General features: G+C 39.3%; 2 protein-coding genes across 3 annotated transcripts; both read right to left on the minus strand.

The window, feature by feature from the left end:
• Positions 1-19,591: 19,591 nt before the first annotated feature.
• On the minus strand, positions 19,592-20,572 carry tas2r202 (taste receptor, type 2, member 202). The gene has a single exon (XM_088335017.1). It carries the CDS (start codon positions 20,570-20,572, stop codon positions 19,592-19,594), a length of 981 nt encoding a protein of 326 aa, XP_088191143.1.
• An 11,681-nt stretch (positions 20,573-32,253) lies between these two features.
• vsig8b (V-set and immunoglobulin domain containing 8b) lies at positions 32,254-51,195 on the minus strand. 2 transcript variants are annotated; one of them, XM_088335505.1, is made up of 8 exons: positions 51,108-51,195; positions 50,726-50,789; positions 37,692-37,861; positions 37,372-37,570; positions 37,092-37,247; positions 36,892-37,014; positions 35,860-35,998; positions 32,254-34,355 (listed from the first exon to the last, which is right to left on the minus strand). In XM_088335505.1, exons 2-8 carry the CDS (start codon positions 50,787-50,789, stop codon positions 34,136-34,138), a joined length of 1,071 nt encoding a protein of 356 aa, XP_088191631.1. In that variant the 5' UTR covers positions 51,108-51,195; the 3' UTR covers positions 32,254-34,135. The 2 variants fall into 2 exon arrangements, with proteins under 2 accessions (XP_088191631.1, XP_088191630.1); XM_088335504.1 differs by having other exon boundaries at positions 51,036-51,188.
• Positions 51,196-72,089: the final 20,894 nt, after the last annotated feature.

Below are 72,089 nucleotides of genomic sequence, written 5' to 3' on the forward strand. Positions count from 1 at the left end.
ACAGCTGAACCATCAGTGTAGATGATTAAGTCTGATGTAGGTAAGTCTTTAAAGGCTTGGTTGGCTTTCGTAAGTTGCTGTTCCAGTGGATCCGATTTCTGGGTGTTGGTGAAACGGACCTCTAGTGGTTGGAACTGTAGCCAAGGCGGGGCTCGTCTAGTGGTGTTAAACATCGGTGAGATTTGTAGGCGTTGCAGTTCGGGGATGACTTTTGATCGCCAATCTCCACGTTGTAGTCTCTGGTGTACTTTAGTTTCCAGTAGTTGTCGTCTGGCGTCTGAGTCAGGCAGGGCTTGCCATTTCTCTGCCATGAGCGTGCTAAGTTGGTCGAAACGGTATTTTATTGGGGGTACTTTGGCTTCATATCGGACGATGTCTGCAGGGGTCGAGTATACTGGACTGTCTCAGAAAATTAGAATATTGTGATAAAGTTCTTTATTTTCTGTAATGCAATTAAAAAAACAAAAATGTCATACATTCTGGATTCATTACACATCAACTGAACTATTTCAAGCCTTTTATTATTTGAATATTGCTGATTTTGGCTTACAGCTGAAAAAAACTCAAAAATCCTATCTCAAAATATTAGAATACTTCCTCAGACCAAGTAGAAAAATAATTTTATAACAGCAAAACTAAATCAAACATTTGAAAATGTCCATTGATGCACTCAGTACTTGGTTGGGAATCCTTTTGCACGGATTACTGCATCAATCCGGCGTGGCATGGAGGCAATCAGCCTGTGGCATTGCTGAGGTGTTATTGATGCCCAGGATGCTTCGATAGAGGCCTTCAGCTCATTTGCATTTGTAGGTCTGGTGTCTTTCATCTTCTTCGTAACTATACCCCACAAATTCTCAATGGGGTTCAGGTCAGGGGAATTAGCAGGCCAATCAAGGACAGTGATGCCATGGTCAGTGCACCAGTTACTGGTGGTTTTGGCACTGTGGGCAGGTGCCAGATCATGCTGGAAAATGAAATACTCATCTCCATAGGGCTTTTCAGCAGATGGAAGCATGTAGTGCTCTAAAATCTCTTGGTACACAGTTGCATTTACTCTGGACTTGATGAAACACAGTGGACCAACACCAGCAGCTGACATGGCTCCCCAAACCATTGCTGACTGTGGGAACTTCACACTGGATTTCAAGCAACTTGGATTTTGCTCCTCTCCAGCCTTTCTCCAGACTTTGGCGCCTTGACTTCCAAATGAAATGCAAAACTTGCTTTCGTCTGAAAAGAGGACTTTGGACACCTATGCAACTGTCCAGTGCTTCTTCTCCATAGCCCAAGTCAGACGCTTCTTCCGTTGTCTTGAGTTCAGAAGTGGCTTGACCATGGGAATACGGCTATTGTAGCCCATTTCCCGGACACGTCTGTGAACTGTGGCTTTTGATACCTGGACTCCAGCTTCAGCCCACTGTCTTTGAAGCTCCCTCAAATTCTGGAAGCGGCTCTTCTTCACAATTTTGTTAAGGCTGCGGTCATCTCTCTTGGTTGTGCAGCGTTTCCGGCCACATTTTTCCCTTCCAACAGACTTTTTGTGGATATGCTTTGAAACTGCACTCTGTGAACAGCCTGCTCTTTGAGAAATTTCTTTTTGTGTCTTACCCTCCTGATGGAGGGTATCAATGATGGTCCTCTGGACAGCAGTCAGATCAGCAGTGATTTAGTTTACTGAACCAAGCTGAGTGTTTTTAAGGCTCAGGAAACCCTCGCAAGGTGTTTTGAGTTAATTAGATGATTCAGGTGATTAGTTGAATAGCCTACTTGTATACTTTTTCATGATATTCTAATATTTTGAGATAGGATTTTTGAGTTTTCTTAAGCTGTAAGCCAAATTCAGCAATATTAAAATAATAAAAGGCTTGAAATAGTTCAGTTGATGTGTAATGAATCCAGAATGTATGACATTTTTGTTTTTTTAATTGCATTACAGAAAATAAAGAACTTTATCACAATATTCTAATTTTCTGAGACAGTCCAGTAGTTGTCTTGTGATTGCCCTGACGGCATGTAATTGGGCAGCTTCCAGTTTATCTAAGCCTGACTGTGCCAACCATGGTGTCCAGGCTGGGGCGGCATATTCTGCTATGCTACGGACTAGCGCGAGGTATAGTGTGCGTAGGTCTTCGGGATACCAGCCCCAGGAGCTTCCACCTACCATTCGGAGGAGGTTTGATTTTCGTCTCATATTAAGTGTGACTTTTTGGGCGTGTGCTCCGAATGTGAGGCGTTGATCATACTGAACTCCCAGGAAAACTGCTTCCTTTGATGTCGGGATAGGAAGGCCATCGATGCGAATGTCAGGCTGCCAGTTTGTTTCGGCTGAGTCCAGAGTGAACAGTACCGATTGGCATTTGGCTGCTACTGGACCTCAGTGCTGCCTTTGAAAATGTGGACCATTACATCTTACTATATCGTCCACAAAAATGGATTGGTCTCTCAGGAACCATCCTCTCATGGGCTCAGATAGTGTTAAATTTGGTGAAATGACATCTGAGCCCTTTACTGTTACCTGTGGCGTTCCACATGGTTCAGTTATTATTCACAAGTATAATATCAGTTTAAATGGCGACACAGATGACACTCAACTGTATGTTTTCGATGGAGGAATCTGCCCCACTAAACTGTAGCTATTTGGAGGCCTTCCTCACTTAGATAAAAAGATGGATGTCACTTAACTTCTTGCGCCTTAACCCTGAAAAGACCAAAATGCTCCTAAAGTTTTTGAAGAATATGGACAGTTTTGGTCTCTCTTGAAAAGTAAAACTAAAGTTTTGTCTTAAACTGGAATAATCACTGCTTGTACAACTAACATTGAGTAATGCCATGCCATGAGGCTCTTTAACTCCACCGGCGGAGTAAAGGCCCACATTAAACCACACCTCCTACATTGCATATTACCGTATTTTATTGCAATGTGTATTCTGTGTAGCACTATGTAGATACTCTATACAACACGCTACAGTGGGTATTGGCATGTCACATTGGGTATTTGTATATTGTATTCTTTTTGCGTTATTATTGTATTGTTCTCAGCGCAGGGATGCTGCTGGAAATGTGAATTTCCCTGCGGGGATGAATAAAGTATCCATCTACCTCTATCTATCTATCTAATCTAACTTAGAACACACAGAAAAAAAGTGTTTTTATTCTCGCCTGATTCTTTTTTTGCAATCAAAAGAGTGTAGCATGGGCATCACAGCTGGAAAACATGTGAGACAATAGCTTCAAGCCTTACCTAGTACCTTATTAAATCTGATCACTATCTGAAAAACTAAACATTTCACAGCCCTTAAAACATAGTGTTCTTTACTTTGGCCAATTTTTAGACATTGTGAAAGAATTGTTAATATTTGACTTCTCTTTCTGGAAGTGAATCTATGATTGTGCACACTTGCAATGAATCATAATTGGCTTTGTGCACGTTTCCCTTCGGCTCTGATTTAAATACACAGTGTAAATGTGTACATATTTAAATTGAGAATTGTATTCACTATTGGTTAAAGATCTTTTAGGCCGAATTGTTCATAATGTTTTCTTTTTCTAAAGTATGTCCTCTTCGGTTGTCACAGGCTAATGACCGTAGAAAAATGCTTTCAATTGGCCAAAAGTTGTGTCAATCAAAAGGTCAGAAGCTAACGGAAGTATTACAAATAACCTGACTTGTCGGTTTATTCTTAAAGGGGAGATTCCAATGAAGATCGTCAAACATTGCTGAAATGTTTAAGGTGAATTCCTATTTTTCTGTCGACAATATCTTGTCTTTTGGAGTAAAGATTTTACACGGTTGGATTCACTGGACTCTCAGGAATGTGACCACACTATATTTGTGGGGAATCATACAATCAGCTGACAATGAGAGCACGTTATTGGTGAGATAAGCCAGCTTTGTAGTTTTCGGGTATCTTGTCTCAGACTGATAGTAATGCTTCTGTGAGTGTATTATTAAATGGTCATTGTATCTTGAATCCCAAGAGTTTAAGCTTTCCATTGATCTGTGACACAGTGAAGCTACAACTTCGTTTATCAATGTTAAGGGGTTATTTGTCGGACTCGGGCTGGTTAGTTCTTCAATGCCCGCAGGCTGGCTTGGGGTTGGGCTGGTTTTATTAAGCCCGATGTTACATCTACTCTACAGTCATTTCTGCATTATAGATAGATAGATAGATAAAGGGCGGCACGGCAGATGAGTGGTTAGCGTTTCCACGGCACAGTACTGAGGTCATAGGTTCAAATCTAGCTACCAGCCTTCCTGTGCAGAGTTTGCATGTTCTCCCCGTGCTTGTGTGGGTTTCGTCTTTACAGTCTGGGTTCCTTTCACATTCCCAAAACATGCATGTCAGATTACTTAGCCGTTCCAAGTTGTCCCTAGGTGTGAATGAGTGACCGAGTTGTATGTCTCTGTGTGCCCTGTGATTGGCTGGCAACCAGTTCAGGGTGTCCCTTGCCCTCTGCCCAAAGATAGCTGGGATGGGCTCCAGTTCTCTGCGACCCTACTGAGGATAAGCAGTGCAGATGATGGATGGACAGATGATGGATGGAATATATATATATATATATATATACAGTATATACAGACTTACAAAAAATGGATACGAACATTTTTTTGGGGATGGCGAAAAATATCCGGACATCGCAGTAAGTTAGATTTTGTAATGTGTGCACCTTTTTCCGAGTACAGGACATTACTGTAGTGCTTCTATCTGCCGCTACCGGTGTGTGGCGACGCTGTAAGAGGTCACCCAGCATCCACCCTGAAGAAGAAATACGCTTCCTCTTCCCAGTTTGTGTGTAAGCATTCTATCTATATTGTAAGAACTTTGACATTTTTATTGTTTGATATCTTGTGCATCCATTCAATACGGTTGGTGTAAAACTTGAAGAAGAGGCGAGCCGTTTCATTTGAAATGATAGTGGAATATGGAAGCTTGATGCTGTTCAGAATATGGTTGGATCGTTTTTATTCAGCCACCTCCTTGAAGCTCATCTTCGAAAAGTAAGTTAAACCGAACTTTATTTATTTTTATAGAGCATATTATTTCATGATATGTTTATTTTTTAGTACAAAACAATACAAGTTACATATACAAGCCTTAAAGATACATTCCATACAAAATATAGCACTGAAGCAACTTACGAACAAATTCACCTTACAAACGATTGTCGGTTAGTACTGGAACATCGCAGTCCGTTAGTACTGGAACATTGCAGTATATACATATATATATATATATGTATATATATATATGTATATATATATATATATATATATATATATATACAAGAGGCATTTTTTCAGTTGTTCAAATGTCCAAATCATGACCCCTTAAGGCAAACAAATTCATGGCTTTATTTTAATGGAGATTGTGTATTATTTTTGTGCCACCTAATGGTAAAATAACTGCAGTCATAAAACAAAAACAATATTCATTTATAATAAGCAAAAATATATGAGCTATAAACACAGTCCATTTAATCCCTCAATGTTTCGGCAGCCTGGCGGCGGGCCGTAAGATTGTTGAGAAGCAAAGATGTTTCTGTAAAATGTCTGTAGTCAATGATCCTTTTGGAGTTTACAAATGGCCAATTTTGGAAAGAAAAATATGTGAAATACTAATATTTGGTGATTCAGATTGTGCTTAACTTTGACCTGGGACCAGGTTTGGCTTCATGCTATTGCCCCAGCGGTTTTCTCGCTAAGATGCTCATGCTACACTTATCTGCAGGCATGTGATTGCAAAAAACAATTCAGGCGAGAATAAAAATCTTCTATTTCTGTGTGTTCCTACCTAGATTACTCAATGTTAGGGCTCGGTCACACAGCCATTTGCGTCTGTATCGAGGCTGAATCACGGCCAGAAATTTCTGCCTGTGAAGCAGACGCTGTTGGAAGCTTTGAGATCGCGATACAGACGAGATACAGCAGTGCTTTACACGCGGTCGGAAATTCACACGCGGTTGGCCGCATGAAAAAGTTTTGCGCTGCTCAAAACTTTAGACCACGTGTTAACCGCGGGCGGCACACGTGGTACACACAAGGCAATGACGCAGAAATGACGCGGAACGACGTGGTATGGCCGCGGCTAGGGCGTGATTACACGTGGGTAGGACGCGAAATTTCAGTGGGTAATCGTGGGTGGAGCACGGTCATAGCATGTTCTGCGCCTGTATCGCAGTGTTATTACGTGAAATTAGAGTGTTACCCGTGTGACAGTCAAACGCCTTTCTCCGCGTATATACAGGGCGATTTGCCGAGCACACGTCAGTTGTGCTCGAGACGTCAAAGGGTGAACATGGATCCCCGTCACCGTAGTGACCTCGTCTTAATCCATTTTTATTTCTTTTCATTTCATAACAAGATAATAAAATAAAAATGAAAAACTATTACAATAATAACATATTGGCTTCTTCAGTTCCATAGCTTGAAATCTTGATCTTCACGGGACTGTGCCTTGAGCGGTTATGATTTCTACAGCCCAGTGTTATGCCGAGAAATGCATTCCTGCCGAGATTTGCATCCCCTCGCTACTACAACCACTTTTACCTCGTTTTATCTCACTTTTAGATCACTTTTAGGGAATGTAATGGCGAACATATAACCAAATCCACTTCGTCTTGCATTTGTTGGGAATGTAATACAACATAAACCATTCCGTCTTTGTTTTTGTTGTGAACGTAATCGAACGGTAATGCACACCGTATATAAATCACTTTTGAGAACTGTTATGCACTCTACCGTAAAGCTTATTATGCAGAAATAAGCTTTATGGTAGAGTGCATAACAGTTTCAATACGAGCGATTTGAATAGAAAAAGGCAAAATAAACATGTTACCTGCTCAAAAGTGATTTGTATATGGCGTGCATTACCGTTCGATTACATTCACAACAAATACAACGACGGAATGGTTTAAGTTGTATTACATTCCCAATAAATGCAAGACCAAGTGGTTTTGGTTATATGTTTGCCATTAAATTCCCTAAAAGTGAGATAAAACGAGGTAAAAGTGGTTGTAGTAGCGAGGGGATGCAAATCTCGGCATAACACCAGCTCGGCAGCTTTTATACCCGTGGTCCACACGCGGAAATGACGCGATGAGGGAGCGGAACAGTCGCCGGCGTCTGTTTTGCGGGCATACCACCGATGAACAGCGGATTGGCCAATTTTGCGCATTTTCCATCGCGGGCAACCACGGGCAAAAAAAAAATCGCAAAATTTTACCCGCAATACAGACGGAGACGGCTGTGTGACCGGGCCCTTAGTAGCGCTTGCAGGGATTCTCCAAACAGTTCAACAACAGCATTCAATTCATATCGGGTTCATCTTGGTTTAGGATTTTAAGTGAATTTTACCGTATTGTTAAGGGTTTAAATGTCTATGCATCCCAATGTTTCACTCTTTGATGAGCCATAACATACAAATGCTTTCACAGGACAATGTTTGTCCTTGTGTGTTGTATAAATTGTGACATTTTGATTATTACTGTTTGGTCATTCCTTGTAACAAAATTGTTAGTAATTTACAGTGTTAGGAGTAACCGCCTTATGAATAACACTGTTACGTTTTCATTACCAGTGTGATTTAACTATTTTTCTTATTTTTTTCCGCCGTTACAACACTTACCGTCACTGACGGTCAAAAACGTTGACTTACTTAGGCTGCCGAACGCCAAAAGCGGCGTGACCTCAGAAACCTGATGTCGTTACCCACGCGGCATGGTTTTCCTCTCTCCTCTGAGTTGTTGACGTCATGTCTTTTCGGATCATGGCACTATTAAGAATTGCGACTACCGTGTAGTTAGTGATTACGAATATGGTATTTACTAGTGCGCCGAAAGAAAAGGTGAATGAGGTGAAAGTTGCCAATGTGAGCCCTTTTATTTGATAGAACCAGTGCTTTGTCATTGCCGTGGCAACCGACTTGTTTACGAGACGTCTCTATGAGCCGTGACTTGGAAGTGAACATTGAAAGCCAGCTCCCCACCAATAAACAGCTGATTTTCTTTTTTTGTAGATTTATAAATATTTGATTTAATTTCCTTTGTTTTTCAGTGTAAATGTGTTTATGAAAATTTTGAGGTGATTCTTCTTTTATTCTTTTGTCTCTCTTTTTTCCTTGTATTTACTCTTGTTTCCTTTTTTTCCCATGTTTTTCATGTTATTTAACTCACTTTATATTATTCACTGTTTATATTTGTTGCACTTCAACTGTAGAATATATCTCCTGCTGGTGAGGTGCAATAATGAAATAAAATGATCTGCATTTATATAATGCTTTTCAAGTCAATGACTTCCCAAAGCGCTTTACAATGTGCTCCACATTTCCCAATAGCGGCCTTGTATTGCAGCCAAGACACTAACCTGCTTATTGGGGTATTAGGGGTTCAGTGTCTTACCCAGGGACACTTCGACATGTAACATGGACGAGCCGGGATTCGAACTGGGATCCCTTGATCCCAAGACGAGCGCTCTACCTCCTGAGCTACTGCCGACAAGGTCCTATAACACAACTACCCGCCTGCTCTTCTCTATGCAACTGACTCGAATACTGCTCAGAAAATTCCAAATTCTTTGACGTATAACAGCTTCTTTTTAACGTAACACTTTTAAAGCAAATAGTTATTTTCGTCATGATTACCGATGGGAATCACCTGTGCGCGCGCGCCAACTGCCTCGGACTCTTATTGGCTCCCGACACCGCCTTTCGCTCGCCACGGAAGAACCACTTCCGCGTTCAGAGCGACCTGCTTCCCGTGTCCAGCAATCACCGGATCGTGGGCACAACGCTTCCCCTTTCTACCAATAAAACTTGTGAGAAACGCAACGCAAGTGGGTCCTGTCTCTGTTCTGGTCCTGACAATTTTACCTGGTAACTAGTTATGTTTACTATAGAGTAATTCAGTTACTAACTGAGTTACTTTTTGGCAATAGTAGTGAGTAATTGCAATTACTTTTTTAAAGTGACATGCCCAACACTAGTTATTTTCTATCTGGGGTGTGAGCTTTGTTTTGATTCAGGCCACCAGTGCACCAAAGCCCCTTTGTAAAACATAAACCAACAAAATAAAAACAACATTCTCAGAAAGTCATCTATACTTTAGAAGTATTTATCAGTTGGGTGTTATTCTTTCGTGTCGCTTTGAGTCTCAGTTCCTCTCCAGCCGATAAAGAAAGTAAATGATGGCGGCTTCAGCCTTGGCATGATTGAACTGCTCTTATCCAAAGAAATGTACGGTCTTCCTTACTTTGTCTATTAGCTTGCTTGAGGCGTCGCGACTTGATGTCGTCCGGGATGATCTCATCTCTGAACCTCACTGGGTGCTGACACGGGGTGTAAACCATTCAAGTGTGGCAAATATGTTTTATTTCCTTGTTGCTGAGGGTAAATGTACTTGGCATGGGCGACACCTTGCAAACTTTTACACAGTGCCACTATGGATCTTTTTTTTTTTATTTATAGCCTGCATGTGTGCTTTTTACTTTTTATTTTATGTTGTTTTTTTTTTTACTGCAGGGTTTTTTGCTGAGGCTGCTGTCTGCTGACCTGAAGAAGAACCGTCTTTGATTTAAACAACTGAAATAAAAGACTATTCAGGTTCTGGGTAAGTCATGCTTTATTAATATGCTCTGTGCCCTCAATGTCACATTTATTTTTTAACATTTTTGGGTGGGGGAGAACACATTGTCCATCCCCCCTATGCTTGTGCCTCACAGTTGTATGTTCTAATGAAATATTTACATTGACAGGGTGTGTGTGATGAGCATGTGATCCGAATAGTGAGCACTTAATTTGGTGGCTGTGGTGTGGGCACAGCAGATCTACTCCCTGCAGATTGTATTTATCAAGTTTAGGGCAAAACTTGAAGTGACACATCCGCGCATGCACACGTAAATCCCAAATAACTATGCAGAGGCACATCATTTCTTAATCTTGATTACATATTCACTGTTTGCACAGTTGTAATTGAGCTCTTTTCTGTGAAATTTGAGTTTTTGCACGGACAATTTTAGACTTACTACCAATTATATCCATCTATTTTTGATCCCGCTTCTTTTGTTCAGGTACAGATACAAATGAATTTCTTTGCTGGCGGACTTTGGTCAAAATGTTTGTGTAAGTTCTAGACACTAAAGTCAAATTGTATACTTGAATACTTGTTTCTCAATGATGTGGCACATCCAGGACAAATGGTAGACCCCATCGCGTAACGTTTCTCACAAGTTTATTGATATAAAGAGGAAAGGCAGCACCCGCGATCCGGTGCTCGCTGGACGCGGAAAGGAAGCCGCTCACAGATTCGGAACATGTTCTGAATGCGGAAGTGGATCTTCCGGGGCGGGAAATTGTGGTGTCGAAGACAGAAAAAAACAGGTCGATAGCCGGGATGAGAGCAAAACGTGGTCGGGGTCAAAAAACAGGTCGTAGCCGGAGACAAACGGGGAGATCAGGAACGGACGGGTGCAAAAGCGGGACCGACAGGAGTCGAAGTCAAAGTGCTTGCCTTGTAGAAACAGAGGTTCGCAGACGGACTGACAACTGGAGAGTGACAGGACTGGGCTTAAAAAAGGACAGCGAACCATCAGGTAGCCCGCAGCGGCTGGCGCCAAATGAGCGGGCACAGGTGATCCAAATCAATAATCATGACATGACATTCCGTTTGAAATATATTAAACGGTTATATTTGTTCAGTGTTGAAGTTGTTTTTTAGGAACTTTAGGAGTTTTGGACTTTCTTTTTCAAAAACACAGAATATTTACATTATATAATGAATATCATACATATAATTACAGCAATCGCTCATTATAACGCAGCTCACCTTTAACAGTCTCGCTGCTTCATGGATTTCGATTATGAAATGTTTTGCATTGTGATTCGCTAAACCAGGAATTGACAACCCAGAATGTTGAAAGAGCCATATTGCACCATTGAACATGTTTGGAGCCGCGAAAAATTAAAAGCTTTATATAAAACCTATAAGGAAGGCAACACATACTGTTTATGCATACTGTATACATCTATATTCATTAGAAAACATAAAGAATGTTTGTGCCATGTTCATCATCCTACAGAAACCATATCATTTTCCATTTTTTTCCCATTTTTTTGAAAAAGCGCCTGGAAGCCACTCGGTAGTGCCAAAGAGCCGAATGTGGATCAAGAGCCGCTTGATACTGAACCCCTAGATTAACAGTCCCTATAAGGGTACGTTTTGGTGAAAAATAAATAAAGACATCTTTACATCACATTACATTTACATTATTGAGCACTTGTATTTGTCAGTGTACAGCACGGTGGAGCAGTGGTTAGCGCATGTGTGGCACAGTTCTGAGGTCATGAGATCGAACCTCCTGTGTGGAGTTTGCATGTTTTCCCCGTGCTTGCGTGAGTTTCCTCCCACGTTCCTCAAACATGCATGACAGGTTGATTGGCCTAACCAAATTGTCCCTAGGTGTGAATGAGCGAGCGAATTGTCTGTCCCTGTGTGCCCTGCGATTGGCGGGCAAGCAGTGTCCCCTGCCCACTGCCTGAAGCTTGCTGGGATGGGCTCCAGCACCCCTGCGACCCTACTGAGGATAAGCGGTGCAGATAATGGATGGATGGATGGATATTTGTCAGTTAAAAATGTTTGTTATTTGATTCAAAATTTAATATAGTATTTAATTGTGAAAAAATGTTTAAAAATGGTTTAAACTTTACAAATTTTGCCTATCACCGGATCGTGGGCGCAGCCCTTCCTTTCTTTTTCAATAAAACTTGTGGTAAGCGTCACACAAGTGGGTCCTGTTTTCATTGTGGTCCTGACAAAATGTGTTTGAGCAATAAATTAGGAGAGTAGAGTGTGAATTTATTTGTGTATTAAACACATTTATTTATTCATCTTTTCATTAATTTATTTTACGGTAAATACAGCAAACTAAATTCCAATTTATGTGCAAAAAATGTGCATTTTTTTTTAGATAGCTATCTTTCTACCTTTTGAGCTATTTAGCAAGCTATCTAGCTAGCTTTTTTACATTGTTTGCATGCTATCTAGCTAACATTTTGTCAGGACCAGAACTGAGACAGGACCCACTTGCGTGCGTTTCTCTTAATTTTATTGGGAAGAAGGGAAAGGATAGTACACACGATCCGTAGATCGCTGGTTGCGGGGAGCAGGTTGCTACGACGCAGAAGTGGTATTTTCATGGCGAGCGATGGCAGTGTCGAGAGCAGAAAAAAAAAACAGATCAGTAGCCGGGACAGGGGAGCAAAATCGTAGTCGGGATCAGGAAATGGGTTGGAGCTGGGAAACAGACGGGAATCAGAACAGGAGAGAGGCAGGGTCGTAAAGCTTGCCTAGCGTGAGCTGAGGTTCGCAGACGGACTGACAACCGGTGACAGGGAGACAGGGGTATAAAAAGTGACTGGTAGCCAATCAGCGTCCGAGGCAGCTGGCGCCAAAGGAGCAGGCTCAGGTGCCTCGCATCAGTAATCATGACACATTTCACCATTTGTGCCAGTTATCAAGCTATTTTTGGCCTCCTTTTTAGGTAGCTATCTATCTTTGTTTTTAGGTTTCTATCTAGTTTTTTGTATGGCTTTTTACTCTTAGCTATTTATCTGCCTCCCTTTTAGTTTTTTACTTGTTTACCTTTCAGGCTAACTATGAAGCTACATTTTTATCTATTTAGCAAGCTATCTCACCAAGTTACTATTTTATAAGTTCAAAGTTTGAGCACGTGTTAAACCGCGTGCCGCACACGTGGTCAACACGAGGTAATGACGCGGAAATGACGCGGAACGACGTGCTCTGGCCGCGGCCAGGGCGTAGTTACACATGGGTAGGACGGGAAATTTCAGCGGGTAATCGTGGGCGGAGCATGGTAATAGCATGTTCTGCGCCTGTATCGCGGTGTTATTACGTGAAATTAGCGTGTTACGCGTGTGACAGTCAAACGCCTTTCTCCGCGTATATACAGCGCGATTTGCCGAGCACACCATTGTGCTCGTGACGTCAAGGGGGTGAACATGGATCACCGTCAGCGTAGTTTCTCTTCATTTCGAATATAATATTGTGAATGTGCTTAATTGCTGTTGAGATTGTCATGATTGTTTTCTGTTTTTAGTGTCAATAAATTTGTTCAAACCACAGACCAAAAATAATCGACTTTGGCCTGGACGGATCTATTGACACTAACAAAGATGTTATTGATGAAATTGTGAATATGCTTGATTGCTATTAAGATTTTCGAGAAGGGTTGTTCAAACCTCACATTGTGACATTGTGCTTGCTGTTAAAAAAGTCATATTGAAATATAATATTGTGAATGTGCTTAATTGCTGTTGAGATTGTCATGATTGTTTTTTCTGTTATTAGTGTCAATAAATTTGTTCAAACCAAAAAAATCTTTCGGTGCATTATCAATAGTCGTAGCAAGGCTTTGATGCTAGGTCCTTAGCTTGGCCTTTTGGCCGAGAGTGAGAATCCCGGCTCCTAAGCTTTGTAACGTGTTATGAACTGATCGATAATGGATAAGTAGCAAAATAGTTTAAACAATTACCCTCAATAAACCCCTCCCCGTCGGCGTAGTGATCTCGTCTTAACCCATATTAATTTCTCGACATTTCTTTTCAAGATAATAAAATAAATATGATGCCATAGCTTGAAATCTTGATATTCACGGGACTGTGTCTAGAGCGTTTATGAATTCTACAGCCCGAGAAATACATCCCTGCCGAGTTTTGCATTTCCTCGCTTCTCCAACCATTTTTACCTCGTTTAATCTCACTTATAGGGAATGTGATGGCGAACAAATAACCAAATCCACTTCGTCTTGCATTCGTTGGGAATGTAATACAACATAATCCATTCCGTCTTTATTTTTGTTGTGAACGTAATCGAACGGTAAATCCTTCCCCCCTCGCGTGAACGCGCATTCTGCTGCGCTTTCATCAGAAGCGATCGTATTCTATATTAAACGCTTATTAAAACAATAAAGCGAGCTAATTATAATAATTGGGAGATCCTAGTCTATATAACGCGTTTATTTAAACAATAAAGTGCGATCGTATTCTACAAAATGCGTTTGTTAACGCGGATGAAAAGGTCAAAAGCGATCGCAGCAGAATGCGCGTTCACGCGAGGGTGTGGGGGGGTGGGTGTGTTGCGTAGGAGTCGGATTTGGGCACAACACCGGCTCGGGAGCTTTTATACCCGTGGTCCACACGAGAAAATGACGCAGAAATGACGCGATGAGGAAGCGGAACAGTCGCCGGCGTCTTTTTTCCGGCCATACCACAGACGAACGGCGGGTTGTCAAATTTTGCGCATTTTCCATCCCGGGCAACCACGGGCAAAAAAAAAACGCAAAATTTTAGCCGTGATTCAGCCGCAAATGTCTGTGTGACCGGCCCCTCACCAGACACAAAACTCTTTGCACGCCACTGACTCATCCTTATATACATTATCTATCGCCTTCTTTTCTTACTTGAACAAAATGCAGTCAAAATTCTAACAATGCCATAATGTCAGTACTCTTTTCAACCTTGTCTTCTTCTACCAGAATTTCAATGCAGTTACGATTCAATATCTCCAAAGAATCCTAAAACCTAAAAAATGTCCCCTGTTGCTTTAAAAAAAAAAAAAACACAACCTGAAGTAGCAATTTAACCCCGATCAGCACCTGTTTGAACTATTGCCCAGCAGGAAACGCTCAAGATCAATCAAAACGTGTCAAAAGATTCAGAGACAACCCCTCCACAAGCAACAGGATAGGAGAAAAACATCAACTCTGAAGAAAAAAAAAATCTTGAGTCACGCTTCAAATTGCCAGGCAGACGTGCTTGCCAAATTTTTCAATGCACCTACAAGTAAACAACATCAGGGGCCAACAACACTTTTCCTAAAGTGGAAAGCTGCGTCTTGGCTACTGAATAGTATGGAGGACTATTCCTAAAATAACAAATAATTTAATGCGCTATTAAAAAGTTACTGTTTTGGATAATTCATAGGTGTCATCCTGTAGCACAGGGGAGTCAAAGTCATTCAACATGGAGTGCCACATATGAGGAAAATCATTTTTACAGGGGCAAGACTAGTAAATAAATTGCATAAAAGTGTGACATAGCTGGAGGGTCCGGGTTTTTCTCGAAGGCTCACAATTAAATTACGATGTATGTAAGATTTGATTTCTACAGATATTGAGGGTTTTTTTTCTTCAGATTTTGTCTCTTTTACTAAGATTCAATCCGTTGTAGTGTTTATCAATTGTGAATTAAAAAAAAAGCAAAAACAGAAAATAAAGTATTTTCCACTACTGTTTATTTAACTCGAGGAAACTCATGCAGACGGGAATGTGACAAAAATAGCACACAAACCACAATTTAAATAATTAACTGAATGATTTAAAAGTATTTCTTTTTTTTTTTTTATGAAAATGATTGCCTACTGTATATATAGGAACTGTGCTGTTGGATTTAATATTTATAAGATAAAGGAGCTAAAGCTTCTTAACATTTCTGCAAAGACACCCATGCACTATTTTTCTATAAATTTTGTATTTTTGTATTGCTTATAACAGCGCGTCTATAACTTTTATTTTATTAAGATGACATCTGGATGGGTTTCCTGAAAGTTCTCTGGTTGAGTATTGGTGTTTGGCATATACAGTTTTGGGAGTGGCGCTTAGCTTTGGTGACATTTAGTGGACATATATAAATCTACAAGTTATTATTTGACCATCATTTTTCTATTGAGCATTTCAGCATTCTCTCACGGACCGCATAACATGATGTGGCAGGCCGCATATGGTCTGCTGGCCATTAGTTTGACACATGTGCTGTAGCACTTCCTCTTATGAAAAAACAGCTTGTGTAGCTCAACACAGTAACTTTGCTTCGTAACATTCATCCATATCCATTGGTGGCAGCACATGACTATTATTTTTTCTTTTTATATACCAATTTGGGAGGGTTGTCTCGTAAAAAGCCTGATCTCCTCAAAATAACAGGCCCCGATGACCCATCCATTCTGCCCTCATTGTCTCACTATTATGTATGTTTGTCATTCTACGTTTTTTTTCTTTTTTTCTTTAGTAATCTAAATGCATGTTGTTTCCCCCTGGTACTGTCGGTAGAAGTACATTTTCCTAAGGGGACCAAGAAATCTAATCGAAATTTAAATTATTTGCTCATGAGGTATTACAGAGGAAATATTTATAATAACAAATAACTTAATTTCTTTTATTAAACTATTTAAGATTAGACTGAAAAAAAATCAAATATTTTGCATTATTGTTACTTTATTTTACTTATTTCAATTGTTTCACTGAAAAAAAACTGAAGAGTTAAATTATAGTGAAATACAAATGTTTTTATGTATATATATATATATATATATATGTATATGTATGTATTTTTTTTGTTCCACTGATAGTTTTTGCTCATTTTAAAGGGACATTTTAAACGGACATTGTATATTGTTTAGCACTTCCTAGTGGTTAAAACAAACTCCAATACATGAAAATAACAGTATTGATTTGAATACAAATACATGAACTATCATAAAAATACTTGTAGGTCAAGAAATGTGTAATTATTTTACGTAACATGAGGCTCACCTATAGGGAGCTGTTATAATTGTCCGTCATCTTGCTGCTGCGGGTACTCCCAAAACCCATAAACCCCGTGAAAGGCTGGGCAAAAAATAAGAAATAAATAATGTGGTTTGATCACCATACATCTCTGTAGTTTGTATTCTTCCTTCTTCCTTGTGCTTTGTATCACATGTATTCTGTAGCACTACACAATACAGTGAGATTTAGTGGCCTTTATCATTTTTGTTATTATTTGATTCTAAGATGAGACTAAAAATAATAAAATAAAGCAAATTAAATAAAAAATCTTGCAAATTATTTTTTTGTTCTTATAAATTATTATTTTACAAAAACAATTTTTTTCTCATTTTGAGATTTAGATTTTTTTTTTTCAAGATACACAAATTAAAAAAAAAATTATAACCAAACTCTAAAAACAGGTAAAAATGCACTAAAATCTAAAATGACAGCCACATTGTTTACCAAAAGGACAACTTATATTACCTCCTGAGCCACAATGACCACGAACGATTAGAACAACTTTATACGGTCAATTTAGTTAACGTAACAGTTTAATCTTTCAGTAAAAAAAAAAGTTAAACTGGTGCTGGGAATACATTTTTAAACATTTTCGACGGAAGGTGTGCCTTGAGATTTCGTAATGAAAAATAGTGTGCCTCGGCTCTGAGAGAAAGTCTTTTTCAGATAACATTGAGCAGCTACATGATTTGGTATTTCTATGGAGGCCATATGGAGTTGAAGCTTTTTGCCCTCTTGGGTGGTTAAGAAGAGAGTATGTCATTAATATTTGTCAATTGTGAGCTGGGGAGGTCCCTGGAGATTCTTTTGTTATTAAGTCTTATGCGATGGAAATACATTTGACTTTGACTTTCTTGGCTACACCATATGTTTGGTGTACACACAATTGGGTTATTGTTTTGCAACTATTATTGAATGAAATGCACTTTTTTAGATTTGAAATAGTTCCTGTCACACCATCAAACATCATATCAAAATGCACATGTTTATTAAAAAATGACTCTTCTTCATGCTGAAACGTCGTTTACACAAAATGAATTGAGATCTTTGCAAGAACTTGTTAGAAATAATAATCACTGCCTCTATTAGCAAAGCATTGACAAAAACATTGTTTTGTATGATGTTTTTTGCTTACATTTTGTATCTGGATTTAATCAGTTCCAAATAACCTTAATGTCACTTTTGCTTTTTTATTTTTCGAATATGTTTTATTAATTTTCATAAATTATTTTTTTGTATTTTTCTTTTTTTTAGTTATGTTTTCAACAAAAGGAACTTCAGATGAAAATTAGCTTACAGCTAAAACTGGTTTGGGCACCACATCAAATGTTAAATAGAGAAATACAATACATCTTTGCTCTTATGTGAGAAAAGTATTTCCATTTTATTTTTTTTTTCTATAAATGAAAAAAATAGAAAAAAGTAAAAGGTCAATATACCGGTGGGTGCATCTTTTTTTCGCAACGGCGATGAGATGAGGATTTTTCAACAATTTAGTTCATTAATATCCAAACAAAGTCAATGGGGTCTTTCACAATTTCTGCTCTGTCAAGATCTAAACCAGAGGCAGTGTCTGAAATAACGTCTGCCCAGACGCCCGGGGCGTGCATCCTTTACGTCGGGCGTACAACTTACACAACGTCTCTGCCCGTGTGGCCGACAACTTTTTCAAGGAAAAAAAAACATTTTATTTTCACTTTTTAATTTATTTTTCAAATCAAACGTTTGCTTTATTCCGATTTCGAAGTCTTTTTCGGTTTGGAAATTTTGGAATTTTGGTTTGTTTGGCAATTTGAATACTTGGCAGCCAATCGGAAGCCTGCATCTTCGTTCTTCCAGACTTTACTGAGTGTTATGAGATTGTGCATTTGCATATTATTTTGCAAAGTAGACGCCCAGAGAACACAAGAAAAATGGAGAAGTGGTTAGGAATCAAGCCAAAACCCCAGCCCCAAAAGAAAGATTCAAAAGAAGCTAACAAAAATTATGACGCTACAAAACGTAAACGTACATTAAAAGCAACGTGGAAGAGGAGTTCACGTGGCTTGTAGCAGAAGATGCAACGCAAACGTTGCATGAATGAAGATGAGTAAATACAGGTACATACTGATGGCTGATGGAAAACAGTGATGTCATATACATGCAACGAATGTTATAAGTAGATTTAATATAGAATAATTTTAAAGTGTTGTTCTGTTATATATTCTGATTATCAATCCTTAATATTTTGCAACAATGTTTTTTTTTTTGCGATTAGTCGTCTTATTGTGTTTCAAGTTGGGAAAACTGGGGCAGGCAACTTTATGGCTGGGCAGGCAACTTTTCAGAGTTGTCTGCCCTGGTGTCCGGTAACTTTTTGTCATGATTTTCAGACACTGCCAGAGGTCACCAACATTTTGGAAAATAAAAGCCAAACTAGCATACACAACAAACATCTGGACAATTTCCCCAGATAATCAGTAGGATAACTGATGATTGTCAGTCCTTGTTATTATTATGAATATTTAATTTATGTAAGGTAGCATTGTCAAAGTCAAATGGATGAAGGGCCAAATAAAAAATGTGGCTACAAGCTGAGGGCCGGGCTTATCAAATGTTGAAATGTATTCAAAATGACACCTATAGTCTCATGAACCTAATAGAACCTAAGAAGTTCATTCCGATATGATCAGTGAATAAAGCAATATTTTCTTATGTCTGTGTCAGTAATCCTTAATTTCCAACAGGCACAAAAACAAATTTCTTTTGTAAAAAATCAGGTGAGAGAGGCTGGAATCATTCAGGGATTAACAGTAGCCGAACGATTCTATTTTGACAAAAGTATATTTACCAGCAATTTTTATTATTCACTCAACTGAAATATTTTTCTAAAATATAATTGGATTGAAGGCACTTGTTGTGTAAATGTTCTCTCACGACAAAACCAGAAAAACGTCAATACATAACATGTGATTCTCCAATTGAGAGGAGCCTTCAAGTCTTGATTCTTGTGGTGGTTCTCGCGGATTGGCCTCTCTGCTTGGCCAACTTCAGACAAGTCAACCCTGGATAGGCATCCAGGGAGCTATTATATTCACGGATCAGTGCTTTCCAAAGCGTTTTTTTCCCGTAGATCAGCACCATGGCCGAAACGGTGGTGTAGACAGATGTGAAAAAGAACGTCAATGAAATGGCGTTTTCTTGATGCACGGCTATCTGATAGTTGACATAAAGGTCCACTACTAAGAATATGAGGAAGACGGCGACCAGGGACAGAGACATTTGGATCACCCTCATTTGAGTCCCTAACTTAGGGACATGAGCACCGTTGGTGCTGGCCTTTATATGGCGCAGATGCATCGCCAGGTGCACAGAAATAGAGGCGCAGCATTTGATCATCAAAATTCCCGGTAGTACGTCGGAAACGATCAAATAAAGGGCCTCATAAATCTTCCCTGGCTTGTTGTTGGGCATCAACACTCCGCAGTCTCTGACATCGCTGGTGTCGTTTGCCAGGTGGAAGACCACCAGCATGGGGGTGCAGGTCCCCAAACCGCTTAGCGGGATGACGAAGACAGCGAGTGTTACGTGCTTGATGATGATTGCCTGGATTTGCGTGTAGCAGCGGTTGGGCGTGCTCACCAGCTTTGTGCTGTAGTAGAATGTGAGGAAGCTGCTGTCCCACATGATGGTGAACTTGAGGCTGAAGGTAAGGACCAGTAAGACAGAATAGGGCATCTGGCCGATTTTGCATTTGCCGTCCACCTCGTCCATGCTCATCCAGAAGTAGCAGACTAGCTGGTGAGTAATGTTGGCCATGGACAGCGCCAAGATTATGTTCTCACTTGCGCTCCACTGCTTCTTTCGCTTGCAAATGGAGACGCTGACCAGGACAATGTAGAGGTTGAAGAACACAGTGCTGACGGATAAAAAGCCCGTCAAGAGCCACAAGGCTATTTTGCTGGTCCCGAGCATGATGATAACCTCTTCAACTCCAGGTATACTTCACATCAGTTGTGAATGAGTGAAAAACAAAGTCACAAACCCACTTTAAAATTCTTAACATTTCTTCAACAACCCTTTTTACTTACATTTTGGATTTTCTTGATCAAAGCATCAACTTGCCTGAAGTCATCTGCAGGACGCTCACGGCAAGGTGAACGGATTTATTCGTCTGTGGTGCGTGTGATTTGCATCTCCCATGACCACAGGAAGTGATGAGGGCATATTTACATTCACGCAGGATATGCGCTTAGTGTGATTGATCTGGTGACTTTGCTGTACAGTGGTACCTCCTCTTACGAGCTTAATTTGTTCTAGGATCAAGTTAATAGCTCGAAATGCTCATATCATAAGTAAATTGTTCTGCTCTCATCCTCCCAAAAGCATACAAGTTAATCCTAAATAGCTATAAAACCCATCTTCTGACGGCTATAAACACATTAAAATAGTATTTTAATATCAAACTACAGTGATGGAATAAATAGGATAATATTGATTAAATAAAATACGAGTTTATTATGAGCGTTGTAACGAATGTGTGTGTTTTCTGCGGAGCAGGGGGAAGGGTTGCAAGGATTAGTCACAGAGATCGCATAGCTGTCAACTTATTTGTTTTCACTATACGCCATATTAGAAATATTATAAGGTTTTCTTTTTTTTTTTTTCAATATGACCCATATCCTCTTGCCCATTTTGGCACTATTACGGGTTGTCTCGGTCACCGGTAGCAGACGACAACGTCATCGTAGATTACCAATATTGTCCCAGGATCGTACATGGTGTTTATTGGTCTTTATACCGTTATTTAAGGTTTATTATTGCTTAATAAGGATTATTTAATTAGGATTATTTGCAATCATGGCGGTAAGCAGTCATGAGCGGTGAGCGGTCTCTAGTGGTAGCCACTGGGACTGCTCGTGAACTGGATGTTCCTTCCTATAGCGATCAAAATTGTTGTTAAAACGAAAACGCGTATACCGGAATTCTTGCGTTTAGAGGTGCTCGTATGAAGAGGTACCACTGTATTTTGATTGTCGAGCTGCTCATGCAGAGGTGGCCACATATTTGCAAACACCAGACCGCACGTGGATACTCCTATTTGCATGATAAGAAAAGCACGGAACATTTTTTTCACCTTGAAGAAAAGGTTAAGTGAATGCAGTTGGAGCTAAGTGGCAGAAAGAGTCAGACAAAGGGCTTTCTCTGTTTGTCATCTTTTAATACGCCGATAAGTCGGTCACAAGTAATTGATGTTCTCATTTCACAGAAAGCCCCTTGTCAGGAAGGTAAAGCACTGATAAGCAAAGTTACCCAGTTAAAAAAAAGTAACGGAGGACTGGATCGTTTCCCTTTTTAAGAATATATATGTATTTTTTTTGTTAGAGCACATTTTTGACTTTAAAAAAAATCAGACACCTCCTCAAAACAAAAAAATACAAATCAATTGAAAAATCTGAAAGATTTAAATCAAAATATTGAAAACAGACAGAAGACCAGTTGGAAAATCCATCTTTAAAGGAAACAAAAGCCTTTTAGGGATGGGCACCACCAGGCTGTGCTTGCCCAAGACACAACACAGGAAATGGTGCCCTTACAAGCCTCCTGGTTAGGGGAACCACTTATGAATTCCAACTTACTCTCAATAATACAACTCAGTGGTTAAGTAAAGTCAGGCATGAACATTTTTTGGAGTTTGAACATAATTAAACTTTAAAGTGACAGTTTGTATTATTTAGCACCTCCTAGAAGTAAAGAAAAACTTCATTCATTAAAAAAAAAAACAATTGCTTTTTTAAAAATAAGTGAATGAAGTTGAGCTATGATATAAACATATGTATTTTTAATACTTGTAGGTCGAGAAATTTGCATTCATTATACATAACATGACCCTCATCTAGAGAGAGCTGACATAGTAGTCCGCCATCTTGCTGCTACGGATACACATAATACATCGAACCTTGCTAAATGCTAGGAAAAAGTATAAAGAAATTTTGTATTTTATGTTAACTTCAAGTTTCCAGAGTCTGTATCCTTCCTTGTGCCTGTTAGCACTCGTCTTTGGTTGCACGACACGATACAGCAACATCAAGTGGTCAGATAATACACACGGTCACTTCGGGTAGAATGCTCTGCTGAATAGTTCTTCATCAAAAACATAAATGTGTATGCGGTATTTTTTTCAAAATTTCTGATATTGAAATAAACATGTAGCCTAATAGTAAACTCCTCTCAATACAATAAGATAGCAACCTCTTAAAGAGGACACCAATGTCTACAACAGAAAACATCAAAACACATTCAGAAAAAAATGTCAAAATCTGATAAACAGCAAAACATTTTCAGGTAAAACCCACAATACTAGTTAAATAGAAACACAACATTTAGAAATTATACATAAAACTAAATTCTCAATGCTGAGACCGCACCCAGAAAAACAGGCCTGCTTGTTTTTCAAGTGATTGCATTCGGCTTCAGTTAAAAGGGAATGCATCGAGCTTTTGCCAGATAAATGTTTTGCTACCATATTGAAGGAAATTAAAAGAAAATAAGCTTTTTGATTGAAGATCGCAGACAAATATTTGCAAGCCGACACGGTAATTTGAAAGCTTCTAACTGGGTTCATTAGGACAATCTTGTATGCGCAAATCCAAACTCTGAAAACCATTGTCTTTCCAAGATTTTACCATTTAAATTGGGCAAACATCCGGGGGACATTTAAAATGCAAAATTAATACAGAAGCTGACAACGTTGGAGTGGATTTAAAGCTGAATGGAAGTGCTTCAGGTGAAAGGTTGTACAAACTGAATCCATTGACTTGTTTGAATTTTAAACACAATTCCAAATAAATGCTTTCAGGATTGGCTTGAACCAAATTATAGTGCACGTTTTACCTTTTTCATCAAACCAGATTAAGATAAACACCACCTCATACAAGAAATACTTTTCTGACATTAAAACGTGAATTTTAAAGATTTTGTCACTGGGGACAAATTGAGCACAAAGAGCATTTATTTTTAAAGGGACAGTGTGTAATATTTAGTGCCTCCCAGTGGTAAAAAAAAACTTTCTTTCCGTAAAAGAACAAACATCAAATTGAATATTAAGTAAAAATTCAACCCAAACACCTTTATAAAATATTGGGTTTTTGAACCACTCTTTTCCTAATTAGAGGGCAGCATAGGATGGATGGATGGAAGGATGGCAAGCAACCCAGTGTCGGGAATACTCCACTGCCTTGAAATGGTTCAGTCCATTTGATTCCTTCCACCGCTCTGTCTCCTCTCCCCGCTCCTCTTTTTCTCTGCTAATGTACCTTGCGGCATAGCGGCGGAGTCTGTGAAGGCTCCTGCATATTATCTAAGTTATACTGTACCATTTCACCACCCAATGCCATGACATTGTTATCATCAAACAGATATTAAGCCTCATTTTAGCTGCATTGAATCAATGATCAGCCTGTTTGCATTTTTTTTCTGGTAAAAAAAACAAACAAAAAAACCACCATGTTTAGGTTAGAGTTTATTACCCAAAGTAACCATGAAGAAATACACAAATCGTCCTCGTAAATCTTCCGTCTATGTATATGATGTTCAGTAGAGAGAGGGATAGAAAGGGAGGGGACCACAGGTAACAGGTAACGCACTCTCGCAGAAGCAAAATATGAAAAGTGGCTAAGGTTAAAAACATCTCTTACAAAATACAATTTAAGATGTATCCCAATAATTTTTTCCCCTTAACGTGTAAACCACATTATCATCAAATTTTGATGGATTTTCTATAAACTATTTAATTGAAACAAAAAAGTTAGGAATTGGGGCAGCACGGCAGCGCAGTGGTTTGTGCGTGAGCGGCACAGTTATGAGGTCATGAGATCGAACCTCCTGTGTGGAGTTTGCATGTTCTCCCCGTGCTTGCGTGAGTTTCCTCCAGGCACTCAGGTTTTCTCCCACATTCCAAAAACATGCACGGCAGGTTCATTGGGTAGGTGTGAATAAGTGGGTGAATTGTCTGTCCCAGTGTGCCCTGCGACTGGCAGGCAACCAGTTCAGGGTGTCTTCTGCCCACTGCCCGAGGATGGCTGGGATGGGCTTCAGCACCCCTGCCACCCTACTGAGGATAAGCGGTGCAGATAATGGATGAAAGTTAGGCCTTTTACCAAACCAAATTATACCTACTTGGTAATAAAACAGTTTGTGTTTGAGAACACAGAGGTAGATGACTTTTTCAAAAATATTTTGGAAAAGTAGTAATGCTCAATCATTATCAGGCCGATATTTACCGGACAGTTAACTGTAAAATATGACGTTGGACTGATAATGGCAAAATATGAAGTCATCAGCCCGATAGAATAAAAGACCTGGTAACTCTAATTTTTAGAATTATTCAAAGCATTTTCGTCCCTGTTTATTATATATAATAGAATAATAATACATTAAAGTCCAATTTTTTTAGATGTAGTAGCAACTTGGTTTCGTCTCCTCCCTAGCTCTTCGGAACGTGCGCAAGGTACCGGAGATCAAAGTCAAAATCAATAGCAAGGCTTTGGACGTGTGCAGTGATCTTGTGATTATATTGGCCTCGAGACTTTAGTGAGTGAGTACATTGAGTTTTGTTTTATGTATAGCATACCTGTCAACCTGTACGTTTATGCCGTACAAAGTTCGTTTATTATGCATTTTAAGACGTGTACGACGCACAAGAAAATCTGTGCGGAAAAACGCAAATTACTATCACGAAACGGCAACTCAATCAAGTCAAATGGGTTTGCCTCTATCTCGGTATCGATTTTTTCGTTGCAAACGAAGCGAGCGGTTTGATGCTACTGTGCGCATGCGTCTGCCGCCTGGGGATTTCCCATCGTGCATCATTCCGTGGTAGTTGTGTAGTGAAAGGAAGTCCGTCTCTTTTTAGAGAACCGGCTTTTTCGGCTCAACTCATTAAAGAGAATCACTTGCTTTGATGCATTATGTTATGAATTATTATGTTGTATAAAGAAGTATAAAAGGAGAAAATGAAAAAAGACAGGTTTGTGGTTATCCCTTTAACCAGTGTAATACCAACAATAATTTAATGCACAAAATGAATTAATAATTTGAATAAGAAAATTCTACTAAACTATATTTGCATGTATTTTTTCTTCTACAGTGAACGTCCAAGCAACTTAATTTTTGAACTTTTCTTGTAATAAACCTCATTAATATCGAGCAACTCAGTATCTCACAACAAAATGTTAATTAACAATATATATGATATAACAAAACACATATAGAATATAACATGTTAAACTACATAAATAAACACGTTTGAAAAAAAATATGGTGTAAGATTATTTTGTATTTTGTAAGGGAAAATACGAATGTTTGTAAGGGCATGGAGCCGTGGAGGTTGACAGGTATGGTATAGAATCTTTGTTTTTTTAGTTTATATTTTTGCAAACTTCCGCTTCGCTGCATTTGTTGATTAAAACTGATAGCTGCCTGGCGAAGTCCACTAACGAGCGTCTTAAATGCGACAATGTGTTAATTTCCCTTACTAGATATCTATTTTAAATATAGTGTACATATTTAAATGTTTTGTATTACTTTGGCAAGTCATCATGTCATTAAATTTGCTTTGAGTGTGCCACTTTGAGAGACCCTAATTGGGCAACCGTTTTGTTTACTCGATGTAGTTTCTCTTCATGCAACAACATTTGTATGTATTTTAATTTACTATAGCTGAAGAGAAGAGCAAAGACAATGGTGCGTGATAAAAACAAGCGGTATATTTTTCCAAGCCAAGGCATCCGTGCCAATCAATTTTGGAGCACTTGTAAATGTTTACAATGTATATCTACACTCGAAATATGCCTGTAAATTATATACGCATGCACTTTCCTGCAATATCATATTCATTGTGTTTTAGCAGTTCTTGTCATAGTACATCATTGCAGTGTTTTTCAAACAATGTGCCCCAGCACGCTACGGTATTGTGAGACCTTGTCCACAGTGTGCCACAGGAAATTTCACTATTATCTTCGCAAAAAAAGCATTTCAGTATCTTTATTTTCTTCCAGTCATCAGTTGAGCCACTAAGATGTATCTATATTAGTAGATGTCAGGAGATCATCATTTTTTGGTATACTAATTATCTACTTGTGAGATAGTACCGGGAACTATATTTAACATACAAAGTTGTGGGGGCCGTGTTTTTTCTAAACATGCGCGTAAGAAACAATTGCATCAATCAAAGATTGGATTTGACTGCCAGGCGTGTTCGGGACGTGCAGTACCGAATTTCGCAGGCAGAGGGCATTAGAGACCCCACAAAAGCATAACCCTCGAAAGCTGACCTCACAAAAGCAAATGTTTATCAATTTTGTTGGTATTTATTGGGTGTATCTTGACACGAAACCTAGCTAAAGTCACACGCAAAGGCCTAAAGTACAACTGTGTACAACTCTGTATTGTGCAAAATGATTTAGCCGTTTTGTAGCCTGTAAGTAACATGCAAGGACCCCCGCTCCCACCACTTACACACACACACACACACACACACACACAAACACATAGCAGGATTTATTTTTTAAATGAATTTATTTTTTATCACCGGGGTTACATAGGATCATTTTAGCTTATACAATAGTAACACAGCTTCCAGGGTGAAAAGTCTCAAACAAAAAACAAACCCAATACAAGGACAGCGACAATAGCAAAACAAAACGAAAGAACAAAGAACTAAGAAAAAAAACATCACTACCTCTTCAAAACTAAAAACAGCAGATAGAGTAAATAGACCATTGTAGTGGATAGATCCCATAATTTTTTCAACATATTCAAGAAAACCTGACCATCTTATGTATAAGATATTCACATAATGCCTAAGTGAGTATCTACATTTTCCAGATGTAAACATTGTAGGGTAAATTTATTCCACATAGTGTGGGAGGGTGGTGCTGCAGATTTCCATTTTAGTAGGATCAGACAGCATACTATAAAGGAAATATGATGTCTAATATGATTTTGGGTAGATGTTCCAAACAATGCTACCATACAGTCTAGTTTGATAGGTAAGCCATATATTTGACATAGTTTGAAAGATCTTCCAGAAATGATGTAGGGATGGACATGACTAAAACATTGGTATTTGCAAAGCAGTTTAGATAACTTTTTTGTTGAATTAAGCTGTTTAAGATTGCACTGCAGTAAAAAAATCATCGACAATCGATAATAGAATAAAGTAAAAATATTGCAAATCAGTTTGCTGATTTTAGTTTTAAATTTCACAATAAAAACTACTTTTTTTGTTCCATAGTTGTTTTGCTCCTTTTAAGTATTTCTTTTTTCAAAAAGACAAGACAAAAATGATAAACCTTGAAAAACAGGTTAAAAGTATGAAAAAATCCTTAAAATGTAGTAAAATCCTAAATTACAAGAAAATAAACAATCTTAATAAATAACTAGTATTACCACAGTGACCACAAATGATTAAAAAAAAAACACTATAATGTCAAGTAGGAGAACATAATCATTTTAAGAATAAAAGTACAAACACAAGTGATCAAATGGTGGAATTTATTTTTTAAACATTTTCCATGGATGGTGTGCCTCAAGATTTGAAAAAAAATAAATAAAAATAGCGTGCCTTGTTAAAAAAGGTCGAAAAACACTATTATAGTACAGGCTTGATGTTGGTATTATCAGTCAACGTTCCTCCTCCCTTTTCACGGCTGCCTCGAAGGTGACCTAGGGCAGAATTTGTCACTGAGGGTCCTCATGTGCCCTCCATCCTGCAGCGATTATTAATTCAAGATACACATAAAAGAAATGCCAGCGGCCTAAATGAAGGCCTTTTGAAGACAGGACGGTCCATGGGCACTGCTCTGACTCGTTCTTAACTGACTGGGATTTGAGGTTTTCGCGTCCCGTCTAGCCGGTAGGCTAAAGCGTACCAGTTGCTGCTCAAAAACAAACGCACATAAGGCGATAGTGCAAGACGCCGTTGTGCAAATGACATTTTCTAAAGGCAAATAGAAGGCCCTAGGAAAGCCACGGCCTGGCCTTGTTTATGCGCATCGTCAGAATTTTAGATGGTAATTTGTTTACAGCAGAATGACATCTGCATTCTAATGCCCCGCTCAAGACGCTTATTATATATGGCTTATTTAAAATGAGTAGGTCTTACGACGTCACTTCTCATCTCCTGGAGTTCATTATACCTGATTTAGAATTCTGTGCCTAAATCAAAATCTTAGATTACAGAAGGTACACTATTCATTCTTTGGTTGGAATTTTTCTTGTCAACCTGTTGACAACAACCTTTTATTTACAAATTGCCTAAATTAAAGCTATGCTGTGTTTAATTTTGACACATTTACAACAGATTTTAATAGAACCGTGTACTGTATGCTCACAGTTCATGGATCCCTTAACAGCCAGGGTCATCGGGGCACCATTTCCTGTGTGTCTTGGGCAAGTGCAAATTCATCCTATGCTGTCTCAGTCGGATGCGGAAATTAATGATTCATGTGTTTGTTACCTCCCGTCTCGATTACTGTAATGCACTACTCTCAGGTCTCCCGAAGTCCAAAATCAAGAGCCTTCAGCTGGTATAAATGCTGCAGCGAGGCTTTTAACTAAGACAAGAAAGTTTGATCACATTACCCCGATTTTAGCTAACCTGCATTTGCTCCCTGTTTAGCTTAAGATGTGATTTTAAGGTTCTGTTGGTAGTCTACAAAATCATTCAAGGACTTGCTCCCTCATATCTTTCGGATTTAATTTCCCCTCATGTTCCGGTCCGAAACCTTCGCTCTGAAAATACTGGTCTACTAGTGATCCCAAGAGCCAAGAAGAGATCCGCAGGTTCAAGAGCGTTCTCCATTCGTGCCCCGGTGCTGTGGAATGCTCTGTCCCCTGAGATTCGATCTGCAACCTCAGTGGAAATGTTTAAATCCAAGCTTAAAACACACTTCTATTACATAGCATATGAATAACCTATAATTTATGTTGACAATATCTGTGTATTATTTGCCCTCATGTAGGATTTAGATCAGGGGATGGTGTCATAATAGTCTGTGGTTTGCAATAATCTGGTCTGTTCAGCCCTTTTAGACTCTTTGTGATTAAGGGCTATACGAATAAACATGATTTGATGGCACTTTATGAAGGTTTTTTTTCTTCATCTACTCATCACTGCAATGTTCTTTGCTAATTTTCATTGTATGGTATTCAAATGGAATCTGCTGCTAATATGATCGCTAATATTCACTCTTCTTTTAAAGGATCCCTTAACCTGCAGGGTTGTCCGGGCAACCACTTTCTATGGCGGGTCTTGGCCAAGTACAGCCTGACGGTGCCCATCCCTTTTCCATGTCAAGGTTTATTTTTATTTTTATTTTTTTGGTAGGGGTTTGCTCCCCCACATAATGGTTCCATAGTTACCAGTAGCAAGAAAAGACTCCTGATCGGACTCAGATACAGCACCTATATCATCTGGTCGCTGTTGTTTCATTGAAAAGCGTCATCCCACGCTTTAGAGTTGAGCCATATAGTCATTTATTTAAATACATACATTTGAATATAGTTACAAAAATATATGAAAGGCAAAGTGAGTCCTTTTTTACTGGACAAAGAGCCTTTGAGTGTTTAGTATGTCACAAAACCAAAGGACATAACATCAGCGCCACAAAGTGATGCAAATGCATATGTGCGATGTGACAGCCAAAATTTCGAAACAGAATACTATTTCTCCAGTGATTTAGGATACAGTATTTAGATACCATACAATCTGTGAGCGGCGGGCCTAGGACGCAACCATAAAGAAAAATCGTCTGCACCCACCCGGATTGGGGAACCGGGGCTACACTGTGGGGGTCCCGGCAGCAACGGCCTGGGTTGTGGAAAGTAGAAGTAAGAAGGGAGAGGACCCACAAAGAGGACTGGAGGATGCTGCTTGGGAGGGTGGGATGACAGAGCTATGCCCTTGCACAATAGTTCTGCCCTTTACACTTTGGTTAACTACTATTAAAAGATAATAACTCTGAAATTGTTTAATTGATGTTGAAAATGTCAGAAAAAAGTGTTAAAATGTCATATCGTCATGTCATATTGTCAGATATAACAAAATTGTGAATATGCTTGATGGCTGTTGAGATTGTCGTATTTGTTTTGCTGCTGTTGGTGTCGGTGGATTTGTTCAGAACAAAAACAATCGACTTTGGCCTGGACGAATCTATTGACACTAACAAAGATGTTATACAACGAATTTGTGAATACGCTTGATTGCTATTAAGATTTTAGAGAAGGGTTGTTCAAACCTCACATTGTGTTTGCTGTTAAACGTCATATTGAAATATAATATTGTGAATGTGCTTGATTGCTGTTGAGATTGACAAGATTGTTTTCTGTTATTAGTGTCAATGAATTTGTTCAAACCATTAATTGCTGTTAAAAATGTTGAAAAAAATTGTTAAAATGTCATATTGTCAGATATAACGAAATTGTGAATATGCTTAATTGCTGCTAAAATTATCGAGAAAAATTGTTCAAACCTCACATTGTTTATTTGCTGTTAATAGTGTCAATAAAATTGTTCAAACCAAAAAAAAAAAAAATATTGTCATAGATGCAGCCAGTCACTGTATCCGCATATATTTTAGAGCCTTCCATCTGACTTAAATGTACCCATAATCCTTATTGTCCAGCCACCATTCAGAATGGCACACACACAAACAAACACGCTCACTATTAGTAATTTCATGCTCTGTATACTTTGTGAAAAAGGTCTCAGATTAATGGGACACTGTGTAATATTTGACCACCAGATGTCAATAAATTCTTAACTTCAACAAAAACACGTACTTTAAAACACAAAGAATGCAAACTACGGAGACTCATTTACCTGCCTAGCCTTGTCAGACTTTTTCAGTATGCAAAGAGATTTTTAGGGTTTTTAGGTACCCGTAACAGCAAGATGGCTGACAATCATGCCAGCTCCCTCTAAGTGAGACTCATGTTTTGCAAAATAAATCAAATTTCTAAACTTATGACTGTTATGTATGCACAGTGATATGATACTTCATGTGTTTTCGCTTTTCAATTTAAACAATGCATTAAATTTTTTAAAAATAATTCACCACTAGGAGGCGCTGAATATCACACTGTTTTTCTTTCAGCTTTAAGTTTTTATGTGGAAAGACAAGTTGGAGGGCGTTGATGGCTGTAATACTTGATGTCTGGATCCAGGAAAACATCTTGGCAGAATTCAGAATCAGATTCACCTTTATTATTCATCAATATATTTGTCTTGAATATAAATATGAAAATATTTGTCTTGTGGTAGTAAACATGTTACATTTGATGTACATATATGCTGCTATTAAATTTTCTTTTCTTTTCGTGTTTTACAATGATGTAATACAATGATGTCAGCCAGTGTTTCTCAACCTTGAGCTGAGGCACACTTTTTTCAATGAAAGATTGAGGCACAATGTCTAAATTGTTTAAAAGATATATTTCCTATTAACGGTTATATGTATTATTTGCGTATTGTGTTACATAAATTGACAGTATACATTTCTTTTTAAATAATTGACATTGTAATAATTTTTTTGCAACAGTTTTGTATTTTTTTTGGTTAAATAAGAAAATAAAAAAATCTGAAAATGATGTGCTTGAGTTTTGACTTGATTTTTTTTTTAATCGTTTCTTGACACAAAATAAGTCATTAGAAACACAACATGAGCAGATAATTAGTATTTAAAAAAAGAAAAAAAGAGTGCATATTTTGACCCACAAGAAATTGTTTGCAGCTCAAATTTGTCAAAAATCGTGTGAAAACAGTTCCAAAAACAGTTTTGGCTATGCTAAAGTTTGCTTGCTAAATGATGCCAACTGACACGCTTGTTTGCAATTGATCAACCCCATACTTAGACATAAAGTGTTTTTATTATTCAATAATTGTGAATATTTACTTTAAAGTCACCAGAAAAAAATGTCTTACTGTCCAGTGAGGTCTTTCAAACTAGCTTTGCTTGCTAAGTGCTAACAAATGTTGGTTAATGTTACATACACCAAGTTTAACATCAAGTTATTCAATATTTTGCAGTGTTTAAAAAGTCTTTCTCATTATCATACTTCAATGTCAAGTTTTTTTAACATATGGTAATGCTTGTGTTGAAATAGTTAACAGAAATACTGTCTTGTTCTGCCTCAAAGCACCTTAGACTAGCTTAGCTTGCTAACTTGTAAGTAACAAACTGGGTTGTTTGTGGCACATCTACCTTAGCCTTGCGCATCAAATCAGTACAACATTTTATGTTTATTGTGTGAATGGAAAATAGTTAATGGAAAAAAATATTTAAAAAAAATAGCATCACACCTCAAATACTTGTTACTAAAATGTACATTATACAAAATGATCAGAGCATATGTACATATATGTTTTGATGGCGTAAAGTGGTACGCAACCTTCTCTGTACCATAAACCGGTTTAATGTCTGACAAAATTCCCGCGGTCCGGCCCAATTACATCATAAGTAATTATAACGATACCAACAATAATAAGCTTAAATCTCCTGAATAAACCACAAGGGATCTAGATAACGTAGGAAAAGGCATTCAATGTTATCTCATCACACTTTTTACTCACTATGCCACATTGTACATCGTTTTGGCTTAACTCTTACTTTTAACGCTCCATTACAGCGTTGTACATCGTGACACCGTACGTTAAAATAGTGTAAAATCGTATGCCTTTTCCAATGTTACCTACAGTCTTTATAGTCCAATTGTCAGGATTCATCGCTCTTCCCGTCTCACCCAATGCTGAGCAAATTTGGTCCGCAATAGTTGTCGACTAATCAATCATTGCTCAAATACGGTAGTACAGTATACTACCATAAAACATCATGTAAAACGTGCACCCAAACTTTGGATTTTTTTGGGGAAAAAAAAGTGAATACAGTAATCCCTTGTTTTTCGCGAGAGATGTGCTCCAAAAACGTCCCGCCATTGTCAAAAACCCTCGAAGTAGAAACCTTTATTTATCTACTTTTATTACTCAAATACAAACCCAGTTTGCAGGGTCAATTATTTAACAAATGAAAAGTACTGTACCTTATAAACCTTTTTCTTCCACAAACAACTTTTATGGTTATATAATAATAATTTTAAATATAATGTTGTTGTTATATTGCCACCATGATTTGGGAAAACTGCATTTACCTTCCGGTTATGTTGGTTTACTCTGTTTAGCCAATCTGAATGCAGAACACAATGCATGTTGAAAATTTGCAAAGTGGCAAGACCGCAATACAGCAAGGGATTACCATACACAAACAAATATGGTATAAGCAAAAAATAAGGCAACTATTTTTTTCTTTCTGTGCGGCCCCAAAATACCCTAGTAACTGTCTGCGGCCCTGTGGTTGCCGATTACATGTCGTGATGACACCCTTCGCCAGAACATTCCTACCAATATTTTTACACGATAGGCTTAACACTTGTAGTAAAAAAATGTAGCGCTTCATTTCAGAAGTCCATTTCTTATAGAAACTACACCGGATAACCGTAGCGATGGTCGTATTTAAGTGGCGGAAGGGGCTTCCTCACTGAATTGCTTTGTCTTGAGGCCTTGTCACTGTTGCTGGCGTTGCTAGGCAGACGGTTCCCCACCGAGCTGTACGAAACTCCTTGGTGGGTGCGGTAACCAAGCACCGACCGGTAGCTGGAGTTCCGACTTGGAGGCCCATTCTCGGGGGCCCGGGTGTCCTCCCTGGAAGAACAAACAGGTGTCTTCAAACAAAACGTTTTTTTTCCAATTAGGCACAGAACGTTTAGTGTTCTTCCTCACAACTATGCAAATATGGTGCAAAACATTCCATGCGCCAGGGGACTCGAGATATTTTGTCTCAAAGTTGACAAACCTAGCTTGTTTCCTGCACAGCTGTGACATAATTGTAGGAACACAATATTTTCTAAATAGCAAATCTCATTAACACAGCTTTTGGGGCAGCTCAGAAACAGACTGCAATTTTAGTGAATAGTGATTGCATACAGCTCATTTCTACTTGGAGTTTTGTTTGTGTTTTTGTACCGCATGTGTCGTTGTTGATCTATATTTTTGTACGGTCAGCCCCCTATCAGCGTAGGAGATGCCAAGGGCCTTTCCATTTTGTTTGCTCCCTGTTGGCCCACATTGGCTGCCCACCATGTGTTGTTTAGCCAACTAGCATGGCGTTAGCGCCTGTTGTGCTGTGTTCCTTGTTTATTCCAATCTGGCTTCGTGTTTATTGCTGCTGCAGCTTTTCGTTGTTGATTTTAGGTTAGCCTGGCCGCTCAACGCGTGTTTTTGGGCCGGCTAGTCTAGCATCAACGCCGCTTTTGCGGTCTTCATAGGTTTGTTTAATCCCAGTCGGCTTCGCATTTATCGGCGTAACCGTTGCCATTTTTCCCTGCCGTGTCCCTTGGTTTATTCCCTGACGGTTTACGTTTCTTGCCGTAGCTATTGCGACTATTCGCTGTTGATTCCCGTTTAACCTGACTGCTCACCGCATGTTTTTTCATCTGTTCAACAGGCATTAACGCCGGTTTTCCTGTGTTTCTTGGTCCATTTATTCCTACCTGGCTTCACGTTTATCACCATAGCCATTGCAGCTTTACATCTTTGGTTCCAGGTTAGACTGACTGATCACTGCATGTTTTGGGCCGATTAACCCGGCATTAATGTTTTATGATTATATAACATAGTGTTCTTATTTCCGTAGTCGTTACCGTTTTTCCTTGTTGGTCCCTGATCGGCCTGGCTGCTTAATGCATGTTTTTTGGTCAGTCAACTATGTGTTCTTCGGTTGAAACTGCAGCCGCCTTTGTTGATTAGCCCCGGTTAGCCCCCCAATGGCGGCTCTCCGTGTGTTATTTTTCCAGTTTCCCCTTTTTTGGGCTGCTCGCCCTTTTGTGTACCATTACTGCATCCACCTGGGACAAAACTACAAAAACTACCAAAACTTTGTTTAAAACACAAGTCACCTCACTTAAAGCATTATGGCTACTCGCTTGCTAGGTTGCAGGTGTTCTCCCGGTGACGTCCTAACTCAGGATCACAAAGACTGTACATGCTGTCTTAAAAGCTCATTATCTCAGAAAATAATTGCAATATACCGATGGAATATATATTGATTTTCTTGCAAAAAACATGTACCATTTCCTCACATTTTACATGAATTTGGGATAACCTTTACGGATTTTGCGTGTACACCTCCATAGGTTGCTCCTAATACCTGATTTCATTGGCGACTTCCTTCTCGTAGCGTAACTTCAAGCAGCAGCAGACAGCGAGCCAGATGGCGAGCAAGAGTAGGAGGAGAAGGAGTAGCGCACCGATCACAGCGCCGACTATCACGCCCACTTTATTGGTGGCTGCAAGACAGCATGTCATTTAGTTGGCGCGCTTTCTGAGGAACCCTGACTGGGCACAGCGTGATGACGAACGAGCTACAGTAAAGGAGCGGACTTTAAAAAGATCATTTTGTTTTATGCTGCTTGATGCAGTCAAGGTATTAAATTAACCATTTTTATATGACCATGGTCTTGACAGTCTTTGCTATTTATTGGTGAATTAATACTGTAGACATAAGCATTAAGGCATCACGCTGTACAAGCCTCTCACCATTTACTGCATTTGCTAAGGTTATCTGTAGCTCAGAAAGGGAAAAAAAGTGATTATAAATTAGAAATAAAATCGTCTTTCTCGTCATTGATTACAAAGATGTGATCATTGCTTACAACAAGATAAGACTTAATGAAGATTTAAAATGGGAAAAATAAGATAAAAACATGTCAGGGTAAAATAGGCTAAGTTGTTGGCGCATTTGGGCATTTAGCAGCAACAACATTCCAAATAAGCTAATAAATGAGATATGAATACAGCGTTTTTTGTATCTTGAGAGCGGTGGTGGCCGTGGAGAAGAAACTGTCTCTGAGCCTGTTAGTCCTTGTTTTAGGGGACTTGTAACACCTAAAAGAGGGCAGTAGGTAAAACAGGTCGTTGCTATTTAAAAAAAGACGTATTCTCTTTTTTGACAATTTGTTTTCTGCATTCTGTACGTTTTTCATTGCAAACATTCCATTCATGCAAAAAATGAATACATAAAAAAAAATGGAGGAGTCTATTTAGAATACCATCGACTTTGTACTTTCAAGTAGCAACACAAGTCTGCCCAAAGGCTTCATTTTGGGAACGTCTGATCTTCCTAAAAGATTCAGAAAGTCAAATTAGGACCTTGGGAGCCATGTTGATTTGTTTTACTCACGGTTGTGTGCCTTCAGTGCATATGTGCACCGAGCTTTGCCAACAGGATTTTTTGCCTCACACACATAAGTTCCAGCATAGCTGTCTGAATGGTTCTTGATCAAATACTCCCCACTTTGCGTGCCTGAAAAGGAGACATCCCAAGGGGGCATGTAATTAAGCCAGCATGATTTGGCTTTTGCGCATTTCTGTTCCCCATACTTAGTGGCACGGCGACAGGTGGCTTTGCACCGCCATTTTCTCTCGTCCACGTGTAACTAAGGGGAGAGGATCCCTGATATGAGTTGCAGCGGAGAGTGACTGGCCCGCCTATCTCCTCTTTGCCGTCCACCCAACATTTAGGCACGGAGGGGGGAACTGTCGAAAAAAGACAACACTTTTTGTCATTGGGAGCTGGAAGACAACTTAAGACAGACATTCCATTAGAGTGCGAAGCTAGTAAATGAACCGGTATAACGAGTTAAGGAGAATCCGCCCTTACCCATTACGACAACGGTTACTTTGCGCATGTCCACGCCTGGCGCCTTTTTGACTTTGCACTGGTAGGTTGCTGTGTCCGATTGCCTCAAATCAGAGAGGGAGACGGACGCGTCCCCCCGCTTGGGGTCTCCCGTGAAGCTGAGCCTGCCAGAGACACTTGGGTCGTAGTTGATTATTCGACCTTCCGTGAAGGCCAAGATCTGACAAACATTGAGCGATGATGAAAGGCAAAAACAGGTTTGACCACTAACCCAACTTAAAGTCAAAACATGAAAATGATAACACAAAGCATTCCTGATTTTTAAATTATAGTCCGCATACCAGTTTGTCTTTTTGTGTCATATCTGGGCTGAGGTTGGACCACTCAATGTCCAGTTCCCCAGCATCTTGGACTCCGGGTGTGTAGGTACACCCGAGCAGGACCGTTTCACCTCTCGCCTTCTGGATGGTCTGTGGGCCTGATGATGTCACCTGCATGGCCTCTGCCATATCTGTGTGTTGGCACAAGTTTGAAACACTCATTTTGTATTTCGGAATTCGTAGACTCCTCTTACAAATGTTGTCACTGTCCACATAATCCTATTCTCTTTGTTTAGTTAAAATAGTCTTTATTGTCACTGATCAATGTAGTTAAACATTGTATGCAATGAGGAAAAAAAGCACTTACTCCAGGCTAAACATGTAATAAAGACCTTAAAGAGAAAAATAGGATAAAATACTGTCAGAATAAATAGGCAAAAATATTTACAACATGGTACTTAGAGACTGACCCTGGTTATGTTAATAGTGTGATGAAAATAATAGTGCATCGTAACAATGACAAGTAGTGCAATAACATTAGCAACAACAAAAATTCCTAAAGAAAACGCAAGATATATATTTTACAGTTCGGCACGCTTGTTTGGGGAGCTTAATGGTCCTGGGGAAAAAACTTTTTTAAGCCTGTCCTTGTTTCAATGATCCTGTAGCACAGGGGTCAGGGACCTATGGCTCGTGATTTGATCAGACTATCTAACGTCACACAATTACATAAAATCCTCTAAAGAATGAGTTATTGTGTGGAGAGCGTGTTTGGCAGTTATTGAATTCTGACTCAAAATATAAGTTGTGGTTCTCCTCCCCTCCAAAAAAACATTTTTTTTCTTTGCTTTTATGGCTCTTTGGGTCAAAAAGGTTCATGACCCCTGCTGTAGTGCCTACCATGGGGCAACAGGTCAAAGAGGTCCTGGCCAGGGTGAGTAGAGTCTCTTATAATGTTGACAGCTCTACTGCGTGATCACAGGCCAGCAATGTCCTCCAGACTGGGCATAGAGCAGCCAACAATCTTGTGGGTGTGTTAATTTTTCCGCTTTTTAGGTGAGGCTTTTTTTTTTTTTAGACAAACATACCTGTCAACCTCCACGGCTCCATACCCACACAAAATGTCGTATTATCCCTTACAAAATACAAAATAAACTTACACCATATTTTTTTCGGAATGATGCATGATGGGAAATCCCCTGGCGGCAGACGCATGCGCACAGTAGCATCAAACCGCTGGCTTCGTTTGCAATGAAAAAAAACTATACCGAGATACCGCGGCGAACACGTTAGAGTTGATTGATTTGCCGTTTCGTGATAGTTGGTGTTTACCGGATGGTACCCATAATTGACAAATTTGCGTTTTTCTGTACAGATTTTCTTGTATGTCGTACACGTCTTAAAATGCATGATAAACGTACTTTGTACGGCAAAAACGTACAGGTTGACAGGTATGGATAAAGTCCACTTATCACAGCAAGGGAGGAGCCGTGAATGGCCACAGGTGCGCCACCAACTGTGATCATTTCAAAGAGTCACGGACAGTGTGCTAACTGGTTGGCTGTTAGAGCGTCTTCCTGTTTGGTCTTCGAATTAATTTAGCTCAGTCCAGTCCTGTCCCCATGCCCATTTTGTTTGTTTGCTTTCTGATATCTAATGCTTTATATTTACCATAAATGTGTTCCATTCCTATTTACTTGTAAGGCGGCAACCATTTATCAAGGTTGAAGAAGAAAAATTAGATGACAATGAATTTCATTGTCTACTATTGTCGCCAGACACGTTTTTCCAACAGAGTGAGACATCGCCACATGATCATGATCTCTGCTGAGAGTCAATCATGTGCAATAACATTTCTACAGAAATAATGATGTCAACATCAAGTGGGAGTACCAAGACTTCTAAAGTTTGGGAGCATTTTTTACCTGGAAACAGCAGATAAAAAGACAACCTGCAAAGTTTAAAAGGCAGACTTTACATATCATGGGATTACCTTGGTGATGCACGAAGGTTTAAAGAGAAAGCACTTTCGGATAGTTGAATAAACCAGAATCTGAATGAATTAAATAACATTCAAGCCAACACAGTTTTGATGACATGCATTGAACATTTTGTACGTGCACATTCTCCTCTAAAAGAAGAGCTTGAGTGTTATGCCAGACTGTGTCCGTCAAACGTCTTCGAAATTAAATGCATGCAGTCCGAAGAATAGACAACAGTTGTTAAAACATTCAAAATGACAAATGTCTGTTGAAATCGTTTGATTTCAAACTGCTTAGAATCCTTAAGTCCTTTTATTACAGACTTTACAGTTGACCACTGAAAATAATTTACAAAAGGCACATAATATTGGTTTTATTTACCTACTATTATACTGCGGCTAATGAGTCTTTTCTTTGTTTACGTCGATAAAAAAATGTTCACATGATTTTAATTTATCATTTATTTGCCTATCCCTAAAAAATGGACAGCGGTTCATCTTTTCATTTGTAGAACTCTACTAACTGAGCACTGTGCCCAATTGGTTATAGATTTGTATTTATTTTTGTTACAAATCTGTAGTATGTTCAATAAAGGATTATTCTTCAGTATTCTTCGATTTACAATTTTTTTCTTGTGTTTATTAGAATTTGCCATTTAATAAAATCAACGTCAAGCTAAATTCAAGAAAGGATAATAATTATCCACTTATTGTTTCAATAGTCTGACCAGTTGAGAGTGAAAGTAGTCATTAGTTGCACCCCTATTTACCAGTACTAATTAGCAGGGCCGGAGTATGCCCCTTTTTTAGCCTGAGAGTTTTCTACCCAAAGGCGGCCCACTTAGCTATGGAGGAGGATTTGGAATGAGTGGAACAGCAGCGAGCTCATATCATGCATTTTTATCGGGAAGAAATGTAGGTATATGTTGATAGGTTTACAGAAAACACTTTACAATTTTAATTCAAAGGAAATTATATAAATATTATGACATAGAAGAAAAGATATTTACCAATGCACACTATCAGTAATTTAAAATTAAAATTGAATTTGCCTTCCCAACAGGTTGTTTCCACAAAACTCTTATGAAGTAGCTTCACTATACTCATTTTAAGTAGGCTACTTAAAACATCAAAATCCTCCTAAGCAAAGCACTGGTCTCTGCAACTTTTATGATGACAATGTCATTGTCTATGGACATGATAAATTCCCTTTGTCTATATCAGCATGAAAAAAGTGAGCTTCTTAGCCTAGTTTTCACAGATTAAAACCAGAGAAGCTACACTCACATGCAACAAATTACAGGGAAGGCTGAACCGGAACTTATATGACAGCCCAATGGATATTGTAGGCATCTGTGAGGCTATATTATTAGAGGTTTGTTTGTCCCTTCTTTTTCCCCCAAGGTTTTTTTTCATAGCAATTTTCCTCTTTTTCTTATTTTTTCCTGAGCTTTCTTTAATTTTCCTCATTTTCTTTTTCCTTCTGTTATTATTCTTTATTATTTTTTTCCTCTTTTTTAGCCTTTAATTTGATTTGTTCCTTCCGTTTACTCTGTTGTCTTTTTATCCTTTGTTTTTTTTTTGCTTTATTTATCCCCCAAAATTAATTTTGTGCATAGTTTTACAAAAAATGGATAAAAGCAACAAACCAATCTGAAGAGGCTTTTGGGAGCAGACTATTTTCACTGGTTAGCTTCTCGAATAAGAGACGGAATTCCCATCACTATTCTGAGTGACAGGAGCTACTAAAAAAGGACAGTTAACTGCTTAATTCTGCAAACTTGTAGCACAACACACGACTGGGGACACACAAATAACAGGAAAGAGTGCAATATGAGTGAAATGAATGATAACATTCCCTCCTTTAACGCGTTTCTTTTCCTTCCTTTTTCGTCTCCAACTAGCATTTTTCAGTACCCAACTTATATCATTCGCACTGTTCTGTGTTATTTTTACCACAACAAAAATTGTGGTGGTGGGGCAAACCAATTTCAGATTTTGGAGAGAGGAATACTCACCTCATCTGTTGTGCTGAATGTGGCAAAATAGCGGATTAGAAAATAAATGCACAAGTAAGTTTAGATAGTGTATGTGACAGATACATGTTCAAATAATTTTTCTCATACAGCCAGCCAAAACTAGTTTGACTAGTTTCGGTCCTCAGACACCTTTGCATTTAGTTGTAGTTTTCAGGTTTACCTCTCATTCTTGAAATTGTTTTGTCAATTGATAATAACAGTAAGAATTCACCTTGCAGCACAATTGTAATATTTATTCAGTGCAATAATTGTTTCCAAAATGAATTGTTCCATTATGAACAATTGTAGGAGTGTGCACAGTCAAATTCCGGCCAATCCAATCACTTCCCTTCTTTTTTCCAAATCACACAACGGCATCCACCACTCTTAATGTCAAGAATTTGTTGTATTTGATCAATACAAATACAGCAAATTCTTATTACTGACACGATAACTTAGTTTTGCTGACATATTGTTTAAAATGCTTACATCTTTAAAACCTAAATGATATGAAATAACACATTTACAGACGCTCCCCTACTTACGACCATTCGACTTACGAAAAATGGTAGACGCGAACATTTTTTTCAAGATATCGAAAAATATCCGGACATTACTGTAAGTTGGATTTTATATTGTGTGCACCTTTTTCCGAGTACAGGACATTACTGTAGAGATTATTTCCGCCGCTACCGGCTTGTGGTGATCACCCAGCGTCCACCGGAAGAAAAATAAAACGCTTCCTCTTCCTAGTTTGAGTGTAAACATTCTATACTCTCTTATACTATGTCTTTACCATATACAGTGCGCTAAGAACGTTGACATTTTTATTGTTTGATATCTCGCGCATCAATTTAATATGGTTGGTGTAAAGTGTAAAAAAGAGGCGAGCCATTTCTTTTGAAATGGAAGTGGAATAAGAAAGCTTGATGCGGTTGAGAAAATGGTTAGAAAGCTTTTTACTTTTTACCACGGAGGAAGACCTTTTGAAGCGCATCTTCCAAAAGTAAGTTAAACTAATTTTATTTATCTTTATAGAGCATAATAGTTTATGAAATGTTTATCTTTTTAGTACAAAACAATACAGGTTACTTAGACAAGCCTTAAACATACTCATACAAACCTTAAACATACAAAATATAGCACTGGAGAAACTTATGAACAAATTCAACTCATGAACGATCGTCCGATCACGTTCGTAAGTAGGACAGTGTCTGTTGTGTATTAACATAAAATACAAAGAGGAAAATAAATACTCTCATCCTGATATCATTACAAGTCGCCTGGTGAATAAACTTCAATAAAACAACTATAAATGCCAATTTGTGGAAACGCATCGTTGTTTTATGTTCAAAATGAGCAAGGGACATACAATGTTTTGCAAAAGGCAGTTTCTAAATCTCATTCACAGAGTAAAACCCTTCAAGTGTACTCTGCCAGATCCTCAGAGATAGGCTTTCATTTTGTCACCTCGTTCCCTTTTTTCAATTATAATCCCATATCAATTTTTACAGCCCTTCCCTATATAACGGAATGCTCGTAAAAGAGAATGTCAATAATTTGTTATGAAGCACCAATCTGTTATTGAAATTTCAATATTGTTTTAGGAAAGTTAACTCAACGGAGACATGTTTATTTTAGTCAAATGATCAAATCAGGATAGAAGGTGTTCCTTTGAATGATGTCAATTACATGTGATAGCACAAGAAAGTTGCCTATAATGAATTTTAAAAGCAGGAACAGCTCTCTACATGGGCACGACAATTTTAGCAGTAAACTCAGGTTGGCAAAGTCCATAAATTTCACGGTACAAAATTGGTTGCCTTCTTAACAGGTGAAGAAATGGCCCTGAAAGTGATGTCTAAAATTAAAACCAAATCTTTCTTTTATAGCAAATAGCCAATTCAGCACCACTTTCATTTATCTTAGAAGCCAGCCTTATATTTAAGAATAAACTGCACATAACTTAGGCTGCACGGAGGCACAGCCCCACGGTGCAGAGGTTCAGGGTTCAAGACCAGCTATCGCAGCCTCCCCGTGTGGAGTTTGCATGTTCTCTCTGTGCCCACAAGGGTTTCCTCTGGGCACTCTGGTTTCATCCCACATCCCCAAAAACATGCATGTCAGGTCGGTTCTAATTGTCCCTAAGTGTGAATGAGCGAGTGAGTTGTAGGTCTCCTGCGACTGGCTGCCAACCAGTTTAGGGTGCCCAAAGATGGCTGGGATGGGCTCCGGCAAACTGTGACCCTACTGAAGATAAGCGGTGCAGATAATTGATGGATGCACATCACTTGAAACGGGGGTTAAAAACCTTTTGACTTAAAGAGCAATGATAGAAAAATATTTAGATTTTTTTGGGGGGTTAGTGAGAGTCAAACCATATATTTTGAGAGAAATTCAAGCAAAACTACCCTCCAGACAAAATCTAATGGTAACTGTGTTTTAAGATGATTTGATCCAAATTATGAAATAAAATACCAGCAGGCGGCAACATTGTATTACCGCAAGAGTATAGAATGTTTACACTCAAACTAGGAAGAGGAAGCGCCATATCAACAAATATACTACTTTAAACTTGTCTCCATCCCGCAATTACTGAACACCAATGAGGCTCATTTTGACCTCCATTTTTCAAAACAAGGTGCAAGCAGAGTTTATTTTTTATTTTAAATGTCACAAAACATTGCAAACGAGGATACTAAAATATTTACCTTCGGTGTCGACTACACTCTGCAGAGAGAAGTGCGCTGTGTGGATAGCTCCGCCCAGCCCTACTGCTCACCCAATCAAATTTCTATGTGCACTTGGCTGAGGTTTTTGGGTGTCTGCTTTTTCTTCTGTGGTTTTATATCAGAAAGTGTCTCAACACTGTACGTACATTATTTAATGAGATTCCATATAAAGGTACATAACACGGCCTGTTGGTGTGACACTAAACTTTAGCGAAGAGTGTGCTCTTTATATATTGGACCGAACCAACTTTTCTATTAGCACTACATCAGCTATTTGTGCACTAGACTCGTCCCAGCGATGAACAGAATTGGAACGCTTTAGATGAAATTTGCATGAGCATGATTTTATCTCCAAGCCATATGAGCCTATGAAAAGAGCCATCCTGAGCCATGTTTTCGACCCCTGACTTAGTACAAACTAATTGGAATTGAGTTAAAATGTTAATTTAACCTTGGACCTTGATTTCAGAAAAACGTAATATTTTACTTATAGTTCGTTTTCAAAATCTTCCTAGAGACAGTTTCCATGCAAGTACCTCTAAAATAAGGTTATATTTTTAACTTCAGTTCTATGACTCCTGGACAACCACCAGAGGTGGTGGTTCAAGCTCTGAATCCTCCTTTTGCGCTTGCGCAGTTAGAGATATGCAAGCCAAAATAGTCACTTGTGAGCCAATAAGGTGTATACATTACAATGTCACCACAGCTTTATTTCCCACGGAATATTCTTGCGTGAATACTAGGATTCCGAGTGACAAGATACTCTGGCAGTCGTCCTGGACTCATAGAACCGTAGTTTTATACATAACTTTTGTTCTATATCGTCTCTACTGACCGCCAGAGGCAATGCTTCAAGCACTGAATGACTAATATCAGCTTAGTCACGAGGAAACCCAGAAACAAACTATCCTCCCTGAGAAGCCTAAGTAGAAACCAAAGGCGACGTTAAGCTGTGTGGGATAGTGAGAAATACAGAAGTAAAAATCATAAGTATGCTGTGGGAGGGAAGTTCAACAAATTGTGGCCAATGTAAAATAAAAACCCAAGAAAGCATAACGGTACAATGGAAAATTGTGTTAAAGACTTCAAGTAAAGTGATTTTTTTTGGGCTACTTTAGACCATACTTATGCAAAACCTCTGGACATTAGTGATCTCCTTTGCAACCCCTGATAAATGGTAATTGGTCTGCATTTATATAGCGCTTTTCAAGTCACCAAAACCCCCCCAAAGCCCTTTACAATGTGCTTCATACTTACCCATTGACACACACACACACACACACACACACACACACACACACACACACACACACACACACACACACACACACCAATAGCGGCTACAACTATGCAAGGCGCCTACCTGCTCATTGGGAGTATCAGGGGTATAGTTACAAGGAGACTTTGACATTCATCATTCCCAAGACAAGCGCTCTACCTCCTGAGCTACTGCCGCCTCTGCTTTGTGTTTCATTTTAAATGTACACATGACAACTGGTGCAAAGTTTTTACTTGAGATGCTAAGTTGTTTGAATTTATAGGTGGTGTCTGCAACTTGAAATCTTGCTACTCTCTGACGCCATCTCCTGGGTTAAAACTAGCCTCAGTCAGCTCATTCCGCAAGTACTTATAAAATCTTCTTTTTCATCTTTTTGGGGGTTTGGATTAACGTTTGGACTATATTTCTTTCACTTTCTTCAAGCTACACTAACAAAAAAACAACAACCTGGAAACGAGCATGATATCACTCTCCACACCTAATAGTCTGGAATGTATGAGTCGAGGAAGGTGCAAGTTTAATGTAACATTGTACATGAATAAAACTAGCATGAACAAACCCTCATCATAGAAATGGTGTCTATCGAAAGGGGAGCACCAACTACCATATTGGAAATAATTTTACGAGTCTGTTTATTTGTAAACTGAAATAATGTGGCAAAACAAACAGATGACAAGAAGCAACGTCCAACGAGGCAGGTTTTTATTGGGGGATTCCTATCCATCATTCTGCATTTTCGTGTGTTTTGGTGTAAATATCTTACATGGTTGGATTCTATGGATTGTCCTTGATGTAATGCAGGCATTTTCACAGACATAAAAAAGAAGTAGAAGATGGCCCAGGGGATGTACGTACGTTATCCCTGCTTTATAGTTTTCAGGTGTCTTGTTTCAGACTGATTGTAATCTTTCTCTGATGAGTACATTTAAAAATGGAATCCCAAGAGTTTAAGCATTCCAATGATATGCGGCATGACGTATTTCAGCGACTGGTGACAGCGTACAGACACGTATTTGTGTATCAAATACCGGCGGGCCAGCGGAACGTTCAGGGGTTAAGGTATCGTATATTATTGAAACACTTTCCGTGTACCGTCTGTGTTTGTAAATATCTCATGTTTCCACGGTGGCACATGCGGCTTAATGTCAGGTACGGCTAATGTTGTTCCTTTAAAAATGTACTGAGGGCAGCTTATACTTACGGCGCACTATAGTCCGAACCTTACGCTAATACAATGTAGCCGCTTGCTGGTATATTTTTGAAGACGCTTTTCAACTGTCTTTTTGTTTTTAAATATTGGCCTATTTATTTCGCCACCAGCAAAGCAATGCTTGTTCCGCAATTTGCAGAAGCTCAAACCACAAATAATGTAAAACAAGCAAGAAATAAATCTGTTTGAAATGCATGACCGTTTCCGCTTAATGGCATTCAAGCTCAGGGCCTGCACTCCTAAAAAGGGGGCAGTGCTGCTTGGTAAGTAATTGGCCTCCGCACAGAAATGAATACGCTCAAAGGTTTGTTGGAAGATTGTTTACACTGTATTCTATGCACATTGTTTGTAATGTCAAAAATTATTCTAAATTACAATTGATGGAAAAATTGCAGTCGTAGCCTCAGCCTGGATCTTAAAGGTAATCCCAAATTCTTAAACTTGAAAAAGGTGAGGAATCAGTTCATGGTTTTTGCGTACAATCTATATACGTTTCATTAGTATATTCCAGTTGTGAAGACAGGATGTCTCGTCTTTGTCATCCTGAGCTTTGACGTTGTTGGAAGAACACAAGCAGGTTTTGAGTTCTTTAAGCGAAGTGAAAGCGGTAATGGTACAACAAAGGGCGAGCAGCCCAAAACGGGTTATCTTGCTAAAAGAAATAGAGCTGGCAGCGAGTGGCTAACCAGGAACCAAAAACAAAGAGGGGCAACGGCTACAGCCATAAACGCGAAACAGGCCAGGAATAAACCAAGGGACACAGCAATAACAGGCTAATAATTAAAACAAGACACGGCGGGCAGCCAATGAGTGCCCACCGGGAGCATACAAAAAGGGTAAGCTTTGGCAGCCCAGACACTAACGGGGAGCTAGCCGGACAAAATTATACCAACCATAACACACGCAGCGAAAAACACAAACAAATCCACAATCATCTATATGAAAGGAGTAAGAGGCAGGTATATTGCCCCACAAAGCGTTGAAGGTCAAAGCACGCATCTCCGACAAAACAATCAGAAGGCCCCTAGCGATGCTGTAAGAAAAGTTCAGATTTTTACAGTCAGAATTGAGCGGTGAGCAATCGCTGTTCACTACAATCGTGGTCTGTTTCGGAGCTGCCTCACTTGTTGTGTTGATGGAATTTGCCGTTTTTTAAGGCTTGTGTTCCTGCAATAACATCACAGCTCTAGAGAAAACAAACCAGATGTCTCAAATTTGATAGTAAATTTCTTTCTATATATTACAAAATAGTTGCATAATTGTAGAGAGGAAAACTACACCTTCTGTGCCTAATTGAAAGAAAATGTGTTTGGGAATAACTTTAAGACAGGAAACTCGAAACAAAGACACTGCGCACATTAAAACTTAATGTCGTCATTCATTTTGGCCTCGTTTTCCTGTTTAGATGCTTCGACCTTGGCGAAATTTCCTAATGGAGGATGCTGATAAATCCAGTCAGCTCCACTTGTGACACCCCTCTCTGGTAAATCTCCTCGAAAAAGGCTTTGAGGCACCTTAGTGCTATCGACTCAGAGTACACTGAGTCATTCATTAGAGCCTCAAAGAGACAAATGTGATAAAGGCTTTCTGAAGAAAACTTCCCATTAGTCATTCAAATGTTTTCAGTTGAAGAAGCCCCCGTCTTTGGGCAAGACACTGCCATTTTCAAATAATGTTAAATAATGTGTTGCACGATTATTGAGGCAGCTTGAAGTGTCACAGAATTCAAGTACTTTGAATTCATACGAATTGGACGAAAATAAGCATTGCTGCCCTTTGTTTCTATTAATAATGCGTATAGTACAAGGTAATTCAATATGCACACTGGATATCAAAATGAGAACAATTACAAACAATTTATAGATGCCATTTTTACTCCTCAGCAGTTTAGGGACATTTTGTTGTGTCTAAAACATGCTACTACAACACCTTTTCACAAAATGGATAAGGTGTTTCAACTAAAACCCCGTATTTTGCCAAAATGCACTGATCAAAATAAGAGAACACTTTCGGGTGCCTCCCATTATCTGTGCTAATCTAGCACATGGTGCAAATTACCTTGATTACCCGTCAAACCTTATTTAACTGGCATTTTTACTGCCAGTTTCACTGACTTTGCATGATGGTGGGCTGTTCTAAAGTCACTGGAAGCCTCCGGCAGAAGGTTGTCTTGTTTAAAATGGAAGAGATGACAACATCAGCCATAGCAAGACAAGTTGATGATTCCAAATCTGTGATTTCAAGTATATTACATCTTTACAAAAATACAAGCTCATTCATGTTGTCCAGGGAAGACAAATGCAAAAGAGGACAGGTCACTGTGAAGGATGTCAATGGGTAATCGTTGAGTCACCGACAAAGATTAAGGGATCGGAGAAGAAGCGTAAGCCTCTAGAGTATGTTATTATTTAATTGTTATTTGTGTTTTCAAGAGTGGAAATGTAACCTTCTGTAACCGTCTCTAGTAGCCAGCTGATGGGAGCGTTTGCTTTTTAGCTGATCAATGACTGCGTTTGTGTGTGTGTGAGATACTTCTTATTTTAGTTAAATCATCTTAAGCAGTGTTTAAATGTGCTTTATATAAAAACACTCAACTTTATTATTTTGTTGGTAAGATTAATTTTCTGGCAAAGTCTGAGTGATTAAGTAAGGAAATGTAACGTTAGTCTCTGGTTGTTCGCTGTATACTAGCATTTGCTTGTTAGTGACTGTGTGTGTGTGAGTGTGTGTGTGAGAGATATTTTTTTTAGTAAATGAAAGGATGAAGTTTATTTGGGCAGAGCACAAAACACCAACCACTAATTAAAAAAAAACAAAAACAAAATATTTGTACCTAACACACACACACAAAATGAAAATCAGCTGCACAATACGATATTATAAACATGTGCCCAAAGGCAGTACGCTTGAGCAGTGTTTAATTGTGTTTTATAAGAAAGATCAACTTGCACACATTTGGGTTTATAAGTTTATAATTAAGCATTGAATTTACTTTTCTGGCAAGGTCTGAGGGATATTGTGACCTTGTAAATTGTGCCATGATAATACTCATACTCTATGTTCTTATCTCAAGAGAAAACAGTAAACAACGACAGGCTTCATGTTGAGAATGAGACGTCATGCACGCCACAAGCAAGCAGCTGCCATCATTGAGAGCATCCTCAACATGATCTTCATTGACAAGGAGGAAGAGTGAGCGAGTTAGTAAGCAAAGGTGATAGTAGTTACGTTTTGCTTGTTAATGTTGGAATTCATGTCACTGGCTTTTCGCATTTGCAAGTATTTCTTGTTCCAAAAGCTCATGTCCCTTTAAACAAAATAACGCCGTAATAACAGCGTTGCAAGCAATGCCGTTACAAACCATGCCGTTATGTTAAATTCTGATTATATTTATGGTATAATATTTACTGTTTATTTTGTTGCATTTCAAGTGTAGGATATAACTGTAGCTGTTGAGGTGCGAAAAAAACGACAATGTTCCATTACAAAAAGAACTATCTGTTCTTCTGTATTTAACGGACTCAAATACAATACTGCTAAAAAAAAATACAATTCTTTTACATACAACAACTTATTTTTAAAGTAACAGACTGTTACTTTCCCTGGTAACTAGTTACTTTTAATACAGAGTAATTTAGCCTGTAACTCAGTTACTTTTTGAAAGTAGTAACTATAACTATTACTTTTTTAAAGTAATGTTTCCAACACTGCTCCTAACTCTGGTTATAGTCCAAATGTAGTTTAACCCGTGCAAGAGACTCCTATTGTTTCAAAGCTTGCTCGACTATGAATAGAATTGGCTCTTGAGTTCCAGGAGAAAAATCCTCTGACTCACCTGTCACCAGATGAACTGTTACCACAAACAAGACAAAAACTTTCAGCTCCAGCACAGGCACCATCTACAACATGAGCACAAGACACAGAGTAGATAATTCATTTTTAAATTATTATCGTTTGCACCAACATTCAGGTGTCTTCAAAAAGACATCTTCATGTTTTTCTTGTGTTTTAGCTTTTAAGACTCCTCATTACCCGCTGCTTCAATTTGGCTTGTTGTGCTCAACCTAGGAGCCAGAATGAACCAGAATAGCAATGCTAATCAAACACAAGAAAGACAAACTTGCCTCTTAGGTAAATACACATACCTTATAGTGTTTTATATTCAGCAGCAGATGCAGGAAAGTAGTATGCCAAAAAGTGTTTGAGGACAAGCATACCTTTTATGACAGAAAATAATCCAACATGTAAATTGTTCCCTCTGAAAGGCTTGGTAGTTAGTTGACTTGTGTGCTTAATTTGCTGTCAGGTGAAACTCAGTTGAAGTTGCAGAAACCACACCTTCTCAGTGCATAGGGCACCTCGAGGCCACGCCCATGCTCTTAACCAATAAAAGTTCATTTAGGATCGGCTGCTAAAATATAACAAGCACACTCCAATTGTAGCAAAAAAAAACATTGATCAGAAAGTTGAATAGCAATAGGTATAATTTGTCTTGTGTGGAGGTTTGGTATTTCTATATGAAATGCAGGGGATGAAGGCAGTGATGAGTAATTGCTTGCTGCTACGTGGCACTTACAAGTATGTTGCTGCACGGGTTCCTTGTACAGATCACCATGCACTCTGTGGAAGACCAATCCTGCCATATTTCAATCAATAAATTGCAAAAGTATATGCCATTTAAATATACAAACACATACATAAAATTCACGTACTACTTAAGTATATGTAAACACATGTATTTATGGTTTCCATCATTTATTTCAGATTTTTTTGGGGTGTTTATTTTGTTCGTTTTTTTTGTGGCATATTTTGTCATGTATCTTGTTGTGTACTTTGTTGTGAATTTTCTTATATATTTGTCATGTTTTTTGTCGTGTATTTTGTGATTTTTTCCGTGGTATATTTTACATGTGTTTTGTCGCATATTTTGTCATGTTTTTCCTTGTGTATTTTGTACTTTATTTTGTCATGTACTTTGCCGCATAGTTTGTCATGTATTTTGTCGCGTATTTTGCTGTGCATATTGTTTTATATTTTGTCGCGCACATTGTTGTGTATTTTGTCTTTTATATAGTCATATATTTTGTTATGAATTTTGTTGTGTGTTTTGTTGTTTATTTTGCCATTTATTTGTTTGTGTATTTTTTTGTCAATTGGTTTGTTATTTTGTCATGAATTTGGTCATTTACAAATATTTAGGTGTGTATTTTATAATTATTTTTTGAATGTATTTTTCCACATATTTTTTGCCTATTTTGTCATGTATTTTGCCTTGCATATCGTTTTATATTTTGTCGAGCATATTTTTGCATATTTTGTCTTTTTTATTGTCATATATTTTGTTATGAATTTTGTAGTGTATTTTACCATGTATTTTGCCATGTATTTGGTCATTTATATTGCGGTGTATTTCGTCGTTAATTTTTTTATACATTTTGTTGTGAATTATGTTGTGTATTTAACCGTGTATTTTGTAGTGTATTTCATTGTGTATTTTGTCATCTATTTTGTTGTGCATTTTGTCGTGTATTCTGCTGCATATTTTGTCGTGTATTTTGTCATTTGTTTTGTCATGAAAAATGTCATTTATTTTGTCAAGTATTTTGGCATCTATTTTGGCGTGATTTTGTCACGCATATTTTTTCGCCTTTTTGTGTTTATTTTTGTTGTGTATTTTATCGTGTATTTTGTCATTATTTTGTCATGTAGTTTGTTGTGAATATTGTGATTTATTTTTTCAGTACTGTGTGGTGTATTTAGTCATTCATTTTGCCATGTATTTTGTCGTGTATTTTCTTCCGTATTTTGTTTTGTCGTTAATCTTGTCTTGCATTTTTTTGGTGTATTTTGGAGTTGTTGTTTTTTTTTGTCGTGTATACTGTCGTGTATTATGGCATATATTTTGTCGTTTGTTTTGTTTTGTATTTTTTGTGTATTTTGTTGTGTATTTCTTGTGTATTTTGTGAGGTATTGTCATGCATATCATTTATTTTGTCGTGTATTTTGTCACAACAAAATGTTATACCAAATGAGGGGGCGATTCAAACTGGCTGAGCTTTTCACCCATTGGTTTTTCATTGTCATAGCCAATTTGTTCATCACTGATGTACTAATAACTGAAAGAAGCTCAGCCACCTCCTCATTTGAATAACAATTTGTTGTGACGAAATACACGACAAAATACATTACATTATTGTATAACTTGCAATATTGTCATATATTCGCGTATTTTGTGATTTATTTATCTATCCATCCATTATCTGCACCGCTTATCCTCAATAGGGTCGCGGGGGTGCTGGAGCCCATCTTAGCTGTCTTCAGGCAGTGGGCAGGGGATACAATGAACTGGTTGCTAGTCAGTTGCAGGGCACACAGAGACAGACAACTCACTTGCTCATTTACATCTAGGGACAATTTGGACCGTCCAATTAACCTGCCATGCATATTTTTGGAATGTGGGTGGAAACCGGAGTGCCCGGAGCAAGCACGGGGAGAACATGCAAATTACACACAGGAAGGCTGGTAGCTGGATTTGATCCTATGACCTCAGAACTGTGCCACAAACGTTCTAACCACGCATCCGCTGTGCCACCTAATTTATTTGTGTTTGTTATTTTATGTGGCATATATTTGTAGGTATTTTTTATTAATGCATTTTTTCCTACCTACGGTAGGATCAGTCATCCATATCGGTCACAATAAAATTCAGCATGTCATTTATTAGAGCCGGAACACCAAATGATTTCTGGACTCAATTTTGTTCTGTGTTGCACAGTTTAAATATTTGAAACAAGTAGTAAATTGTTTAAGATACGGACAGCAAACAATTTAGCATAACATTTCCCTCGCGTCTTCCCGACACACCTTAATATGAATACGGACCGCTCTTGTGTCAAAGAGACGCAAGTGCACATCCCAGAATATTTGCAGCACTCAGGCGGCAAATGAATACTTTCCTTTACAATCAAGGACATCACTTGTTTTCTTGTTTGACTTATCATCAAGTTTCAAGTTCTTATCATCCGTGAATGATTTACAGGAGTTTTGTGCGGTTTACATAATCAGCTTCATACTCCGCGCTCAGGCTCATTGAAGCTGATGATGCCAAAATTAAAAGACTACGTCGAACTTATCGATCACATGAGCGGGAGCAGTGAGCATGCCAGGAGTCATTAAGACAGCGGAGTGCCGCTTTAATGCGATTCAGGCAATAACGTTCATTAAGGAGATGAACAAATTAGTAACGCTCGGAGGGACGCTCGATCGGTGTGTCAGGAACAGCAGACTTTGTGTTGCCACCCGATCGTCAGTGTGAGTTCACGGGTCGATAAATCTGTCTATTTATGGTGGCCGTGACTGATTTTGCAAATGTCAAGAGGAGTGTAATGTTATAGTGGATGGCTGCTTCATCGGCGGGTGGTTAATTGACTTACTGGATGATCGGGCGACCTGGCAACTGCATGAGCAGACAGACGGTTTGACGAGACCGTGCAGACTCTCGGTGACCGTTACAGGCAAGAATGGTTTTTGTAGAGGAATCCAACGAGGGCGTTAACTGTTTTGTCAAAGCCAACTGTTCCAGTCATATGAGAGTTGAGGGCTTTACTGTCCATTATGCCCTTTTGGACACATACTAACGCTAAAAGAATCTCTAGGTTATTAACTCATTCAATGCCTTAATGTATAAATGTGTTTTCAGAACATTGTCCCTGATTGCTAAAATGTAAAAATTGTTCTTTTTTTATTTTTAAAAACTACTATAAAGGGTTTGGCGCTCATCAGTAAATTACCATTAGATGGCAAGAGTGTCTTTGATCAGATCTTTGTCCATACATCATGGAAGCTGCCACTACTTAGTTTTGCTTTCTGCATCCAGCGATTGAAGTGTCTAGGCCACCTCAAATGGTGAGTACCGATGTAGTGAAGCAGTGTGGTCAGATTAGAAAATATATGAATAAATACAGACTGTTAACGCTTTAAGCTTTTTTTCTTTGGAAGTCCCTTCGTCATCGTCTGGGCAGAGGGGATGACTATTAGTGCATCGCCATGGTGACCGAGAGTGTGTGATCACCGGAAACATCGGGCGCTGAAAATTTCTTGCATTATTAATACAAAATTTCATTGTTTTCGCAATAAAATGTTATTTTGCAAGCATAGTGCCCTTGTGTTTATGGAAACATTGTTTAGATATTGGAAGTATCACAAATGCAAAAAAAGCACCAAAGGGAAAGTTCTGCTTTAAATGCATCCTTTCACAAAAAGCTTTCTTGGAAACGAGTGTTTTCAAAAAACCTAACAATGTTCAACTGTTAATTACTGAAGAATGGTAAAATCTAGAAATATACAATTTTTCTGATTAAAGGTGAGGGTCTAAGATTTCTTTTGATATATTTTATGCCTATATAGCTACGGAATAAAATGTTCTGTAGACCCTCAAACATGAGTCAAAATGGCAAAAATTGTCTAGCATCATCACTTCCTATTTAAGTAAAATGTCTTCCATTGAATGGCTTAATAAAGATTCTGGGAATCTGTGTGGACTAAGGGTGGGCTGATCGATCCAACTATCGATATGATTGATTCTAAGCAAATACTTGGATCGGATTGATGCTATTTTCCTTGTATCGATACTTCACCCCTTCCACAAATTTTCTCAAAGCACTGCTTCTAAATGCAGATAGCGCAGTCCTTAATCTCAACCAGCGCCCTCTACACTCTTTAAGTTTATGCGCCTTTGTATGACTGACACACACACACTTTTAACACCACTCCCAACCTAAGGAGTGAAATTTAACTAAATATTTTCGTCCCACTCCCTTTCAGGCATTCTGTGATGATTTAGGTAAAATTCACCTGGCTTGCTGCTGCATCTTGCTTGCCAGGCAGAAGAGAGGGGAAATTCTATATGTATACCCTTTTTTGGAGCTAAATATGACAGGAGTAAACGAGAAGCTTAGCACCGTGTGGATTTTTTTTCCATCAACAGAAAAGGATGAAGACAAGTGTCATTAATAAAGTGGTCCGCTACTGTGGCAAATTTACATGAACACAGAAAAAAGGTTCACTCTACAGATAGCAACGAACTGCAACCAAACAACAAGTTACTGATCCTGAACAAAAACCTGTAAATCCGGTGTTGTGATGGCTTCAAAGAAAGGAAATTGTTTGTTACATTGCTGATTTTTTGGTTTGGCTCTCTTGACTTTAGCTCTGTAACAGTTGTTGTAGTTTAAGAATCTTATGGTTTGTACTGTTAAAAGTGATCAGATTGTATTGTTTACACTATTTGCACTTCTGACATTGTTTTCAAATGATTGTGCTGATGAAGGTCTTGTTGTCATGTTTTGACTGCTTTTTATTTGACTTTTGTTCCGAAACAGTTGTAATAGAAATATTTCTGTTGTTTCTTTTATAATGTTTAAGTTTTCCATATTTTATGAGATCATTAAACGTCATACAATGAAATAAAATGCACTTTTTTCTGGAGCTCAGGGTTGGGAGGATTTGTATAATTTTGTCTTTGCATACACTACTAATCAAAACTTTGGGGTTACCCTAACAAAAGTGTTTTTCCATGATAAGTCACTTTTTTATTGATCAAATGAGTTGCAAAGTTAAAAGGAAATATAGTTGAAACATTTAGAATGATGATTTTTATTTGAACTTTCAAACTGTCAAGAATCAGAACAGGATGAGGACCCAAACGCGTGGCGTTACTCAGACAAGCTTTTTATTTTACAGGAAATGGGGAGTCATGCACGTTAGGCAGCAGTCTGGCGTGAAATGATAGGAAGCCAACGAAACGAGGCCGACGAAATCGACACCAATTCCCTGAGTTGGTATCGGACCGATGGGGTCGATACCGGACAGGACGGGACAGACAGGATAGATAATGTAACAGGATATCGAAAATAAACAGGACAAACTAGACGGGAACGAAAACTGGAGAGAATAATAAACAGGACAAAAATAGACGGGAACGAAACAGGAAACCGATATTAAACAGGACTAAAATAAACTGGAACAATACCAGACAGGGAATACTAACAGGAAACAGGACCAAGTCGAAAACCACGTCTTGCGGGGCAGAGGTTCGTTGATGGACTGACAAAGGAAAAATGAGAGCACTGAGCTTAAATAGACGGAAAGCCAATATGTCAATGAGCAGCAGCTGGCGCTACATGGGCAGGGCTAATTGGGCGCCATGGCAACCGTGACACAAACTTTGCTTTTGTCAAAGTCAAGTCAAGTTTATTTGTATAGCCCTTAATCACAAAGAGTCTCAAAGGGCTGCACAGACCACAGATTATTGCAAACCACAGACTATTACCCATAATCCCCTGATCCAAAACCTACATGTGGGCGAGGAAAAACTCAAAAAGCTCAACATGAGGAAAATGAAGAAACCTTGAGAATCCAGGATGACCAAGCTGCAATGGATGTTGCAATAATAAATAATACAGATATTGTCAACATAACATTTTGGTTATTCATATGCTATAGAATAGAAGAGTGTTTTAAGCCTAGATCCAAACAGTTTCACTGAGGTTGTAGGTGGAATCTAAGGGGGAAGAGCATTCCACAGCACCGGGGCCCGAATGGAGAACACTCTCGGACCTGCGGCTCTCTTCTTGGCTCTTGGGATCACTAGTCAAAGAACGGACATTTCTAAGCAACCTCAAACTTTTGAACCGTAGTGTATAAGGTGTTATTCTCACTGGAAAAAGAAATCGACATATTTCGTTAAATGACTTTTTGAGTCAAAACGGCTCTGACGCCTGCACCAAGTGATGTTGTGGCAAAGTTCTGGCCTCGCTCCAAATGCCATTTTGAAAGGTTTGTTTATTCATCATTTATTTTTTTGTATAATCAATTGTTTACTGAGAATGGTTTTAAAATGTTTGCAGCATTATCTATTGTGTAAAATGTATGTATTTTTTGTACATAAAACAGCATCAAGACAATTAACTTGTTGGAGGTCTTGGCCATTTTCAAATGCTCCCTTGCAAAAACACAAACCAAAGTGGTGTTTTACTCCAATCACCCATCCATGAAGTTTCCAGTACTTTGCCCTTGATTCCAGTGGGCATATCCTTTGGTGTGAGTTGGCTCAGCCACGCTTGTAGTAAAGTGATACAATTAGCTATCATCAAGCGTAGCTTCATTGAAAAACTTCCTTTTAAAGGAGCGCTTAGACTTCAAACATCTGGAACCCGAGGAAGTATCAAGACATCATATTTTCCATTCAACATGTGAACATATCAAAACGATATTATTTATACTTAAAATTTTCTCTTTTAGGATGAAAAAATCATTTTTTATCTCTCAAAACGTCTTTGCTGCATGCCAATGTGGGCAAGAGGCAAAAAAATGACCAACACAAGATGAGGAGAACCGACAAAGAAGCTGGATTTGCCGGTAGGCATACTGAAATAGCAACTCGGCATGACTCATGTGTCAAGGCAGAGAGACAGGTAAACACAAATTCATTTTAAGTTGCTGGATAGCAAGTGCGTTGTACAGACAAAGACAATAACACTCAATTTTAGGTTATATAATACACATTGTAAAGCATAATAGATCCGAAATTGATAAAGTTCGGTTAAATGTCTTACTTTTTGTGTCGACAGATGCAACTGTGCATTAGGTGTGTGTTTGTGACTGTGATTGCTATGTAAAAATGACCCAATAAATTGTTTTTTGTAGTCAAGCCGCACAATTACAATTTTAACCAATTTTTGAAAATAAACGCAACACATGCTTATTTAAACAACGTATTATTGATACGAAATACATTCTGTGTAGACAAAAGTAACTGATTTAAACTAGTTTTAATGCAAATTCAACACTCATTATCTTTGCAAAAATCATTCTCCTGGCTTCTCAATAACTTTTGGGGAATATATATATATATATATATATATATATATATATATATATATATATATATATATATATATATCGGCGCTCGGCAGGGGGGGTCCGGCGGGCAAGCTGGACAGGCGAAAACAGACAGGCAGAACCGGCGAAAACAGACAGGCAGAACCGGCGAAAACAGGACAGGTAAACAAGGGAGTCGGACAGGCGGATTAGAAGAGTCGTACTCAGAACAGGCAGATTCAGAACAGGCGATTCAGACAGGACAGGCAGATTCAGAACAGGCGATTCAGACAGGACAGGCAGATTCAGAACAGGCGATTCAGACAGGACAGGCAGATTCAGAACAGGCGATTCAGACAGGACAGGCAGAATCAGAACAGGCAAGACAGGGCAGGCGGTCTCAGAACAGGCAAGACAGGACAGGCGGTCTCAGGACAGGCAGATTCAGAAGAGTCGTACTCAGGACAAGCAGATTCAGAAGAGTCGGACTCAGGACAGGCAGATTCAGAAGAGTCGGACTCAGGACAGGCAGATTCAGAAGAGTCGGACTCAGGACAGGCAGATTCAGAACAGGCGATTCAGACAGGACAGGCGGAATCAGAACAGGCAAGACAGGACAGGCGGAATCAGAACAGGCAGATTCAGAAGAGTCGTACTCAGGACAGGCAGATTCAGAAGAGTCGTACTCAAGACAGGCAGATTCAGAAGAGTCGTACTCAGGACAGGCAGATTCAGAAGAGTCGGACTCAGGACAGGCAGATTCAGAGTCGGAGTCGGACTGGCAGGCCGCAGAGTCGGAGTGGGACTGGCAGGCCGCAGAGTCGGACAGGCAGGCCGGGGAGTCGGAGTCGGACAGGCAGGCCGGGGAGTCGGAGTCGGACAGGCAGGCCGGGGGATCGGAGTCGGACAGGCAGGCCCGGGAGTCGAAGTCAGACAGGCAGGGGAGTCGAACAAGACAGGCAGGGGAGTCAAACAAGACAGGCAGGGGAGTCGAACAGGGCAGGCGAAAACAGGACAGGCGGAGTCAGACTGGCAGGCAGCGGAGTCGGAGTCGAACAGGCAGGCAGCGGAGTCGGAGTCGGACAGGCAGGCCGGGGAGTCGGAGTCGGACAGGCAGACCGGGGAGTTGGAGTCGGTAAGGCAGACCGGGGAGTCGGAGTCGGACAGGCAGACCGGGGAGTCGGAGAGGCAGGCCGGGGAGTCGAACAAGACAGGCAGGGGAGTCGAGCAAGACAGGCAGGGGAGTCGAACAGGACAGGCAGGGGAGTCGAACAGGACAGGCAGGGGAGTCGAACAGGACAGGCGAAAACAGGACAGGCGGAGTCGGACTGGCAGGCAGCGGAGTCGGAGTCGGACTGGCAGGTGGCGGAGTCGGAGTCGGACTGGCAGGCGGCGGAGTCGGAGTCGGACTGGCAGGACGGGGAGTCGGACTGGCAGGACGGGGAGTCGGAATGGCAGGCGTCAAATCCTCCCGGGACCCCATTCAAGGCACAGCATAGGCCTCGAACGAGGAGGGAAGGATACCTCAATGGGTGCGTGCCAAACGGCGTCCTCCAGCTCTCCCCAAATCGCGCAGGGATCGTTCGCTGAGTTCTAGTCGTGGATGGCTCATTCTGTCACGAGGTGGAGTGGAAGGGGTGACCGGACCAGAACGGAGGCAGGAGGCAGGAAGGGAGAACTCAATTGCGTGACGATCCCAAAACTTTTATTAACCAAAATAAAAGTTGTCCATAACCCAGGGACAAGACAGATCAAACAGGTTTTAACAAAACGTGCAAACACAGGCTTCTTCCAACTCAACAAAACAGGACAAGGCATAACAGAACGGACAATGTGAATATATAATGAGCCAGCACCCACAAAGCCCACAATCCAGCCTTAAATAGCAGACACGCGATTAGTTGAACTGCTTCAGCTGGTGCCCAGGGGGCGGGGCAGACCGGTCGCCAAGGCGACCATGACAATAGAGGATACAATAATTTATACGTTTTACTTTAATTACGAAATGCCACCTTCTTTTGTATTTGTTTTCTTGTATGCTAACGAGGTATGCTAAGGAGGGCGCAGTGATATACTCAAAGTGCAGGCAAAGCTGTCGCAGTAATTTACAAACTCACTTACAATTAACCGATCCAACAGCAGTGTAATAAAAATAAAACACTTTCTGTAAAACAAATAACTTCATTTCGTTTTCCATCGATCCTATGCATGTTGAGTTGATTGTGAAGTCGCTAGCTTGCCATGCATGTCTGTGATACAAAAGGGACTCACGTTCTCATTGGCTGAAAACAAGCACTGTCGGATATAGTAATAACATGATACGTGTTCGGTTCTGCTGCGGCTCATTACACCCGGGGGACCCAACAGTATTTAGAACTGTGTACATGTGTGTGGTGATTGGATATACCTGTGCCCAATTATCCTTACCCTTTAAAAGGACATTTTGATCAGCACACATTGTTGGGTCATTGTTGTTTTAATTTTTTCTGCCATTGTTATCCTGGTTTTCATTTCATTTCCAACAAACCCAGTGTTTGTTTGTGTTTGGTTGTTTATTACTTTGCATTTTACAGTCCCATGTTTGTTTTTTCTTACTGGTTTCTTTTTTTTTTTTTTTTTTAGATGCTTTGTGCCCATTTGTTTGTTTGGTACTTTTGCCCTGGTTTTGTGAATACATTTTGTTTCATGTTTTCGGCATCCTTGCCTTCAGTTCCTGACTCTCCTACATGGGTCCATCACCCCACAGAAAACAATAAATTAACTCATAGCTTGAAAAAGGTTGGAGACGCCAACTTTACTCCCTATAGATAAGATAAATGCTATTCTTCAAATTATAAAGGACTTCTAAGTGTGTTTTATTCATTTCCATTACAGGGGACAGAAGAGGCAGAGTTATTCTCAAAAGACATGAGGATGGTAAATCAATGAAACGAGCCGTTTAACCAAAGTTCACACCAAGGTGAGGAAGGAAGGAAGAAATGTCCGTTATCGCATTTTAAGGAATTAAAGAAAAAATACCGTAACAGAATATTTTGTATGTGGGCCGAATAAATTCTGTGTTCTTCAGGATAATCTTAAAGCGCAGTCTAAGTTTATTTTAATTATTTATTTAAAAAAACTGTAGATTTGATCGCTCATTTTATACACATGTGCAAAAGACAGTCCAGCTCTAAAATATAAAAAAAAAATATGACATGTGCTTGATTAAAACCTTAAGTTCCAAAATCTTACAACCAGAAATCTAACGCAATCGTTGGAGCGGTTTATTCATGCTCAAAGTCACACTTCCAAAAAAAACAGCCGTAGAATAAAATAATAACCTACAGTCAAGAATCTTTTTTTTGTTTAAATTTAAAAAAGCATTCGTTTTTTTTTACAAAGCGGTAGGCTTTTTTAAAAGGGTAAAAAGCGGTAGTGTATTTCGTAAAGCAGTGTTGGCAGGAATGTGTGTATTATTTGTTATTATTATATCATATTATATTACTATATATTATTTATTATATGCATTGGCTCCCTGTTAGCTTAAGATGTGATTTTAAGGTTCTGTTGGTAGTATACAAAATCATGCATGGACTTGCTCCCTCATATATTTTAGATTTAATTTTCCCCTATGTTTCGGTCCAGAGCCTTCGCTCTGAAAATGCTGGGCTACTAGTGATCCCAAGAACCAAGAAGAGATCTGCAGGTTCGAGAGCGTTCTCCATTCGGGCCCCGGTGCTGTGGAATGCTCCTAAGATTCAATCTGCAACCTCAGAGTAAATGTTTACATCCAAGCTTAAAACACACTTCTATTCTATAGCATATGAATAAACTATATTTTATGTTGACAATATCTGTGTATTAATCACCCTCATGTAGGTTTTAGATCAGGGGATGGTGTAATAATAGTCTGTAGTTTGCGGTCTGTCCAGCCCTTTGAGACTCTTTGTGATTAAGGGCTATAAAAATAAAGACGACTTGACTTGACTATTAATTGACCACAAGATGCGCTAAAAAAGACAAGGACGAATACAAACTACGTAGACTCAACCAAACCGCACCATTTTCTTCTAATTTTTTGCTCAGCCTTTCACAAAGTTTTCAATTTGTGGTGTACCCGTACCGGCAAGATTGCTAAGAATTATGTCAGATTTATTGAACCTCCAATAGTTTATATATTTTTGCTCGTTCTCTGAATCTATTATTTATTTATTTTTTATGAATAGCGTTTTTTACCACAAGGAGAAGCACATAATACACTTTGTTATTTAGAGTAAAGTTTAAATCCTCTATAATCAAAAATGTATTAAAATGCATTTGAATAATTCAGAGAAGATTATTTTTTTTTTCTTCTTTAATCCATGCCCAGGGTTGGGTAGGGTTACTTTAACTTGATTACTTTCAATTACTTTTAGATTACTCCAATACCAAATATGCTAATAAAAGACAAAATAAACTAAATATGAATAAAATGATGACTCACAACACGTGGTAAGCTTTCTCTCCTGGCTTTGATCTCTTTGATCTCCGGCAAAACTAACATAAAATGTGACGGAAACAAAATGAAAATAAATCCAAACAGCTTGCCAACATCATTTTTGCCGCTCCATGTATTCCGTTACTCCCCAAGCCTGCACAAACTTGAGTCATTTTATTCATATTTAGTTTCTTTTGTCTTCTATTAGCATATTTGGTACTGGAGTAATCCAAAAGTCATTGAAAGTAATCAAGTTAAAGTAACCCTACCCAACCCTGTCCATGCCCCACCCCAGTTATGGGGTTGTAGTGAACGATCAAGTAATTGCCAAACACCTAATGAAGGAGGAAGACGAGAACCAATCATTGTTTTAAAAAACAAATCCTCACACAGGTCATCTGCACATCCTCATCAATCGAGCTCTCTCTTAGAGGATGCTAAAATCTTTGGGAATCCTGTTCTCGCATTTTGTCACAAAACAGAACGGACACATGACTCAATTGCATGCGTTTCTCAGATTTTATTGAAATAGAGTGAGAGTAAGGCTTGCTTGATTGCTTGATCCGAAGACTGGCAGAGAGCGGGAACGAGCAAGGCGGGAGTGACACTTCTGTGTCGGAAGAAGACAGGTGGGAATGGCAAGTCGTTTGACCAGGGCTGGAGATCAGAGGTGATGTACAGTTTGTAATAGTGGTCATAGGCAGGCGGCAGGCAAAACAGGCGTAGTCAGGTTAAGAAACGGGTCGAAAAACGGGAATCAGGCAGGAAACAGGTTTTAACAGGAATGAATTCGGACGGGAACGCTCACTGAGTGAAACACAACAGCTTGCAACAATCTGACAAAGTCTGAACTGAAGTCGGGGGCTTAAGAAGGGCGTGGCCACCAATCAGCTTGTCCGGGCTGTTGGCGCCAATCAAGCTGCCACAGGTGTTCCAAATAGGGCAATTATGACACATTTTGCTTGTAGATTTTATCTTTATTCAAATATACCCCCAACTTTATTCAAAGAACGCTGATTGATTTTAACAGTAAGTAGCAAAATGTCTGCCCCAAGAGATGGAGAAAAACAGATAGACTTGTATTTTTTAACTCAATAATAATCACATCTGAAGCCCATAAAACGTTCTATTTAGAGGAAATCCTTTGGAATTACCGGTACTTCCACTTTGAGATTGAATACTGTATTTTCCTGACTATAAGGCACACTGGAGTACAAGGCGCACATTAAAAATAGTACCGGTATTTTGTGAAATATTTATCATTTATGAGACACTCCAGGACTACAAGGTGCATGAAATAAAAACTGTAAGAGCTAGAATTGCGTCCAAAAACATTAGAAAATTCAACAAAATGTATTTCGTAGAACTTCAATATTATGATGTCTGGTTTTTCCACTAAAATGAATCAATTCCTTTCTTAACCCTTGGATGCGTGACCTACCAGTACATACACACTTCCATGAGTGGGGTTGAAAATGAGTCGGGAAATAGATGAATAAACGAGTGGCATCCTGCCATAAATATGTTTTATGAGGAATGGCTTGAATATAACAATATTACAACTGTTTTGTTTTTAAATATTTTGAAGAATAACAACCCACGGGGTCATCTTTGGCCTTCTTATGCATCCAAGGGATAATAGAGAAAATATTTATTTTCAAACTTTTTAAGACCCCCACAAACTCATCAGTAGATAGTGATAACGCCCTGCTTGATCTACCCTTCCTGTTTCGTCAATTGGCGTCATCCAATTGTGTTTGTGAAGGACCAGTGGACCACATTTTATTTTATTATGATCCGGTTAGTTTTATTTCCTTTTTCTGTAAATAATAATGGCTCCTATGATAGTCAATGATAAAGGGAATGAAAAATGAAAAAAGACGTGGGTTCTGTCCTGTTTTCCTGTGATATCTGCAGTACGGTATTGTTCCCGTTTATATTTGTACTGTTTAATTTCGGGTTCCAGTTTTGTTTTCCGTCTATTCTTGTCCTGTTGGTTGGTTTCTCCAGTTTTGGTTCCCGTCCAGTCTCTCCCGTTTATTTTCGTTACCCTGATTCGTTATCAATCTCGTCGGTCTCTGCCGTCCTGTCCTTCCACGCCAGACCGGCTTCCTAACGTGCATGACTCCCCATTTCTCATAAAATAAAAAGCTTGTGTGAGAACGTCACGCGATTGGGTCCTGTATCTGTTCTGGTTCTGACATTTCCAATTTCATGTAACGTATTTCACTCACTTTGGTTGCACCGATATAAAAGAGGCACCCCTAAAATCTGTATTTAGTCATATATTTTTCTTGTATAAAGCGCACTGCATTATAAAACACATGGATTTAGAACTACAGTAATATCTATCCTATTTGTTGGTTTATAACCACATCCGCGATTCATATACTTAAGGTGTATATAAGTGCAGTAATTGTTCAATCAGCAAATGCTGCTGACCAAAATTGCAAAACATTGTATGCAATGGGGATTGAACCTGAATTGCCAAGATAAAAGCACTGAAACCTAACCACTAGAGCTACGATGATATTCATGACATATCAAAAGGCATTGGATTTTATCTCATTACCACATTATTTGTAGTCAGTGCCAGAAAAAAATGTTAGAGAATGGACAAAATAGTAAGTTGTTCTCAAAAATCAATAAATGAATGCCAAAAAAGCACGCCAAGGTAAACAACATTGTATCTGACAATAAATCAGACTTTGCATTTATTTGTCTTTCAGGATGACTTTCAGTTATCTCCACTCGAACATTTGATTCTGGAATTGAGCAAATAGTGTGATAACGAGATAGTATCGACTGCCTTTAAATATGTCATCTGTAGAATTGGTGGTCTAGTGGTTAACTATCGGCGCTCTCACTGCCACCACCCAGCTTTGATTCCCATTGCATACAATAATTTACGATTTTGGTCAGTGATTGCTAAATCATTGCACAAATATGGTTGTATACTTTCAACCCTCGTGGTGTAACGCACATGTATAAAATCTATAGGTATTTCCTATCATATCCACCAAATTTGGCGGAATAAGGCGCAGTGGGTTATGAGGTGCTCTTTAAAGGTTCTGGCTAATTTGGTGTTTTTCGGAAACTTATTTTCTGGTCTATAAAGTTCACCAGATTATATAGGAATCTATAAAATTGATGGCAAAATGTTGCCGTTTACGTGTGGAGTGTAGACTGGAAATATGAAAGATTTTATAAGGGCCGTTAGTGAGGGACGTGGCTTTGGTCGAGCATCATCGATGTCACAAGTTGTAACTATTTTCTACTCCGTATGATTATTCCCACACTGAGCGCATTTTGTTTATTTTAAGATGCACTGCTGAAATCCACATGAATTGCTTCGGAATACTAATCAAGAAGTACCTTCAAGGACTCTTCCTATCTGCTGTGCACGGTTGTTGTTATCATCCGCTGGAAAATGCACCACCCACACTACCCAGGCTGAATAGTGTGTCGGGTGAACAGGGTTATTATTACAATTGAATAGGCAGCGGGGACGCCGACAGTTTTAGTGTCAATTCCACTGCAAATCTCTCTCCTCATGTGGGTAACTGTCTACTTTTACAAGTGTTGAGCCTAAAAAATACATAGAAAAGTGTTTGAGGGATAGTGTCGGCCCTCTGCTCTGCTCCATCTTCAAAAAATTCCAAATGAAAAGGTCCGAGTCAATAATAAATTTTGTAAACACAAAATTACGGAGTGTGCACATTCAGTATTTACGGCTACATCCTCCTCAACCTTCAGTAGCTGCACACCCACCCACATGTGTCCACTTGTTTACAAAGCCTCCAGCAATTTGCGTATATATATATCATAGATGCCTATATATATAATCCAATAAGTTGTGCTTCTCATGCTTAACCCAGTCAAGTTTGGAAAATTGCAATTTTGTACGGATTCCAAGTGTTGCTTGCAGGAATCGAACTGAAACTGCAATCATTTGATGACGTGCTTAAGGAGGAAATATGAGAATGAAAGTAATCCCTCGCTGTACAGCGTTTTACTTTTCGTGGTTTTGACACTTTGCAGATTTTGAATTCAATTGTCTTGATTGTTATTTTTAATCAACATATTTTGAATTGTGTTCTGCAGCGGACAGCATACCGGTTGGGGAGGGCTTTGCGTACTTTTTAACGAGAACTTAATACAAGTACCGTAATTTCTGCACTACAGAACGCACCTGATTGTAAGCCGCACGAGCAAATTTAGGAACGAAACTCAATTTAGTCTTGGATGGGAGTGGTGGAGAGTGACATTTTTAGCTGTGTCGTTTTCCTCTTATTTGCCTCAGTCATTTGTTTTCAGATCACCAAGATGACGATCACAAAAGCAATCACATATTTACCATTGCGCAAAAAGAAAATGAGAACGGGGGCCGCATCACAGAGATGTGGTTTTTTTTTTTTGGTCATAGGAGGTTGCGCTGTTGTAATGAACCAAACTGCATTTGCCTGTTATGTTCATTGTGTCCCACCAAAGATCCACATTCACGCTGGACTGGATGATGAGGTTTTTATTATTACAGTTTCTGCAAATGGATGAGTCACAACATTAGCTTTTTTTCTGCTGGGTTTGATCTCTTTGATCTCTTTGTAGTACTCTGGTAAAACTGACAACAGAGCATATCAAAGAGCTTTCTTTTCACTTTACAGAAAATACATTTTAGAATATCACAATACATTTATAAATCTTTGCATTTTAACAAGATACTTTTAACAAGAGATCGTATAGTGGATTTTTAACATTTACAATGAATTCAACATGTTTTTCTTTACTCTGAATTTTAACCAACATCATCCTTTTTTTAATGTATATGAAAAATAGGAATAAAAAGAATAATGAGTATAAAAATGGATACAATTTACCTGCAAATGGATGAGTCACAACATTAGCTTTTTTCTGCTGGGTTTGATCTCTTTGATCTCTACAAGGGGAATTAATATTTAGTAAAACAGAAACAAAACGAAAATAAATCAAAACAGCTTGACAATATCAATCACATTACTATGCATGGTGAGAGATTTGTCAGCTGGGGTTATAATGTTTAAAATTAACCTATTTTGTGGAGCACCAAAAGATATGTCTTACCTTTGTAGTACTCTGGTAAAACTGACAACAAACCCCGCCTCCTGGTCACATGTTAGAAGCCAAAACCAAACCCCACCCCATACCAGCAGATGGCACTGTTGGACTCAGCATTGCAGGACATTTACCAAAAACTATACACATATTTTAGCAGGAATTTCAATAAAATAAAAGTTATTATTACACCCGTTACATACACCCCCCTGAAATTCTGCTAAATATGGGAGTGCTACACTAAACAGAAAAAAAAAAATCACAGCCAAAACGGCAAATACTGATGAAAAAGACACGAAAACTGGTACAGTATTACAAGGAACAAACTGAAGTGCATGTCAGTTCTAAAACTCTCCCAAAAAAGGAGTGTGAAAAGAAAGGAGGCGATCAAACTCCTATCTAAGCACAGACTCAAAGATGCCTGTTACATCTCTGAAATATCAAACATTGTTCCTGTAGTTGTAAGTGCTCACATAGGCACAATTCTTGTTTCTTACTCAAGCTTTGTTACTTAAACTGAAAGTGTATCTCTACTGAACTTAAATTAGGAACTAGCAGATATTGCAGACAGAGGATTGTCACCTACCAACTGGTCATTCATCTGACAAATTAGACGACTAGGAGGCCTGATGGACTGGCGGACCCTAAGACCATAACGGTCAGGTTGAGCACAATTAACCTGAGCTTGAAGGTCTGGGACAGTCAAGTCTAAACAGTCAGTATCAGGGGAGTCTGCGTCCGGATGGTCAGGGTTCAATGGGGTCTCGTCTGGGAGACCCATACCCAAAGGGATCATGTTTTCAGAGCACTGTGATGGGCTTTCCGTATTGTCACTTGAAGTATGGTCAACATCTTGTTCGGGGATGTGCTGACTTCCTCGACTGGATGTATCAACACTGCGAGAGTCGGACTGGGCATCAGATCTGCTGTCTAGTGAGTTATCCTCTACCTCTGGATGAACTTGCTCTTCACCTGCCTGTATCACCCAGTTTACTGTACGGACATCAGTGTCTTCAACCGCGTCAGGTAAATCAGGGCATACATCACTTCCATGCATAGCAGCGTCAGACTCTGAGTGTTCAGATTCGCTGGCCAGATCATCCTCTAAGGGCAAGAAGCTAACAGAGAGCAGCAAATTCCTGTGAACTACCTTTTCTTTGCCCGTCAGACAATCCTTGACTCTATAGACATTGAGATCAGGCTTGAGTGATATGACTTCATACGGGGTCGACTCCCACTTGTCTGCAACTTTGCGTTTCCCCGGGACACCTCTGTTGGCGATCAACACCCGGTCTCCCACGACGAGGGGTGATCCTTTGGCCCTACGGTTGTACAGCTTGGCATGACGAGTCTGTTCTCTGAGAGTATTCCTCTGTACAATCTGAGCAGCTTCATGTAGATCTTTCTTCAGATGGCGTACAAAGTCAGAGTAGCTGACAACAGCATCATTGGTATTAGCATGTTGAAACATGACATCGACAGGGAGACGAGGGATCCTACCAAACACTAGGTAAAACGGTGCAAACCCTGTTGTCTCATGCTCTGTGCAGTTATAGCAGAATGTGAGCTGCTGCAGCATTTGTGGCCACTTTGCTTTGGGCTGAGGGGGAAGGGTTCTGATCATATCTCCCAATGTTCGGTTGAATCGTTCTGCGATACCATTTCCCATGGGGTGGTACGGAGTCGTATGGGATTTCTGCACCCCTGCCATCTCTAGAAGCTCTTTGATCAGTTTGCTCTCAAAATTAGCTCCCTGATCAGAGTGGATACGCCGTGGGAAACCATAGACAAGGAAGAAATCCTGCCACAGACGGCGAGCAACTTGTTTGGCGGTTTGATTCCTGCAAGGGAAGGCGTGCGCCATCTTGGAGAAATGATCAGTTACGACCAGGACATCTACAGACTTGTTCTCTTGCTCAGCAGTCCAAAAGTCTATACAGACCAACTCCATAGGCTCAGAGGTGACTATGTTCTTGAGTGGTGCACGGTTGTGTGGTTCCGGTGTTTTCCCTACTACACAACGCTGACAGGATTTGACATAATTCACAACATCACGTTCCATGCCATTCCAGAAAAATCGTTGCCTCACCAGAGACAAAGTACGGTTCTGGCCTTGGTGACCTGCTGAGTCATGTAAACCTTGAAGGACTTTCTGTTTCAATGAATCAGGCACCACAAACTGGAAGATTTTCTTGGCCATGTGAGGATCTTTCCTTATTTTGTAGAGCATGCCATTCTGTATGGTGAGTCTGCTCCAATGTTTCAGTAGTTTCATCACACTAGGCGACTCGACAGCTCTCTCACGCCTGGTAGGTCTCTTGTGTCTATGCACAAAGTACATGGTTCTGCTTATTGTGTTGTCCTGTTCTTGTAAACCAACAAGCTGACTCTGTGGGAGTGTCGTTGACTGATCTCCCTTCTGCAGAAGATTGAGGTTGGCATCTGTTCCCATCACTTGACCCACGCCACCAGTGGACTGAGCACTGAAGACAGCAGCAACTTCTTCTGATGTCACAGAACCATTGGAGCCTGATGGAATTGCCATTTTTACTGACTCGTCTGATGTCCCAGCACTCTCATCTACAACAGCGTGACAATTGTTGGATACTCTGAACACCTCTTGCACAGTACTTTTGTTCACCCCGTTGACTTGGTCCAAGAGCGAAGTATAGGGCTCGGTAACAAGGCGATGACCCACACATGACCGTACAAATGGCTCACGGCTCAGAGCGTCGGCTACAATGTTCTTTGGGCCGGGAATGTACTTCAGGTCAAAATTGTATGCAGCAAGCTTCGCTACCCACCGCTGTTCACACGCATCAAGTCTTGGTTTGGTCAAAATGTATGTCAGTGGGTTATTGTCGGTCCACGTGGTAAAGTGTCTTCCTTTCAACCAATGGCTGAATTTATCACATACCGCCCATTTCAAGGCAAGAAATTCGAGCCTGTGTGCAGGGTAGTTGAGCTGGGAGCGAGAGAGCGTCTTACTTGCAAAGGCGACTGGTCTGGCTACTTTTCCACCAGGTGGCAGCTGTGACAGGACTGCTCCAATCCCATCAAAGGATGCGTCGACAGCCAAAATAAACGGCGCATCAAAATCTGGGTGGGCCAGAGTGACACCTGTCACAAGGTCGTGCTTCAGTGTTTCAAAGGCGTTCTGGCATGCATCGGACCAATCTGCAGGCGTCAGCTTCACTTGACCTTTCTTGCGGGCTCTCTTGCGCTTATGCTTGTCACCAGATTCAGATGTGAGCCTGAACAGAGGTTTTGCCTTCGCAGAACATGTTTCAATGAAGCTTTGGAAATACATCACCATGCCTAGAAAAGATCTGATTTTACTAGGGCATGGCGTCTTGCCATCCGACTCCATTAGATCAGCGACTTGTACGTCATTTATCGCTCTCACCTTCTCGGGGTCAGTCCGAATTCCATCCTCACTGATGACATGCCCAAGAAATTTCACAGTCCGTCTGAGGAAAAAACACTTTTTGGGTGCGAGCTTGAGGTTATGTTCCTTGAGGCGAGTAAACACCATCTGCAGGCGTTGGAGTGCAACTTCCTCTGTGGGGGCAAACACCATCAGATCGTCGAGGTAACATAATAGGCTCATGAAATTCTGATCACCAAATATCGACATCATCATCCTCATAAATGTTGCTGGGCTGTTGCAAAGTCCCTGAGGGAGCCGGTTGTACTCGTGAAGCCCGAATGGTGAGGAGAATGCCGTGTACTTTTTGTCGTCAGGGTGCAAGGGGACATTGTAGTAGCCTGA

The sequence above is a fragment of the Urocampus carinirostris genome, chromosome 5 (genome assembly GCF_059441175.1).
Source record: "Urocampus carinirostris isolate Australia breed hairy pipefish chromosome 5, RoL_Ucar_1.0, whole genome shotgun sequence".
In the NCBI taxonomy this organism is placed as follows: Eukaryota; Metazoa; Chordata; class Actinopteri; order Syngnathiformes; family Syngnathidae; genus Urocampus; species Urocampus carinirostris.

Coding starts and splice junctions, on each gene's coding strand:
- vsig8b (XM_088335505.1), bottom strand. CDS start 50,789: ATGGTGCCTGTGCTGGAGCTGAAAGTTTTTGTCTTGTTTGTGGTAACA. Junction 37,571..37,691: donor TGACACAAAAAGACAAACTG/GTATGCGGACTA, acceptor AATGTTTGTCAG/ATCTTGGCCTTCACGGAAGG. Junction 34,356..35,859: donor GAAGTCGCCAATGAAATCAG/GTATTAGGAGCA, acceptor TTGTTCTTCCAG/GGAGGACACCCGGGCCCCCG.
- tas2r202 (XM_088335017.1), bottom strand. CDS start 20,572: ATGCTCGGGACCAGCAAAATAGCCTTGTGGCTCTTGACGGGCTTTTTA.